Here is a 72,089-nt window from a genome sequence, read left to right as displayed (position 1 = left end):
CATGTTACTTTAACTATCTTTCATAAATAAATTTGCTAGATTTCTTTGCATTTATTTACACCAGATTTTATGACTTAAACACTGATCCTAGATTTAGTAACCACTTCGATTCAGCATAAAGAGTCGGGTCGTTACAATACTGTACCCATTTTGTATATGTTAGATAATCTAATTCTCTTTTACTTTCTTATTATTACTGAATAGAGAAAAAAAACAAATTGGAATTGAAGATACTATTGTTTTTAATTCATTTTTTTTCTATTACCTGATCTAAAAAAATTTTGGATGGAAATGATATTGAACTTGTGTTGTTGTCTTGTGCCCTTATTAACGAGGTTTGTCTTCTTCACAGTCACATACAAAGTTTGTTGCACACTCAAATTATTCATTGCCTTATTCTTTTTTGCCTTATTTTGCAGAAATGTCATGTCAAGAACAAGATATATGGAAGTTCCTTGATGGTATCTATCTCAAGAAGAGAAGTTGGAGCTTGGAGGTGATCAATACAAGTGTAAGTTATATTGCACTTAGTTTCTCTTTTGGAATTTTTTTTTCATGAAAAATAGCTTAATTTTGTGATGTTTCTTTTTGTGTATGCTCTTTGAAAATACATCATAGTTTTGTTTTATGACAATTTTTAGTTAAGGCACAAAAACAATGCTCAGTAACCCATTTTTCACTTGATTTTTGCTTACGAATATAATAATAATGATCTTAGGTTCTTCATGTGTGCATTGCATTAACATTGTATTGATCCTAAATTTTTAGTTATGTGAAGCTTAGATGCTCATTAACCATTTATTTTAAAACATCAAACTTCAATGTTTTATTACTCTTCTAAATTAAAAGTTCGTAAATGATTTGCAATTGTGGAACATTTTGGTTATTTGTTTGTTTTAAAACATCAAGTTTTGATATTTTGATTACTTTTCAAAATCAAAGTTTGTGTAGTCTTAGTGTTTGAGTTTTAAAATATTTTGGTACCTTGATTTGTTTATTTGGTAGTTGAGAAATTTAAATTTGACAAAACTGATTTGACAGTGGATAATAATTGAGATAGATTAAAATTTAGAAATCTTATTTTTATTATATATGGGGTAGTTGTATTTGTATTAAAAAAATTTAATGTTTACTTTTGGTAGTCGAGACATTTAAATTTTAAAAATCTTAATTTTATTTTAATTGTATTTAATACATAGTAATTATTATTTTTTTCATTTATCAATGGTGGTTGATTGATTTGAAAGGAAAAATTTATTAGTTCACACACCCATTTGTTTTAAATAGAGCATTCTCATTCATTTCTAAACACACAACCGTTTCTAAAATTTACTTTCTTTGAGGTTGAGGTCATAACATTCTCTCATATCTTTGAGTGTAACTATTTTACATATATTTTATATAGACTTTGTTATATATATTATTATCTTTTTTTTTTATACTATTATTTTCATTCTTTTTCCATTGTTCTTGGATATTTTGTTTGGGTATGTATATTTTACTTTGTTAATGTGGACTTTTCTTTGTTTTCCAACTATCAAGAAGTAAGCTCAGTTATATTAGTTCTACTTATCTCATCTCATTGACTGTCCTATTTTACTTTTTTTTTTTTTTTGTAGGTTTATCTTACCTTGCCTTGCATAGTCACATCAATTACGTAATGTGTTCTTTTCTTTCCTACATTTGTATATGGACTTTTGTGTTTTTAATTTCTTTGTTACTACATTTATGTTTTGTATATTATGATTGTGTTATATTTGTCAAATTATTTGGTTTAACTTTTGAGAATACTGTGAAATTTAATTTGTAATATTATTTTTTCCTTTTTAAGTTAATTTATATTGTTGACTTGTTGTAATAATACATGAGGGTTACACATGTTTTTTATAAACAAAAAACTCACTTGAAACCTCTGTTTATGAATAATAATTCTGATTTTCTATAGAAATAAATGGGATGACCGTTACTAATTTTTTTCTTAAAAAAATTTGCGTAGAAATAATTATGGTTGATGCGATATTGGCTTGTTATATAAAGATTGTACAAAATTGAATTTAAAAAATGATTGGCTTTAACCTATTTTAAAAAAGCAAAATTAAATTATAAAATTTAAATTTCATATAAAATTAAATATATAATATCAGAAAACGGATAAGTCGTAAAAAAAATATAAAAAAGATTAAAGAAGAAAGCAAATTTCTTACTATTATTTTTGTTATTTTGGATTTTAAAACGAAAGGTAAATTAACAACTTATTACTAACTTCTAAAACGTTGATAAATTTGTAATAAAGCAATATGTTAAAACTTTTGTTAAATTATTAAAAATGATAAATTAAATTAAAATCAAGTAAGTTTGACAATTTTTTTTCTTTTTTTTTTAAAGATATCATTGTCTTTTCTAAAATCAAAACTAATAAAAAAAAACTTGTTTTACTTCATAACTAAATTGAGTTACATAAATTGAAAAAAACGAAAACAATTTCTTAAAACTTTTGTTTTTAAGAAAATAATCGTAAAAGAAGATAATCTAGTATTTTTTTTTAAAGCAATTCTAAATTAAAATTAAGTAAGTCTCACAATTTTTTTTAAAAGACATCATTTTTTTTAAAAAAATCAAAACTAAATCAAGAAAATTTTCAAACTTCGTAGCTAAATTATATAGATAATGAGTTACATAATTAAAAAACAAAAATAATTTTTTAAAACTTTTGTTTTTAAGAAAAAAATTGTAAAGATAATGTTGTACTTTTTTAAAAGCAATGCTAAATTAAAATCAATTAAGATACCATTGTTTTTTCTAAAATTTAAACTAAATCATGAAAAATTTCAAACTTCATAACTAAATTACATAGAGCAAAGAGTTACATAATTAAAAAAAACAAAAACAATTTTTTAAAACTTTTATTTTGAAGAAAAATTTGTAAAAGAAGATAATCTTGTATTTTTTAAAAAAGCAATGCTAAATTAAAATTAAGTCTGATAAGTTTTTTTTCCCTTAAAAAACACTATTGTTTTTCTAAAATCAAAACTAAATCAAGAAAATTTTCAAACTTCATAACTAAATTATATAGAGGAAAGAGTTACATAATTTTAAAAAAACAAAATAATCTTGTGTGCTAGGAACTCAATTGTGTTTGTTTTGTTAGGAACTTATCGTTAATTAAAGTACTAAAATAGCATGAACATAGAACCAAACGAGTTAATTGCAATACTTACTATCATTTGCACAACACAACAACAATGGATGCTAATGTTCAATATGATAATGAGACTTGGAGATAAAAGAATATAAAACCAATCATCACACCTAAAACACCAAATTAGGGAACTTAACTTTTTTTCATCTAATTCGTGAAAGTGATATAGCTTGTCGAGAGAGTACACAGATGGATCAAAGATGTTTTACTATATTGTGTACTATGTTAAGAACAAGAGGGGGATTGGAAGCCACTCAATATGTGGATGTTGAAGAGACGGTTGCGATTTTTTTGTATATTGTAGCATACGATGTTAAGAATAGGGTAGCTCGACGACATTTTGCAAGGTCTAGTGAAATAGTGTCAAGACACTTCAATGTTGTTCTTAATGCAGTTCTTAGACTCCATGAAATCCTTCTTAAGCAACCTGATCCAGTGACCCATTCATGTTCGCACGAGCAGTGGCGATGGTTTCAGGTATATAATCAGCCCGTGACTACTTTACAGTGGATATGTGCTTCTATGAATTGATGAATAAAATGTCTTTTCCCCCTTGCCAAAATTGTCTAGGTGCATTAGATGGTACATACATCAAAGTGAATGTAAGTATGAGGGATCGCCCAAGGTATAGGTCTAGAAAGGGTGACATTACCTACCACAAACGTACTTGGTGTGTTCGCAAAATGGTGAGTTCATATTTGTCATGCCTAGATGGGAAGGGTCTGCATCTGATTCGAGAGTACTTAGAGATGCAGTGTCAAGACCTACTGGTATAAAAGCCCCAAAGGGTAAGATGATGCATTCTCTTCTTCCTACACAATGGTGTTAGACCATATGCTCATTTAATATGGTGTACCCTAATAATTCATTATGGGTGCAACATGGGTAGGTTACTACGACTTGTGTGATGCTAGTTATCCAAATACCGAAGGATTCCTCGCTCTATACCGAGGTTAACGTTACCATCTAACTGAATGGCGTGGAGGAAATCCACCAAAATGCCCGAAAGAGCTATTTAACATGAGGCATTTCTCTACTAGAAACGTTATTGAAAGAGCATTTGGATTATTGAAGGGTCAGTGGCCATTCTACGAGGAAGATCCTATTACCTCTTTGACATACAATGTAAAATAATAACAGCATTTGCCCCTTACATAACTTGATACATAGAGAAATGGGTTCAGAGGCGACATTTGAGGAGCCACATCCTGGTGAAGGTGATTCAAGCGAGATGAACATTGAGAATATAAACTTCATAGAAACGACTAATGTCTTGACTGAATGGAGGGATGATCTTGCAAACCAAATGTTTGAGGATTGGAATAATATATGACTAATATATGTAGGTAGTTTAGTTTCCTATATAATTTTGTTGTTTTATCACATGATCCGTACTTGAACTATTTTTTGTGTGTAATTAGAGTCAGAAATACATGGGGTTTCCTCTAAATTAAGAGAACTAAGTTGTCTATATGTCAATCTATAGATTTTGTATCCATTGACTTTTATAATATTCATATGCTAATTTAGATGGCGTCAACATATTCAAAAGCCACTAAGCATCGGTGGACAACCATTGAGGATGAGACGTTAGTTGAGTGCTTACTACAACTAGTAGAGGAAGGTGGTTGGAGGGCTGATAATGGAACATTCAAACCGGGATATTTGGTACAAGTACAAAAACTAATGAAAGAAAAAAAATTCCTGGAAGCAACATACAAGTGACTTCAAATCTAGAGTCAAGAGTAAAAATTTTAAAGAAGCAGTACACTGCCATAGCAGAGATGATGGGGCAAGCTTGTAGTGGGTTTGGCTGGAATGAGGAACGAAAGTGCATTGAGGCAGAGAAATCCGTGTTCGATGACTGGGTTAAGGTAATAAGATGAATATAATTCATACTTTCTATAAAAGTAAAATACAATATACTTACATATGTTAACTCCATGTAGGGACACCCCAATGCTCGAGACCTACTAAATAAACCATTTCCTTACTTCTATGACTTGAAAATTGTGTTTGGTAGAGATATGGCTACTGGTGATAGATGTAAGACACCCGTTGAAATGGGCTCACAGACTGCAAGAGATACTGAGGAAGATGACATGGACATTAATCTTGAAGACTTTGATATTCCAAATCCACATGGACTCGAGCCACCTTCGGGGGAGGACATGCCATCCACTCCAACAAGTATGGCACATGATGCGGGATCATCTAGGCCAAGTAAAAAAAAGACGGTCATATTCAGGGGACCTCATGGACACATTTCACGCAAGTATGCGAGAAACTTCCAAGGAAATTAGAAATATTGCTGCATGGCAGAGAGAAAAATGGAAATAGAATCATCCCTACACAAACGATTATATGATGAATTACAGACTATTCCTGGAATGGACGTGGATGATTGTTTAATTGTAGCCGAGTCTCTATTACCTGATTCCACGATGTTGCACGTATTCCTTGACTATCCAGCAAAATGGAAGTATAGAAAATGCATGCGTATCTTAGGAAGACAACCATAACCATAACTAAAGTAACTTAGTTCACTTTCACTTTTGTTTGAGCCTTTGGTTGCTTACTTTTAAAACAAACTAGACCCCTTGCTTAACTATAACTTTTGTAAACCCCATCAAATTAAATGACTTGTTATATTTTTGTGGATGGATTGTAATATTCCTAATTAGAGCAACCATGTTAATGCAATTTAGATCAAAATTATTGTTATTGAATGTTAAAATTTCTCATTTTTATATTATTGTTATGAAAAATCAATAAAGTAAAGAAATTGAATTAGAGGTACATAATTTGAAAAAAAATATATTTCAATTTAATAATTGATACATGATAAAATTTAGGATGTAAAATTCGAAAAAAAAAAAACTAAGCAAGTTAAACTCGGAATGTAAAACCAACATCCAAACACATGCATCAGAAAACCATATTTAATTCTCAAATCCTGCATTCCAAACAAATTCATTTATAATTTCCAGGCATCAAAACCCCATCAGATAAGCCCACAGACGTTTGATTCTAAACCTGCACACCAAACAGCCCCTTTAGTACTAACACCGACTGTATTTTTAGACCTAGCATTTTGCCTCCCACCATCCTCTTCATGGGTTTAATTTTCTCCCTTCCTACCTCTTTCTTGACATTCGATTTCTCTCAGCACCAAAATATTTTCATCTCCAGGTTCTTATTACTTTCGTATAGATTTACTAAATTCTAGTTTATAACTTTCTATTGTTAATTTTATTTTCTTAATTTAATTTATGTTTTTTTAATAATAGTGATCTGGATTCTTAGTGTTTTTTTATTAGAGTTTCTAATCTCCTTTTTTATTGTTGATACAGTATGTATTTAGGTTGTGATGATCTACAACTGGAATTTACTTTCTTCTTTGAACTTTCCCAACTGATCGCGTTCCTAAATTTTTTTTTTTTTATTTAGGCAACTCCTTTGGTTTCATACTATATTTTTTTAATGGAATTTTGTATTTGAATAGTGGATTCTTGATTTTTTTTTTAATTTTTTAGTTTCTTATGAACTTTTATCGCTTCTTCAAAGATATTCTCACAAAGAATTCGAGAGCAAAGTAGGTACTTGAATTATAGTATTATGCTACATTCCTTATCTTCATTTTTTCTTTTTTCTTGATAATGTTATATAAGTATAATATATTATTATTATACATAAAAACAGTGCAATATCTTCCTTTTCTCTTTTAGTTTGAGTTGCAAGTGTGCCTTAGAGGTAAATTGAGGCTTCCTATTATCACACTCATGTATAACCTTTCTTTCCTCAATTAAATTGGCTATCAAATTTAATTAAAGTGATATTGTTAGTTTCTATATTTATATTGTAACAATAACATTTTATTTTATTCATTTGTTAATAGGGGCAAAGAAAAAATCATCAAAATATATGATAGCAAGTTCGAATGAGTTACTTGAACCTGTTTCAAACTTGAAGACTTGTTGATGTTTAAGTAATTTTGATTACAAGTTTATTGTTTTCATTTTATTAATGATATTGTACAAATTTTTTACCAAGTTGTTGATACATTTTGATTTTGTTAAATGTTATAATATTTGTGATTGTTGGTATTTTGCAGAAGTTGTATAGTTGTATGTATATGGATTTTTCATATTTTGACATTTCTGTAATTTAATGTTTGATTAAATGAGGTTGCATATATGGGAGGGTCATAATGACCCATATTTGTTATTATTTTTTTAAAATTGTTATAGTTGACGGTTAGAAAACATCAGCTAAAGAGTTTAGTTGACAGTGCAAAACTGTTAATATAAGGATAATACTTGATGGGCAAGTCAGATCAATGAAAATGGTTATCTTGATGGATTTTCCATATTCTTGATGGGTAAAAGACGATAAAGTCTCATTTCTTGATGGTTAAAACCATCAAGAAAGTGTTTTTTATGACTTAGTTTGGCCATCAAGAAACTTGGTTTTCTTGATGAGCTTTTCATCATACTCGATGAGCAAAAAACATCAAATTCCCCTTCTTGATGGCCCATACCATCAAAAAATAATTTTTTATGACATGTTATGACGGGCTTTCTTGATGTCTGCCTACTAGATGGGCAAAGACCATCAAGGTAGACAATTTTTAACGTGCTTTACACATTAAAAGAGGTCAAATTTGTAATAGTGTTTGCAAAGAAAGACACCCAAGCCTCCTTCCTTGGATATGTTGGATCCTAAACCGTCGTACCAAACTCACTAATTGTGTTGTGCATTAAAATCCATGGGCTACTGAAATCTAACCTTGGACACCTAAACTCTGCGGGAAATTTGATATCGCTATATATCCAAATATATAATAAAGGAACACAACAATTCAATTTTCCTTCCCCTTTATTTCTACAATAGTTAAGAGATCGAAAAGTTTCAGCCAGTATAGGTATAATATGATTGACTCCTCGTTCTATTTCAAAAAATAATATTGATCACATTCCCACCAACATAACCCTCTGCCTTAGGAAAAATCACCGCTCCATAAATGCACATTGGCCAAAAGAGTAAGACCTTTGTCTTCATCAATGTAAGTTCGTGCTCTTTATTAGATAATCAAATGACACATTCTCTTCTCCACCCTAACTTTCATATGATTTTGAATTTTTATAGCATGGACGGTTTCTAAAAACTTTGACAAAGTCCTCTTTATTGTTTGCTTAGAGTTGAAGAAATAAATAATTTTCCTTTCTTTTTCAGGCACATGTTAAGCATAGTTTGATTCTCTTCTATGGTTCGCAGTAAATCACAACCCAAACATGAAACAACCATATGCTAGATCCCAAAAATTAATTATGGCTCTTAAGGCAAAATAATTCACCGGTATGTACATCAATTCTGCTCTATGTCCTTACTTTTTCAAGAACATGAATCTACGCAGAGATGTCAATGCTTCCCAGATCATCTTTAGATTCGCTAAATCATTTTGTGTAAAAGAGAGTTAAATAGTACTGATACTTGAGAAGAACTATTTATATTATCCACAAATTTTTATTGCATCTCTTCAGCCCATTTAAGAACATCACTTGGCTTATCAAACTTAGATTCAAAAGATGAATGTATCGACATATTGGACAGCTTAGTGTTTCACAACTGTTTCTTTTTTGCACAATTATGATAAAGACAAAGACAAAAAGAAAAAAGACTTTGAATAAAAATAATAATAATATAAATAATATAAATTAAATTAAAAATATAATAATAATAATAAATAGGGGTTTTTTAAAAAAATATAACAAAATAGTAAAATATTTACACTATATAGAATAATTTTAAAAACGAAAAAAGCCCATAGGCCCACCATGAAAAATAAAAAGTGCCCCATCAATAACGCGCATAATATATTTGGTACACGATCGTTTAGATTTGGCTATTGTTTGGTACACGATCGTTTAGATTTCTTCGTTGCATGATATATTTGGTAACGCGCATAATATATTTGGTACACGATCGTTTAGATTTGGCTATTATTTGGTACACGATCATTTAGATTTCGATAGCCAAATCTAAATGATTTATTTTTCAATTCTATCGTTTAATTTGGTTACATGATCGCTTAATTAATTGGGTTACACGATCGTTTAGACTTGGTTACGTTGATTTGGTCCTTTAGATTTGGCTACACGATCGTTTAGATTGGCTAAACAATTTTTTCCAAAATTTGGTACACAATCGTTTAGATTTGGCTAAACGATTTTTTTCAAGATTCTTTATACATGATTTTTAAGATTTGGTTACCCTAATCTAAACGATGTAAAAAAATAGAAGAAAAGAAGAAAGACGATGTTGCAGCGAAAAAAAAAAAGAGAAAAAGAAGAAAAAGAAGAAAGAAAGAAATCATATTTGGTTACCCAAATCTAAACGACGAAAAAAAAAGAAGATGGAAAGAAGAAAGATTAGAAAAAAATCACAACGGAAAAAAGAAGAATAAAGGAAGAAAGACGATAAAAAAATCGTAGAGAGGAGAACAAAAATGGAAGGACAAACCTGAAATATTTAAAAAATGGTTAACTTTATGGGTTTTGTTACATGAGCCATAAATATTTTAGTAGTTTGTTATATTTATGAAATTTTTCCTAATAAATATGGGTCTTTTCAAAAATATAACCAAGCGACAAAATATTTACACTGTATAGAACAATTTCAAAAATGAAAAAAGCTCATATGCCCACAATGGAAAATACGAAAAATGTCCTGTCAACAACGCGCGTAATATATTTGGTACACGATCATTTAGATTTAGCTATTGTTCGGTACACAATCGTTTAGATTTAGATAGCCAAATCTAAACATTTTATTTTTTTTAATTCTATTGTTTAATTTGATTACACAATCGTTTTATTTGGTTACATTATCGTTTAGATTTAGTTACACAATCAGTTAGATCTGAGTAGCCAAATCTAAACAATTTTTTTTTTCAAATTTTGGTACACGATCGTTTAGATTTGTCTACACGATCGTTTCTTTTCTTTTTACACGATCGTTAGCTACCCCAATATAAACAATTTTTTTCAACATTCTTTATACACAATTATTTAGATTTGGTTATTTTTGTACATGCCAAATCTAAAACGATATTTTTTTTCAAGTCTACACGATTTTGAACAACCAAATAACAATTTAAAAAAAAACGATGGAAAGAAATCGCAGCGAAGAGGAGAAGAAAAACGAAGGGCAAACCTATAATACATAAAAAATGACTAACTTCATAGACTTTGTTACACATACCGTAAATATTTTAGTGGTTTGTTATATTTATGAAATTTACTTAATAAATAATAAAAAAGAAAAAAAATGTAGAACAATGCTTACTAGTATGCTTATCTTGGATGAATTGTCATTTAAGTTTGTAGAAAGTGAAGGATTTCATCAAGTTTGTCGGGCATTATATCAGAAGCCTAATTGAAGGGTTTCATCAATTTCATCAACTTTTCCAAGTTCATTAACTCCTGAAACTGCAGAGGCACTCATTTTTACTCAAAATTGGATTCAATTTAAACCAAACTTTTGGATGAAATTATTGAAGAAATTGATGAGGCTGATGAAATTAATGAAGGTAATCTTCTTTTTGAAGTACGCATTTAAAATTTTAAAGGATCCCATATAAGCTAACAGTTTGTCATTTTAATCTAGAATTCATAAACATAGGAAAGGAGATGGAAGCTACATTTGAGAATTTGAATAATGATTCTATGGGCTAAATTCCTACTCTCAAATATGTATTTACATTTTTTTTGTTTTAAATTGTTAACTTGTTAAATATTGAATCTTGTTTTTTCAGAGTCTTGAAGCACAGTGATGAAAGCTCTTTTTGGGTTATACAAACAAGGCGTAACGATAATGGATTCAAGCACGTCATCTCATTCGAGTCACTCTGTCTTTGCAGTTTGAGTAGAACAAATTTCTTTTTTTGTTTGTTCAAAACGTCATGTTTCTTTGCAATCATTCAAGCACGTCATGTAACATTTTCACATTGAACTTTGTTCCATGGTTCTACTTTGAAGTTGATATCTTTTTGTTTCTAGTCATTTCGCGTTTGGTTTATGTGAAGGTTTAGTGAATGCAGTTGCACTTGAATATATTTTGTGGTTTTTGTTTGACAATCTATTGCTATGTTATCTTCTGTTGTTATTTTGTTTTTAGAATGATCTTGCACTCTGATTTGTTGAGATTTAGCCTAGCAACATTTTCGATTTTATAAACTGATTTTTACTACAAGTAATTGCGTGTTCTAAGGTATCCGCTGAGTTAGATTTGCTAGTAGGAGATGGTTACTTCGGATATTAGTTAAGAAAGTTTCAACTTCTGATTGTTTAATTGTGATTGTGGTCTAGTTTTCCTCTGTCTTATAGTGTTCGATATTGATTAATTATTTTCCTTGATATTGATTAAATGTTTGTTGGTTATGTGCAGGAAGCGAAGAAAATGTCTCACAGGAAATTTGAGCACCCAAGGCACACGGCTCCCTTGGAAACGAACAGCTTGTCACCGGGGAAAAGAGACATGATATTTCGTTGATGAGTGAAATTTTTAATTATACGATAGCTACATTATGACAGATAGTTGTGCCTATTCTTTCCCTCATCCTTTTAATCTAATTATCAAAGTTTTAGATGCGCCAAATACTTCTTTGCTAATTTCTCTACAATGTATGAAGTTGAAGGGAGTCACCTATATTACATGATTTGTATTCTTAAATTGTGTTTTTGATATTTTATCATATACAGGGTGAAAAAGAGGACACTTGTGAAATCAGGAGAGCAGATACATGTAGTTTGAATATTGAATTACTGAATTAATTTTTGTTTGGCTGTGTACTGAATTCATACACAAAAAAATTATTGAATTACTGTTGGCTGTGTACATCTCAGTTGTTGAAGAGACAGTGATATCTAGTGAACAAATTAAACATTAGTAGTTTGATTATTTAAACTAATCCAGACAGGGAGGCTTTAAATAAAAACCGACCTGACTCGATCCATCTCGACCCGACCTCGATGTGGATCGGTTTCTGTTAATAAATAAACCGCACTTTTCGGGTTGGGTCGGCTTGAAGAAAAAACCGACCCAACTTGGTCCAATCACACCCCTAGAGAAGATTAGGTGAGTTGAGGCAAAATTCGGACGAGTTTTTGGTTCTCTTTTTTGTTTTCGTTGTTAGAAAGAAAAATTCAAATTCAAATCCAATTTATAAAATAAAATAAAAAGTAAATAAATATAAAAATAAAAATAAAGAACATAATATGATATCTACCTAAGAATGATTGTATGCAAGTAGGTGACTAACCTAAGTGGATTATCAAAGTTGTGTTTATTTCTTTCCATGTATCCATAGTTTTCAACTTAGCCAGCCTTTAACTAAAGTAACTCTTAATAGTAAAATGTTCTATTTTACTTTTTAGATTTCATTAGTTAGAGGTTTCTTTAAGTCATCTATAGTTTGTGTTTGAGATTTGGAATTTGACAAGTAGAAGCACAATCGTCTCCATCATAATCACGGTTTGATTTTTTATTAGCTAAAGATTTCTTGAAGCTATAATTTTGATTAAGCCGATACTTGGTTTTGATTTCGAGGTTTTGTTTGCAACTTTTATGAGCGATTGTGACTCACATTGATGCACAATTTTTTACTTGTATTGATCTGAATAGCAAAAAATCATCTCCGTCATTCACAATTTTTTTCCCAGCTTTTGTGGTTTGAAAGTGTATAGATTTTGCTTGTAGTTGTTCATTCGCTATCTATTTTTTCTTTTTCAGTTTAATCAGCTAACATTTCTTTATTTACACCATTTTCTATTTCATCAAATTTTGAAGATTATTTGTTTTTGTGTTTTAGTTTGTATTTGCTTTATTTCTTTTTATTTATTTATTTATTTATTTATTTATTTATTGAGATTTGGAGGGATGGGGAATTGAGTATATTTCTAATTTGTCAAAAAATAATATTAAATGTCATAAACAAATTCTTTCTTCTCTCTAATTGTGTGTTTTTCTTAATGCTCCCACGACAATTTCCTTTTCCTTTTATGTGAATCACGAAGAAACCTTAAAAATTACGAAGATGATCTTATTTGTAAAAATGTCATCTGTTTTAATTTAATTAAATGTTTTTAATGTAAAAAAACTCTATTATATAGGAATCACATGGCAAATCAAATTGAGATTAATTGCTTTTTTGGTGGAATAATTGACTGATTTATTTATTGAATTACATGGGAGATTGAGATATGGAATTCATCACAAATGAATATACGATAGTAATTAAATTACACAATCAATATCAAATAGCAATTGGACGGATTAAAGAATGAAACTTAATCGAATGGCAATCAGGAGACAAACAAACAATAAGAAAACTAAAAAAAAATCAATCAAATAACTATGTAATTAAAATTGAAAAAAATAGTTGAAGATGGATAGATGACACAAATCAGATGACTATTTCACAAAGCTAACTAAAATTGGAAGAAAAAAATGGTAATCAAATGACAATTAGAAGGTTGTCAAATTAAATGGTTATCTTATAAGACTAACTAAAATTGAAAGAATATTAAAAAATAGAAGATGACAATTAGAATGTAATCAAATAACTATTTAAAAAAACTAACTAAAATAAAATAATAATAATAATAATAATAATAATAATAATAATAATAATAATAATAATAATAATAATAATAATAAAAAAAGCAAATATGCTTAGATTTAGGGATAGACGGATGTTTTATAAAATTTAGAAAAACAAATCTCACAAATTAAAGACTCAGCTCAACACTATAGATGAAAATAAAAATATCTCAAATTTTAGATTTAGAGATAGAAGGATGTTTTATAAAATTTAAAAGAAAAAAGAATTCTCATTAAGTTAAAATTGAAGACTTAGGAAAGACTGAAAATCATTGAAATCTCTGGAAAGATTTGAAATCTTTGAAGGTTGAAGACATGTTGGGATTGACGCCTTCAATCTCATGGTCCTGTAGTTTGTAATTGTATTATACAAGCATTTTATTTATCTAATAAAATGCTTTATTTTATTTGGTAATTAGTTGCATTAACCCACAAAACTAATAAATTAACATCAAAAGTTATCTTCTGTAACCTAAACATGTATATGGAGACATACAGGTGGATCATGTTTAAGTGATAGCCTAAATGGTTTGTAATAGATGAATATCTTATCTTAGTGACGCTATGAATACAACTTGCTTTATAGTTGTTACAATTGTTCTAAAGTGCTACAAATGATTTAATCTAAATCATTCGTGTCGAGACATTAAAGCGAGGATATTCTATACAAAGAGTTTATATAAGACTAGATCATGAAATGAATAGTCTCTCTTATTAACTTTATTACTAGTTGAGACCACGTTTCACCTCTATTACCAAATTTCATCAATACTGCTTAAGAAGGTAGATGTAACTACAGGGACAAAACGGTAATTTCTGGCCTAGTTGTACTTACAAGCAATTTGTGAAGGGTCATTGCGTGGACACAAAAATATACAGTAAGAAGAATGCAACTGTTAGTCTTTAGTGGAATGACTAATAGTTAATGAATGAAGATTAATTTAATAAAGAGTTTAATCAATTAATTTCTTATCATTGAAGCTTCAATCTGTAGTTCCATAAGGACCCCTTGTTTGCTCAATAAAGATAAATGAGAATCAAATTTATTTTACTTTAATTTGAATCGTTCAAATTGATTGAATATGATACAATTAATGTAATAAATTGTACATGATACAATTAATATAATGTATTTAATATATTATAATATAAAGTTTTTACGAGAGAAATTAATATTTGAATATGATTCAAATAATAATAATAATATGAATAAGATTCATAAATAAACTATAGATTAAAATTAATATGGATTCAATTCATATTAGAATGACGAGAGATCTAAACAAATTATATTATATACAATTTGGTTTACATTTATATTTATTTTATTTTATTTTAATTAATATTTAATTAATAGAATAACTCCCATGTGGAGGGAGAGGGAGGAAGTTATTTGATAACTTTCCTCTCGCTGTCTCTTTAAAAAAATGTTTAAGATACAAATTTTCCCTACCCTTTGTATAATCACAATCTCTCTTCTACAAAATCTCTAAGAGAAAAACTTTTCCCCTCATCAAATCAATATCATAGAAGCCCACAACTCTCGGTGTGATTTTCATTTTTGAGAATAATAAGGAAAACTTCGTGATGTTCTTGGGAGATTTTACAAATAGATGTTCTTTGAAGATTCTACAAAGGTTAGATTTTTTCCCCTGTCCTCTAGAGAAGCATGTTTAGTGTTTACTTTTGTTTTCTCTAAATTTTTTTAGTTTCAAATTGAATTCCATTTGTATTGCGTTCATACGCTTTCGTCATGGGAATTTCATTCTTTCATATGCAATGTATTTTCTTTAGTACAACATTTTGGTATTGGGAGATTTAGACCTTCCACCTCTAAGAAGAAAATTAATGTCATTTACGATACTGCTAAGCTAAACTTGCATTGACTGTGCATATAAAATAACAAAACGAACCAATTTTTCAAGGAGATCAAGAAGTCAATGTCAATCAAACAAGTTGATCCAAGTATCTAGATAAATATGAAAAAAAAAACGTTGATCAAGAAAGATCAACAAACCGAATGGTCCTCTAAAGGTTGGTCCAAGAGAAAGAATAAGAAGATTGTGCAATTAAAGAAAAAGCAAAAGGTTTTTACTTTCATTTTTTTAAACTAAGGAGAAAGTACTCAAATTTTAAGTTCGTAAACATTGTACTAAAAGAAAATTTAATGAGCACTACATAAAATTAAATTTCCAATCATCTTTTACTTTCATTGCTACTTTAGAAGGTTACATGTTTTTTTTAAAAAAAAAGAGGTTAAATTTCAAAAAGTAAATTATATTCATGAAAATTTGAAGACCACCGGTCTCCTTCAAATAAAATTATCTTTTATTAATTAATTTTTAACCAAGATAATTTTAAAGAAGACCTTTCAAAAACTTTTGAGGCGTTGAATCGGTTATTATATAGTCAATGAGTTGTAATAACTGATGGTTATAATTGATATTTAGTGCTCTGGATGCACTCTATTTTAATATTAATTATAATAATTTGTCTTTGAGGCGTGAATTATTTTTGCTTTAATAGAAAATATTAAGCAATGTACTAAAAAAAATATGACACTGAAAAATAGTTAGTATGAAAATAGTATTTACGATGCTTGATTAAAATCATAAAGAGTTGGACATCACTATTATGGTCGGTGCCTTAAACATAGAATGTGCTATAACAAACGACTCTACTAACTTTTAGTTAGTACTCAAACGGTTCCTTAATATGTAATATAATAAATTAAGTTTCTTTTAGATTTTGTAAATCTTAGAAAAAGGTTTAATATGTTCCTTTTCTAACAAGAGATTTGATTTTGAAGATAAAATATATGCTTTCATGGGTTTTGAAGATAAGTCTCTTTTCTTTTCTTTTTTTTTGATAAAACTGTTATTAAAAGGTGTTATTTTACATACAATAAACCTTAAAAAATAAAAAATTTTAGCCACTACAAAAGTTACCACTTTCAGTGGAGAAAAAAACGCGCTAAAAGCAAAAACTGCCGGTGATTGTTTTGACACCGAAGTATTCATTCTTGTATCTATCACTATATCATAAGTGGTAATAAACGTATTATCACACCTATTATTAAAGAAAATTGCTACTTTAAATTCAAATTTGATGTCAAGATTTTGTGTAGGAATGATCATATTTTAAATAGATATGTCTATTTATTATGTAGGATTGGGCCTCACAAGGACTCCCTCGAACAAGGCCGAGATTTTTCTATCGGATACAAAAGCAAAATTTAGATCTTTTTTACTCGCACTCATATTTAAGGGGCGACAAGAAGAATAGCAAAATATAAGATTTACTTTGAATAAATGACAAATTTATTTTTAAATTATCAAAATAGCAAAACAGTTAATTTCCAGTATAGATTTACAGTATAGATTCTTAAATACAATAGTAAGAAAATCCACAAATACACTGTAATTATATACATGCATCCCTTCAATTTTCTAATTTCCCCCCAAAAAAAGAAACCATCTTCTGTAAAACATCACATGCAACCACTCCACTTCTCCAAGAAAACCCTAGTTTTTCCTTCCCTCTTCCTTCTTTAAGGCTTTCCACCCGCATTTATAAAAGTTTTTAAAAGATTTCCACCGTCACTTTTCCACCGTCGCTTTCTCTTTCGTATTTTCAAGGCTTTCCACTGTCGCTCTACACGCCCTTCTTTGCACCACCGATTGCTTTGCACCACCGATCTCTTTCCACCCCACTTCAACCTTCCGTTGGATCTCTGCAAGTATATTACAAAGTATCGGTGAGTTGTTTCGTTCATTCTTCAACCTTTGGATTTTTCCTTTGTTTTCTGCATGTATTGCTAAAAAATACTGGGTTCTCAAAATTTTCTTCAGATTTTCTCCGGTTCTAACATTCTTTAAATTTTCAAATGGCTTTCCACCCACATTTCTTTTTGTTCTTTAAGGTGTTCTTCAAATTTTCAAATCGCTTTCTACCGGCATAGAAAGTCATGTTAAATTTATAGAAAGTCATGTTTATATTTTATTTCCTTAATTTATGTTTCCTAAAATAAAGAGCATAAAATGTGAACAGATACGCCCTTTATTTTAGGAATATTACTTGGGATTTGTTGTGTTGTTATATATAAATATATATTGCCTTGGAAATTTTTTTAAATTGTATAGAATATAAAGATGAAAAAGGGGAAGATAGATGTCAAAACAAGAACAAGTGATCGATTAAGAGCTGCGGGGATCATTGGTTCTAGAAAATCATTAGCAACTGAAATTCAAAATCTGTCAAGTTCTTCTGAGGAGGTACAAATGCATGTTTTTTTAAATTATACACAAGTTCTAGATGTTTATAGGTTTTTCTATGCATATCAGAGAACAAAAAATATAATGGAAGAAGGCTCCGAGGGCAAGCGAGAGAGTCCAGGAACTTCAAAAAAGAGGGTGAGGACTGAAACGAAAAAAGAAGATGCCAATGTCCAGAAGAAACAAAGGATTAAAAGTTTGGTAAAGTGCAGATTTATTCTCCAATGACTTGTTAGGTCTAAAAAAAGCTTTTATTTATATTGTTCCTTGTTTAGGTTTTGAGGAGACGAGTTTAAAGAGGTTGAAGGAAAGGTATAACAGTCAAACCTTTGTTATGGATGAATTATGTAGTATATAAATTCATTATAACTTTGACAAACAAGAAGATACTGAAAGCAAGCAAAAAGGAGGAATAAGTACAAGAAGATGAAGAAGAAGAAGATGAACAAGATGAAGATAAAGAAGATGAAGAAAAACAAGATGAAGAAAAAAAAAAGATGAAGAAGAACAAGATGAAGAAGAGGAAGGGGAGACCGCCGTAGGTGAAGATTCGAATTCATCAACGAGTGAAATACCAACGAATACTAAGAAAAGAAAGAAGGCTGCAGAAAAGGGAAAGAAAGTAAGCAAATAATTTCTATTTGGTGTATATTATTTTACGTACATACTTCAAATTTTGGTTTTATAAACTAGGTGAAGGCTATTAAAAAAAAAAAAAAAAAAGCAAGAGAAGATAGAAGGAGGAAGGGAAAAGCCCCAATGAAGCCAGGAAAATCTGAGGTATGTGTTTCTGTAGCCACAACTTTGTATTTGTAGTATTGTATATGTATTGTATGGTACTTATGTTGTATGTGTTTTAAATTTGTGGCTTCTGTATTTTGTATGTTTAGGGTATTTGGTTGTATGCGATGTAGTTAATTACACTGTATGTATAAATTGATAATGAAAAGTGTGAATGTGTTGTAAGTTATTTTATGTTGACAGTGTATTCAATTATATATGTTGACTGTGTTTTATGTTGACGGTGTATTTATCAGTTGAGTGTATATGAATTTCATTATGAGATATGTGTATATGGTGCATCCAATTAAACAGTATTTTTTTTATTACGAATGTAAACCATGTTCTGTTACATTGAATGTATTCACGGTCTGAGATTAATTTGTTCTAGTTACAATATATCTTCAGTGTTAATTAATTAAATGTGATAGATATATGTGTGGTTACTGATAATTTTTTTCAAATCAATGTTAGGATTCATACTACTTAATGTGTTCTGAAAGGAGAAACGAGCCTTTAAAAATCAATCTACATATTAAGAGCACAGTAGTAGACAAAAATAAGGAAAATCTTGGAGATAGGTTAATTAATAGGTTTAGGGAGGGCATATTTGGGCACTTTCTAAACTTCTCCATAACAAACCAATCCTCTCAATTGTTGTTGCACCTTATTCAACGAATGTGCAAACCCAAATCGACTAGTCAGCTTCAATTTCTAATACGAAGAAGAGTTATGAGGTTTGGATTGAGAGAATTTGCGCTTATAACTGGCCTAAAATGTCATGAGATTCCTGATATTAACCATGAGGATATAAAGGGTGATGGACGACTAAAAGGGGTATATTTTGAAAATCTTAAAACTGTGACGACGTAGTACTTGAACGTTATGTTTAATATAAGTACTGCTGGAACCGATGATGATAGGATAAAAATGGCCAAATTGTACTTTCTCGAGAGTTTTTTTATCTCTAAGCAAGAATGTCTAAGTGTAGAGTGGGATCATATCATTATGGTAGATGATGATGAAGTATTTGATGGGTACCCGTGGGGTAGAGTTGCTTTTGAACTCTTAGTGGACTTCATAAATAGGGTCATTTGTAGCAAGGAGCAAACAAGGATTTCGATTGGGGGGGTTTATTTTTCTCATTCTTGCTTGGGCTTACAAGGTAATCCCAACATTAAGTACTCCATCCAACTTCTTTGCAATAAGGATTTCCAATGAAGTCCTTAGGATTATAAATTAGGCAGCTGACACACAACCCAAATGGAAGGACTTAAAACAGAAAGTCTTTGATTCACCAACGGTATGTAAATCTGGTAATTTGTAGTAGTTTATATATTCATAATAGTTTTTTTTTATAAAGTATTTTGTTCCTTTTTGAAACAGAGCTTGAAGTGTCCCCCATGCTCGCAACCCCAACTGAAGTTGGAATGTCATACTTTGCACCATTCATCGAGACAGAAAAAGATATACTAAAAGAAGCAGAAGATGAGCTTCGAAAGACCAAGAATTCTGACCACATAGCCCATGCATATTTCGCTGAATAGAGGCATGTCCTCTACAAGTGGGATTGATGTACTGACGAAAATGGTAGAGAAGATTGAGAATAGACAAAAAAGGATGGAGACAGTGTGGAAGGTATTCTTGAGTTTCTTAAATCTGTAGAATTGAAAATGAATAACCGGTTTGAAGAACTAGGCAGAAGATGAATGGAATAATAGAAGCAATAAGGAGTCAACAATGTAGTTCTTCGGGTGGCCAATACACCCATAAATTTATGGTAAGCATATTGGTAGACTTTAATAATCTGTATGCATGAATCTAAATCTTAACAAATACAGTGTATCTGGTTTGTATTTGTTGCATAGAGAGCAAGGGCGTTTGAAGAGCACCTTGACAAGGTGGAGGAGGACCAAGAAGAAGATGATGTTGAAGATTTGAACTTGGATTCAAGCAATCCAACGGTGCTTGGAAAAAGGGATGACAACGAAGACAAAGACGGAAAAAGGATTATGGATGAAAGTCGATCAGAAAGTTTGAGAGGACAAGATGGTGGTCAATCTAAAGTGGCAAAATCAGAGACACCACCAACAGTCGGAGATAAAGATTATTTGCCGTATAAGGTAAATAAAAAAATGAAACTGTTGAAGATGTGTATAATACATATTATAGACTAATATATTTATATACTTGTAATAGGCCACGGAGGAAACAGATGAGGAGATAAACAGGGTGATATGGTCAATCGATGAAAGTGTTATATATGACGAGATCAAGAAGAAAGAACACAGGAGAAGAACGGTATAGTTGTGGATGTGTGTATGTTTATCATACTAAGTGACTATTAGTTTAATGACTATAATATAAATTATATTGAATTTGTACCTTTAACTGTGGTAGTAGGCTGACCATATTAGGAAGTGTGTGGCAATCGATGATATGAAAGTTTTTTTGGATCTACAAGTTGCTACTGTTTTTTGTAATGAATTATGGTAATTACATAGTATATGTTGATTACAGTGTTATTCTGGGTAATTGTCATTATGAATATAATTGAATGGGTTGCTATAAGACATGTATCATTGAATATCATTTATCATTATGAAGATAATTGAATGGGTTATTGTGAGACATTTATCATTATGAATATCAGTTAATGAATGGATATGTATGATATTGAATGAATGTATGGCTATTGTATTTAAACAATTCAGATAACAATTAGAGTGTATCTGAAATGTGGCCTATAAGAATGTGATGGTTGTAAGTGTAGTTTGACTACCTATTCCTTAGAAAAATGTGAATTGTTGTATATGAATGGTATCTTTAACTAATACCTGAGAAATATTAAAGAATGCACAGGGTCAATGTTCATTGAATTCAACCCCAAGAATGTTGAGGAATGTGCAACCAACATTTGGCAAAATTAAAGATAGACCACAGATGGCCAAGGTGATAACATATCTAGTATGAATCTGGGTTCAACATTTCGAAAATGGTAATAACATACTAATATAGAATCTTGTTTGCCAATAACCTGTAGATTATAGGGAAAATGTCGAATAATGATAGGCTTTCAAATATGAAGGAAAATAGACCAACAGCGAGGGTTATTCTAAAACATGTAAGCATATGTCATAATTTATACGTAATTTATAACTTGTTATCCTATTAATGGACTTCCTTTTTTTTTTTAGCTGAACACCACAAAAGGAAGGATTGGGAATGAAAAGTTCAAATGCTAAAGAGTATAGAGAGGTTACACCAGCTTCAACGGGAATATGGATAGATGCTTTAAGAGGAAAAGTAGTTCCACCAAGGAAGAATAAAGAGAATTCATTCTCAGAATGGCCATCGTTTGATCTGCATCTAAGTCAAGCTTGATATATTCATTTTAAGCTTTTTTGTTAGGGGTCTAGAATATATTGGAATATTCATTGTTTTATTGGATTACTTACATTAAATCTATAAAGATATACAAAACTTATTAATTCATGCTTATTTGATCATTATTAAGTAAGTTGAAATACATTGGATTTTGAAGATAACTATAAATGAATTTAAAACAGGTCAATACAATGTAATGTATTTAGTCAACATACCTGAGTCGTCAACATTCTAAGAAATACTTTGTATTTAAATGAACAAAAGACCAATCTTATTTGAACGAATCATTCAACCCACTTGATAACAAAATACAACTATGAATATAGACAATTAAAAAGGAAATATAAACTAATTAGAACTTTAAGTTATTAAACATGGAAATTACTAAATGGGTTCTTTATAAGACCTACAATTATGACCTTTTTTTACCACACTTGCTGCAATGAACAGTGGCTTTTTTATCTAAAAATGAAGTAAACCTCTTCTTTTTTGGTCTTCCAGCTGGACGTTTAACCTGTAGTGGAAGTATTCTATCATTGCGACCTTGGTGCGTATTCCTAATTTGGTTTGCACTACCAATAGGACGCATTCCCTTCTTGTACAGGTTTATCAAATTTGAGACATAGTAGAACTTATCAGTGTACAAATGGAGATTAAGATTCCTTGTGGACAATGCTATACATGCATGTGAACAAGGGATCAAATCAAGGCCCCATTGACGACATGAGCATGTCCGATTTAAAATGTTGACAACAAATTGTTCCTTACGATGGCGGACTTCAAATTCATGTTGGTCTACAGGATATATCTGTCAAAACAGTACAAAAAAAATCATTTACAAACAAGTGAATACATATTTATTGCATTTATAGAATATTAAATAACTTACATTCATTGAGCGACTTTCCCCTAAAGATTCTCGAATCATATCTTCTACATATATTGAAAGTTCTGTGCGTTGGAAACTCCATTTGGTATGATGTTCGTAGAACCATTTTTGAACCAAACTACGAATTGATTCTAGAAGTCCAATTACAGGCAATTCTCATTGTTCTTTCAAGGTAGAATTCATACTTTCAGAGATGTTGGTGGTAATAACCTGGTATCTTTTTCTTCTAAAAAATGCCCTAGTCCACCTGTGTCTTCCCATTGCTTCCAACTCATGCCTCATTGATGGAGATAGTTGTTCGAGTTGCCTCATGTAGTACTCAAATTCCAGTGGTGTTTAAGCTCTGGCACATTTATTGAATGAGTCCTCCATGGGAAGTGATTTATGGTTCTTTTTCAAGTTCTTCAACAAATGGAATTCACATAATCCATGTTCAGCTATTTCATAAACGACATTAAACTCATTTTCTATACTTTTGTAAGCATCAGACACAATTACCATTTTATTATGTTCCCCAAAAATGGCCTTAAGGTTTCGAAAAAACCATGCCCATGAAAAATCATTCTCTGAATCAACGACAGCAAAAGCTAGTGGCACAATTTGAGAATTTCCATCAATAGTACAAGCAGAGATGTGGGTACCAAGATATTTATTCTTCATGGCTGGACCATCAACGAAAATAACTGGTACGCAGTAGTTCCATGCATCAATTGAAGCAGCTAGTGCCATGAAATAGAATTTAAACCGACCTTCATCATCTGCTTCTTCAGTCGTATATGTACCTAAAAACAGTCAAATAAAGTAATTTTTAGAATTACATTATATTTCTAGATTGATCGTGTGGTACTTGCTAAAATACAGAGTTTTTGCCATTTTTATACCTGGGTTGTTTCTGATCAATACATCTGAAAAAGTAGACAGCATGGCATACGAGTCCTTCGGAGTACCTCTAATGGAATTCAAAGCAATTTCACGTCCTCTCCAAGCTTTATCATAGCTTACGTTCACTCCGTGGTGAATCTTCATAATTTATAACATCCGAAGGATGACATAGAGCCTTGTCATTCATTTTAAATATTAATTTCGTACACTCAGATGCAATCCAGGATGTTGCTTGTTTGTGATCATTCTTCACGACGTCAACAGAACACTGATGTGTATCCGTAAATTTACGAACTATCCAAATATCACTTTTTTTTTTAATACCGAAGCATGTAGATACCAAGGGCAAGATGAATTTGTACATCTAATATTGAATGATGTACGATTGGACCTAACAGTAACTAATTCAAAGCTATTATTCAAAGCGAGCATATAAATAGCTTTCTTCAAAACTAATTTTTGTTGGAATTTATGTCCTAAAACTCGTATTTTGTTATTTGATTCAATAAAATTTATTATTGAATGTTATAATCTTAAAACCAATAAATTAAGGTCCTGAGACTATTTTACTAAGTTTGTCAATACACTTGAACTTTATGTAGAGACATAAACATGGATTAAGTTCGAGTTAATAGCCCAAATAGTCTATAGTGTATAAATAAGGTTGGGTGCTTATTCTGGAAAAATACTATGGATGCGACCCGATCCGTTGTTAGTACAAACGATGTAATCCTGAATCGTTCATGTAGAGACTTGGGAGTGGGGGCGTCCTATGTAAATGGTTTGCATAAGACTATAACCACGAAATAGTCACTTTTAGTTATAACACCGTAAACTATAAACTGACTATTTCAATTATGATGACCTAGGTAACTTGATCTTAATCCTGAGCTAACTATGAACTTCTGTTCATTCGGTAGTATCCTTAGATCTGCATAAGTGAGGGCAGCTCATCATCGCTGGCCCAATAAGCCTCCCATTTCAGGGATAAGACCAAGTGGATAGCTAGGGACATAGGGTGCAAGATGGAATTCACTTCTACCCACTTTTGGGATACTAGATAGGTTGTTCCCTTAAGGACTGAATCCAAGTCTTGAACAAGGGGCCCCACCTTCTCATTGGCCTGAGAAGGACTCAGGTTTATAGGTTGGACCTTAAACCAATTGTTCAATAGTACTAGATCAGTGGGTCTTAAGGAGCAAGATGTAATCTTGGGGGTAAAACGGTATTTTGACCCAGCCAAGATTATGAACAACCTGTGAATGATCGACTTACTCGTCATAGTTATATCAGGTGGACAAAAATATATATATAGTGAGGGGAGTGCAACTATGAGTCTTTAGTGAAATAACTCATTAGTTAACGAATGTTTATTAAGCTTGGTCTAAAAGAGTTTAGCCAGTTAATCTCAAATCGTTGGAGCCCATGATCTATAGGTCCATTACGTTCCTTTACTAGCTCATATGGATTCAACTAAGAACAATATGTTGAAATAACTCGAATTGTTCGAATTAGGAAAAAAAAGAGAAATCGACAAGTATATAAGATATAAGTCGGTAGATATAAACTTTAAGCTTTGTGTTTAAATATGATTTAAATAAATATGAATATAGATTCATATTTAGAAGCTTGAAAAGTTTTGAAACGGTCAAAGTTGTAAAAGTCAACATGTTGACTTTTGATTTTGAAAAACAAAACTTTGACTAGAATTTATATTCAAATATGATTTGAATTTTAGAAAAATGAATGCGAATTCATACTTGGGAGGTTAGAATTAGTCAAGACTAAGAAATGTTGACTTTTGACTAAGAAAAGTCAAAGTTTGACTTTGACTTAATTGGTCTAATGACCAAATTGCCCTTTGACTAATTTCCTTTTAAATAAATGTTAGTGGGAAATGTGGCAGCTTAAAATGAATTAGAAGCCACTAATTCTATTAATAGTTAATGGATTAATTAGATGTTGAGATTATATGAAATAAAATTGCATGCATTTTGCATGTAATTTTTTATATATAAATTTCTCATTTCAAAATAAAAGGATGATGATGATTCTCATAAAAAATCTCTAAACGATACACCTTCCTTCCATCTCTCTAAGATATCCTTCATAAAAACGAGCCCCACAACTCGATTCTTGGTCCTGAGATTATTAGGTCAACATAGTGGTTGTCCTTTGCTCGTGATCTTCAGGCAGAGAAGAAGCTTTGGAGTGAAGAAGAAGTTGAGAGCTACAAAGGTAAGATCATTGTCGGGGAATTTCGACATGACTAACATAATTCAAGATACATTCTTATCATCAACAATCCGAATGAGGTTCAAATTGTTGCAATCTTTCCAGTAAACGGTCAACCTAGAGACAGAAACTTCTGAATTTGGAAAAAGTCTACGTTGGATGCAATTTACAAATTCTTGAAATGATGATGAAACTGAAACATATACATCAAAGAGGCGATAGCCAATATATCGAGAGGACTTAATCCATCTACCATCGAATACGGTATTCACTCGTTGTAAAGCCATAGAAAAAATTCAAAGGGAACACATTTATCGAATACAGTCTTCACTGGTAGATTGTATATAGAAGGGATGAATATTAAATTAAATTATTGTTTCATATATTATACGGGTATCTGTTTCATGTGTAGCGATCACATTTTAATGTAATGTACTGATCCGGTATTACGAACATACGGAAGACTAAGGCGAAGAAATAAAATTTGAGACATAATCTTATTAATCTAATGTTAGGAAGACAATATTAGTTATTTTTCAAAAGTAATTTAGACAATAAAGATGTTGAAATTTCAAAAAGAATATCCTTTGCTCCGTTCTTTGTTGATATTTACGTTTCTACGGCCATCAATCGTTCCGGTTGATTGTCTTCCAGTGAATATTCTAGTTTCGTTTCCCTTAATCCCGCATTTTTTCCCTAGGTAGTTAATATTTACATTGGCGTGATTTTAGGGAAGGTTGAGATTTGAATCTAAATTTAAGTATTTGCATTATATTTGCCATAATTTTAGGGAATTGTTGGTATTTACATGAGCTTTGAAATTTTAGTGTTTTAAATGATTTTTCCGTTACTTTTTTAATATTTTTGTTAATAATTAATTATTGCATTATCTTTGCCATTATTTTTGACGTATTCACTTTCGAATGTATAATTCCAAAATTTCAAGAATGAAGATTTGAATCATTTTTTCGTTAATTTCTAATTTTTTTTATAATAATAAATAATTATTGCATTATATAGTTTTGAATCTATAGTAGTTTGAATATATAATTATTGCATTAAAAAATTAAATATTTGAAGTTATTTTTCACTAATTTGAAGGTAAAACTCGGAATAATTAGAAGATATTGAAACCAATTGAATATGTTTAGGAATCTCTGAAAGAATATAATAATTTTTTGATTTAATTAATAATTATTATAAATGGGTGTATTTACAAATACATTAATCGGATATGTGATATTTTATTTGATTTTTCGACCTCATTAAATACACTGTATTTGTATCTGGACAGTTCTCATCCGTTGATGGGCAATTTCGAACAAAAAAAAGTGGAAAACTATTTCAGGTAGTTAATTTTGCCATAAATAAAAAAAAAATAACAGTTTGCTATTTTTCAAATTTCTATTCTTTTATTTGTCATTTCCACGGATTCCTCCATATTTAAGTTGTTGAGTACAGGGGCGGATTTATTAAGGGGCCAGTGAGGGCAATGTCCCCTTTTACATTATTGATTTTTATATTTTAATATTAATTTTGAAGTATTAGACTATAATATATATTAAACAATACTTTAATTTTTTACAACTTTGGTTTTGGTGTAAATATTGTGACCTTTAACTTAAAGGTTCAAATCCTACAAATAGCAATAATTAATTTTTATTCCAAATATCAATGTTTTTGTTTCCTAAATATCAAATTTGTTCCTAAATTGCATAAAATATATTTTATTCCAAACATTATTAATTTTCTTTTCCCAAATATCAAATATCTTTCCAAAGTTTAATAATTTTATTTTCCAAATATCAAAATTTTTCTGAATTGTCACAAAATATATTTTATTTCAAACATCATTAATTTTTATTCCCTAAATATCAAATATCTTTACAATTCTCAATAATTTTATTTCTCCAAATGTCAATATTAATAAGAGGAAAGAAAACCTAAGATAAAACCATAACTTATTTTCTAGCCGCCGTCATTTATTATCTAACAAATATTTATGGCATACTTGTCAACCTTGAAATCATACTTTTCCATTGAAGAAGTTTGGGGCAAAGTCAAGATGATTTAATCCAGCTTGGTTTAAAGAATATCCCAATTGGTTAGAATATAGTATTTCTAAAGATGCTGCATTTTGTTTATGTTGCTACTTGTTCAAACCAGAAGTAAGTGAAGCATCATGAGGGAAATGTTTTGTTAGTGAAGGATTTTCCAATTGGAAGAAAAAAGAGAGATTGGAAACTCATGTTGGTGGTCCTAATAGTGCACAGTGCACACAATCAAGCTTGGGGAGAATGTGAGGCTCTTTTAAAACAAAAGCTACATATTGAGACTTTTTTAAATAAGATGTCTGACCAAGTACGAGCTGAGTATCGAACTCGATTAGGCGTATCAATTGATTGTACTCGATTTTTATTATGGCAAGGTCTTGCATTTCGTGGACATGATGAGACTGATGTTTCAAAGAATCAAAGTAACTTCTTGAACTATTGCGATGGTTGTGCAACCATAACAAGGATATTGAAGCCGTGACATTGAAAAATGCTCCAAATAATTTGAAATTGATTGCACCTGATATTCAAAAAGATATAGTAAATTGTATTACAACAAAAATTGTTAATATAGTTATAAGAGATGTGAGTGACAAACAATTTTCTATCTTGATAGACGAATCAAAAGATATATATCTTCAAAGGAGCAGATGTCAGTTGTATTACGATATGTGGATGAAGGTCATGTGATTAAACGATTTATTGGAATCATCCATGTTAATAATACGAGTGTCATATCACTTAAGGAAGCTATTGATGGTTTTTTCTCTCAACATGGGTTAAGTATTGCTAATTTGCGAGGACAAGGATATGATGGAGCAAGTAATATGCAAGATGAGTTCCATGGCTTGAAAGCACTTATTTGAAAGAAAATGAATGTGTTTTTTACATTCATTGTTTTGCTCATCAGCTTCAATTAGCTCTCGTAAATACTGCAAAAAATCATGTGAAAATTGTCGGTCTTTTTCTTATTGCTACAAATGTAGTCATTGTTATTAGAGCATCAATGAAATGTCGAGATATTCTACGAGAGAAACATAGCATGAAAATTTTTTAAGCTTTAAATAATGGCAAAATATCAAGTGGATGAGGATTAAATCAAGAGATAATGATTAAAAGACCAAAAGATACTCGATGGGAATCACATTACAACACTTTAACGAGTTTAGTTACAATGTTCTCTTCAGTAGTTGATGTGCTTGAGACAATTGTGGATAGTGGATTAAATTAAGAACAAAATATGAAGCACAGATTCTAATGACTTCAATCTTGTCATTTGATTTTGTTTTCAATACGCATCTCATGAAAAATATATTGGGAATCACAAATGACTTATCTCAAGTCTTACAAAGAAAAGATCAGGATATTGTGTGCAATGAATTTAGTTAACATTTGTAAATGTAGATCGTAAGCAATGAGAGAATCTAGTTGGGATTCATTATTGGAAAAAGTTTCTTATTTCTAAATAGTCATGATATTGAAGTTCTTAAAATGGATGCTATGTTTTTAGTTCGAGGACGAAAAAGTCAAAAATCTCAACCAATTACAAATTTGCATCATTATCGTGTTGAAGTCTTCTATATTGTATTGATATGCAACTTCAAGAGTTGAATAATCGTTTTACTAAATCAAGTACTAAATTGCTTCTCTGTATGGCTTGTTTGAATCCGAGTAATTCATTTGCTGCTTTTGATGACAAAAACTTAGTCGACTTGCTCAGTTTTATCCAAGAGATTTTTCAGCTATTGAACTCTCTATACTTAAGGATCAACTTTAAAATTACATTATTGATATGTGTTCAGAGTTTGTTGAACTAAAAGACATTAGTGATCTTGTAGTGAAAATGGTAGTTACGAAAAGAGATAAGGTCTACCCATTAGTTTATCGGTTGCTCACATTGGCGTTGATTTTACCGGTTGCAACAGCTATTGTAGAGAGAACATTTTCTACTATGAATATTGTGAAGACTTGATTGCGCAATCGAATGGGAAATCAATGGATGAATAATTGTCTTATAGCTTATATTGAGAAAGATTTATTTGATAAGTTAGATAATAAACTTATCATAGATCAATTTCAAAACATGAAAACTTGTAGAAGACAATTGTAATACGTATTAAATTAATTAATCTTTGAAGCTATTAATATTTTTTTTTACATTTTTTTGTGTGTTTATCATATAGTGCTTCCTATACAAAATTTCTGGATACACCACTAGTTGAGTAGACTGTGATATTGTAATATTAAGTATCGGTTTGATAGCGTTTTTATTTTCTATTTTCTGTTTCTCATTTTCTGTTTCTTTATTTTTAGAATAAAAAAAAATTATGTTTGATAAGTATTATAGTTTCTTGTTCTTTATTCTTGTTATTTGGAAAAAAGAAATAGAAACAAAAATCTGTTTAATACTATTTCTTGTTTATTATTTTTTTCTACAACAATATAATAGGAAAAAAAGAAGATAGTCATACATTAATGATTAAACACCGAAAAAGATATTATCAAAAAGTTTATGTCATTTAATACAAGTCTTGATGACAACTAAAAATATAATAACAAATGTGTATCATATCCTTCATATGTTGCCTAAATTTGATGAGTATTGTGTGTCTAATTTTAAGTCATTTGTCTTAAATAACGTTCGAGTGAAATTCAACTTAATTATATAATTATATAGATGTTGTGATTGTAAAATATTAAAATTACGCTAAATGAATGTTGTTGTCAGCAACATCTATTTATCGTAAAATTCTACTTGGTTTCCAATCATATACTAAAAACAATAGAATTAAAATAGTATGTAAACGCAGATATTGAAAATTATATAAAACCACAACATTATAACATAATATAAACCAGAAACTAATATATAAACATGCCTATTGAAAATTAAAATAAGATATATATCTAAATATTAGAGAATTTTAAAATTCAAAATGAAAATAAAATATAAATATAGAAAATTTTAGATTTCAACCAGCGAAATTATAATAAAGTTTAAAGAATGTGTTTTGGTGAAAAAAGTTTATATTATAAAATTTTAACCAGTTGCATATATCCAGAAATAAAATTAAAGAAAATTTGAAATATATAAAATGCTGTTATGGAAAAATTTAATTTAAATATATATATATATACACACACACACACACGTCTTTTAAACAATTAAAAAAATATATTCAAATAAAGGACATTTTTAAAAATAGTAAAATATTTGGACAATTTACAAATTATAGCAAAATCCGTTAAATTTTCTTTAGTCAATTTGAGTATTTTGTTGTATTTTGTAATAGTTTCTTTCTTTCTTTTTTTTCTATCTACGAGAATTCTCCTTAAAATGATGTATAACTTATATACTGAAATTGCATCAACTGACAAATAAATTTAGAAAAAATCAATCCATAACACATCTATTTTGTATATTGCAAATATGATAAATAATGAGATATATCATACGGCTGTCAGATGACTATCAAAGAGGGTTATCCACTTTTAAATTTGCTATTTTTATAATTTACAAAATATAATGACATAAACTCTATTATTATAAACTTTTTTGCTATTTTTGCAAACTCCCAAAAAAATGTTTCACAAAATAATAATAAAAGAAAAAAGAGAAAAAAGAAGTTTATATATATAAAAAAAAAATCAAAGTTGAGATATAAACCTATCACCTGGAAGGAGTGTTCACACCTAAGTCATCTCAACTAAGGGTGAGCATCGGGCGGTTGGGGTCGATTTGCCGACCAAACTGCCCCCGAACCGACACCTTGTCGGCACGAAAGTTGGAAAACTGGCTTCAGCCGTCGGTTCCAAGAAAACCTATCGGTCCAACCTTTGGTCGGTTTTTTTTTTTCCTCCTTCCTTCTTCTTCTTCTTCTCTCCTCCTCCTATGTTTCTAACTTTCTTTTCTTTTCCTCCTTTTCTTTTTTTCTTTTCCTCCCTTTCTTTCTTTCTTTGTTTTTTTTAAATGTGAAATATATAGATTCAATTTCTTTTTTCTTTGTCCTTTGGATTTTCTTTTACAAATATTATGTGGTTTATGGTTGGAGCAAAATTTTCTTTGATAGACTATTTTAAAAATTAAGAATTGCATTATTTTATTTTATTTCTTTTTTTAAACATAAACTTATAATTATATAATATAGTATATATATTATTTTAAAAAAAATTACATGGGTCGGTTCAAAACCGACCAACCGACCTTATTGTTCAAACCGACTGACCGACCTCTCGGTTTTTGAGTTCCTAGAACCGAAAACCGACCGCCAACCTTATTATTCCGACCGCCCGACTTCGGTTCGTTCGGTTTCGATCGTTCGTTTCGATTTTTCGGCCCACCATGCTCACCCCTAATCTCAACTAGAGATAGTTTTTGTATATTTTATTTGAACAAAAATGGAACTAAGAGAAACTATTTCTCCATGATTTTTCAATTTTGGCTCGATTTTAGAGTGTTCCTTAAAAGTATTGAATTTTTTTAAAATAATGTAATTTTAAAAAATAATGTAAAAAATAGAGTTGTGCGAAAATAATTGTAAAAAATAGGGTATTGAAGTTGTATACTTGGTACACGACTTCGGTAAATTGTGGACTGAAACTACGATTTCAGGCCAGAGTCATGTACCCGGTCCATGACTTCTGATTGGAGTTGTGTACCGAGAGTACACGACTTCAATACGGGGCTGTACCAGATGGCAGTCAACATTACCGTTGACTGCCAATTTGGTCGTCTAGCGTGGAAGTCGTGTACTTACACAACTTTCCCTCTTTAAAAATCCTAATTCCCTTCGTTTTTGCCTCATTCAGTCCTAAAAATGATTTCCCTTCCTTCGACTCTCCTCTCTTCATCCGACCCAACTTTCTCTTATTTCCCTTCCTCCTCTTCTCTTCCCTTCTCTACTTCATTTTCATTTTCTCTTCCCCATTCTTCTTCCACTCTATTTTCATTCTCTTCAACTCCATTTTTTAGACCATCCATAAAAAATATCCATCTCCATTATTTTTTCACTCCCACGGGTGTTTATTAGGTATATTTATTTGACTTTATTTAATTTTTATTATTTTATTGTTATTATTTTTTTGTTAAAATTCTTCTAATTTTTGTTGCATTTGGTTTCTCCAAATCCTCTATTTTTCATTCGTCACAAACTTATATATATTTACTAAATCTATTGAGTTAGATTTGTCATTTAGTTTTATTATTTTTAGAAAAATTATTTAAATTTAGATATTTGTTTAAATTTAGATATAATAATTGGACTTATGTGGTATTTAGGTTGGTTTGTTTAATTAAAAAATATTTGAATAAAAAAATATTGTTTGAATTTAATTAAATGTTTTTAGGTTGTATTTAGGGTGGTTGGTTGATATAATTATATGTTTATTTTTGGTTGGTTGGTTTATAATAATTACTTGATTTAGGGTTTGTGGTATTTAGGTTGGTTTGTATATTTCTACTACTACTACTTACTACATGATTTTTTTTCTTTCAATTTTAATTAGCTTTTTGAATAGTCATTTGTTTACTTTATGCTTCTCATATGATTATCTTCGACTTTTTATATATATATATAATTTTAGTTAGCTTTTTAAGATAATTTTTTGATTATCTTCTAATTATGTAATTGCCCAAACTTTTAATCTAAGTAAGATCATTACTCAAAAGATAAATATAATTTGACACTTTCTAGAAAAGAGGGAAAAAAATCTCAATTCTTATTAAAATACTATCAAATATATGTTTCAAAAACATAAAATTGATAAAATCAATAAAAAAAATAATGTGAAAATATGACCTGCAAGTTCTAACAATTTTAAAGAAAATAAAGAAAAATAAATAAATAGGATAAACCTTTAAATAAAATGTCTACAAATCAAAATACTGAAAACTAATGAAGAAAAGACGGAAGCAAAATAAGGCCCCCATATGGCATGTCACGGGCCTCCATCGCTTGCTAGCTTTTCAGATCATCTATCTTTTGCCTGAAAAATTAAACATAGAAAAGAGTGAGTACATAAAAATATACCCAGTAAGGGACCAATTACTGGTCTTGCTAGGTGATCTATTAACTTCCCATTAGGTACATAATAATAATATTGTGTGTCAAATGGAGCATACATGGGCAAGTGAAAGCGTACAAACACCTTTAATCGTGCGAGTGATCATTTAGGAACACCCCTAGTCGTGCGAGGGATCCGTAGGTACATACTTCTAATCATATCTGTGATACGTAGGTACATCTCTAATCGTACGAGTGGTCTCGTGAAAATAGAGCCTTAGTCATGCGAGTGACCCCATAGGTAAAAACACAATACAAGTGGGCTATAAAGCCTAACAATGAAAATTAGCAAACACACAATAGTTCAAAAGCATGTAAAAATCTTCTCTTTCTTCGTTTAATTTTTTCTCCCACCCAGTCAACTTTTCTCTTCTCCAAAAAATAATTATCTTTTCTCTAAATAATTATCTTTCAACAATTATTTTATCTTTATTCTTTTACCAAATTAAATATTCAACTTCTCACAAATAATTATATTTTATACCTTCCATAAAATATATATATATATATATATATATATATATATATTATAATTAACTACAATTTCATACAAGTCCTCAATTCTCATTAAAACCAATAACATTCAGCTTAATTTAATCATCACAAAAAATTCAAATTCTACCTATTAATAAATATTCATCCAAAAAATATTGAATTAATTCTAATTTTCACACAATCAAATAATTCTCACTCAATTTTTTCAAAAAAAAACATCCAATAAATTAAAGGTTAATTTTTATAAATATAACAAAACACGAAAACATTTACGATCTGTGCAACAAAATTATAAAGTTTATGAAGCTGAATTTTTTTAAAAAAATATTTCAGGTTTGTCCTTACTGCTTCTCCATCTTCTTTCTTCTCTTGTTCTTCTACGATTTTTCTTTTCCTTTCTATATTCTTTCTTCTTTTCTTCTTCTGCAATTTTTATTTTACATTTTCTTGAAATCATGATCTTTGTTTTTAATCAACCATAAATCTTGAGTTATCTTTTTTCAAAGTATTATTTGGTTTAAGATCGTATACCATATCATGTATCGAATGTAAAATTCTTGGTACACGATCTTGAACAAAAATAGTTGGCATATTGGTACAAATCGTTTAAATTTGGCTATATGACCGTGTAGCCAAACCTAAACGATATTGGTATAAGATCGTGAACCAAATATAAAAGATATTGAAAAAAAATAGTTGGGATATTGGTAGATGGCACACGATCGAGTACCAAATATGGTACACGGTCTTGAAAAAAAATCATCAAGATATTGATACATAATCGTTTAGATTTGGGTACACAATCATATACCAAATCTAAACAATATTGGTACAAGATTGTGTACTAAATATAAAAACTGTTGGTACACGATCTTAAACTAAGATTATTTAGATTTGGTGCTCGATCGTGTATCATTTTTTATGCGATCGCCTATAATGAATTACGAGCATGTGGCAAATGATCAATTAATCGCTTGTTGACAGAGACATTTTTGGTATTTGCTATTGTGGGTCTTGATTTTCCTTGTTTTCAAAATTATTCTAAATATTTTGACAATTTGTTATATTTTTTAAATTAAACCTAAATAAATAAAACTAAGATAATTACCTTATAAAAAAAAGTACATAATTGCCATTTGATTACAAAATCTCACTACAAGACAAATGGAATTGGAAACAACAGACGAGAGAAATTGGTGCAAAAAGACGGCTACTTTCATATTGAAGATTTTTCTGGACACTTTTCCTGCACCATTAAACAACGTTTTTTAAATCTAAATGTAAAGGTAAAATTAAATAAATTCGTAAAAAAAAGGGTATTTTGTATGGGTCTTTTTAAAAATAGAGTTATTATAAGATATATAACATAAAAGAAAGCTCAAATTGCTCAGATGCTTGCAATGAAAAATATAAAAGTATTTGTATGAATATTTTTAAGAGTATTTTGTTAAACGATTATTAGATTTAACTAAATAATTTTTTTAATTTTTTTTTATAAAGAATCGTTTAAATTGGTCTTGAAGAAAGACGGTAGTAAGTCAGGAAAAATATAATATTTAAAAAATAACTAATTTTAAATTTATGAACTTTCTTAGGAAATTGCCAAAAATAGGTTAAAAAAAGAGATTTAAATGAATTTTGGGACAAGTTTTCAAAAGAAAGACTTTTAGGACAATTTGGGTGTGAATGGACAAAAATGCCCTTCTTTTCCTTTCCCTCTTCCACGTTTGTTTTCCCTTCTCTCCACGATCAATTCCTTCTCTTTCGCGTATAGTTCTCTTTCCCTTCTCTTTTCTTTCGCGTAGAACACCTGAACCTACTCCGCCTATCGTCGCTTGGCCTTCGTCGCTTGCCCATCATCGCTTGCCCTTCGTCGGTCGTTATCCAGTGCATTTCGTCGCTCCTCTTCGAACCATTCAATCAACTTCGAGCGTTTTCTCTTACTTGGGTGAGTTTCATGTCTAACCGATTTTCAATTTATCTGCTGTAAGTAAATGTTTGGTTGGGGTATTTGGTGCTATTTTCATCCGTAATTGTGTGGTTTTTGGAATTGGACTTATTTGCCGTAAATTAGTTTAGTCAAAGTTTGTTTTTAGGTTCTTAGAAAGTTCAATGGGTTGTGAAAAATGAATTGAACTAGAGGATGAAGATTTAGTTGGATGAAATAGAGGAGGAGTAAGCAATAGGAATAGAAGGAATGAAGTTTTTTTTTTTATCTCCCACGTATTTTTTTTTATCTCACATGTATCTCGCACGTATCTTGCACGTTCCAAACTTTCACTATGTATTTCAAAATCAACTTGGTACACCTTCTAATCCATTTAGAGCTATTCTTTGCATGTTTAGTAACTCTCTTAGGCCCTCGTGCTTTATCTCGCACGTATCTCGCACACATCTCGCACACATCTCGCACGTATCTCGCGCACATCTCGCACGGTCCAAACTTTCACTATTTATTTCAAAATCAACTTGGTACACCTCCTAATCCATTTAGAGCTATTCTTTGCATGTTTAGTAACTCTCTTAGGCCCGCACACATCTTGCAGTTATTTTTATTATTTCTTTACATCTTGCACGCATCTTGTAGGTTCTTAAGTTTAAATCAATTTTTGAAGATACAAAACTACTTAAAGTAGTTTAAGGATGGCACATGTTTAGATTTTAGTGCGTTACGGTGGTGCATGGGATGAGGGACAAAGAAAATATGAAGGAGGAGTGTTAAAAGGCATTGTTGTCCCTAAAGAAATAACGCACAAAGATTTACAGTATGAATTATATGACCTTGCAGAAGTTGACCCTACAAAGTTCGACATAAAGATAAGATGTATATATGAGATCAAAGGGGAAAAGGAAGCTCCTCCATTTGAGTTAAGCAATGACCATGATTTGAAGTTTTATATTGTTAGTGAAAATTCATTGGAGGTCCCCCTATACCTATCATTTGAGCCTACAAGCAACCGAAGCATGAAAGTGTTAAACAAAGATTACAATTCAGTATCTGGGAGCAACCAAGTTCAAAATTTAAACCCTCATCCTCCAATTGGAATGGATACATTAGATGAGAATGAAGTTGATATTGGTGAAGTTCAGGTTGGCTTGTGTGATAACATGATAGGGACCAATTCGGCTATATGGGAATCATATGAGTCATATCATTCAAAAGATGATACTTTTACATGGGAGTCAGTTGAGATGTACAATGAATTGTTTGACATCCCTGAACAAAGAGGTGCTCCTACAAAAGATTGCAAAGGAAAAGGTAAAGTTGACTATAGGTCGTCTAGTCGGAAGTTGAAGACAAAAGGAAGTGGGTGGTCCGAAGAAAGCTCTACAAGTGAAGAGTTGGATGTAGGACAAATCTTTTTTTGCAAGAGAGATTTGTCAATGAGATTAAGTGTGTTGGCAATGAATTTTTTTTTTCAGTTTATAGTAAAAAAGTCTACAAAAGAGGTTCTTTTCGTTAGATGCATCGACAAGAAGTGTGGTTGGAGATTGCGAGCGGTTAGACTGAAGGATTCAAATATATTCAAGATTAAAAAGTATGTGAAAGTTCATTCATGTTCTCTTGAGTTTTTGAATCGTGACCATAGGCAAGCAAAATCTTGGGTTGTTGGAGAATTAATAAAGTTCAAATTCAAGGGACCCGGTCGCATATACAAACCACGTGATATCATAGAAGACATGAGGCAAGACTATGACATAAATATGAGTTATGAGAAAGCATGGCGTGCCAGAGAAAATGCGTATGAACGAGTGCGAGGGTCTCCTGAAGAGTCATATAATCTTTTGAGTAGATATGGTGAAGCACTCAAATTTACAAATCCAGGTACAATATTTCACATGGAACTCGAAGATGATCGTTTCTTTAAATATCTTTTTATGGCTGTTGGTGCATGTGTTAGAGGATTCTTAAATTGCATTAGACCGGTCATAGTCATGGACGGAACATTTCTTAAGAACAAATATCGGGGTCAGTTGATAGTGGCCGTTTGCTTAGATGGTAACAATCAGATCTATCCTCTAGCCTTTGGAGTAGTTGATAGAGAAACATATGACTCAATACAGTGGTTCTTAGAAAAATTGAAAGGTGCAATAGGGGAGGTGCCTAATCTAGGCTTTGTGACAGATCGAAAAACATGCTTCTCCAAAGGTATTTCATCAGTTTTCCCCTCTGCATTCCACGGCCTTTGTGTCCAACATTTGAGTCAAAATTTGCATGATAAATATAAGAATGACACGGTTGCTACTTTGTTTTATAATGCATCGAGAACATATCGTAAATCAACGTTTGTAGAAGCGTGGAGACATCTTCTTGCATTTCCTAATGGTTCAGGGAAATATTTAAATGATGTTGGAATAGCACGGTGGTCTCGTGTTCACTGCCCAGGAAGACGATATAACATGATGACAATAAATATAGCAGAGTCCATGAATTCTATACTGAAAGAACCTAGAGATTTGCCTATTGCTTCATTCCTTGAAAATGTTCGAGCTTTGCTACAACGTTGGTTTTGGGAGCGTCGAGAAAAAGGCATTAAAGTGACGTCTACATTGACCAAATGGGCAGAGTTAGTTATTCAAAAGAAACAAGAAGGAGCTTTGACAATGAAGGTCAACCCAATTAACTGTTACCAATTTCATGTCAAAGATTTAGATAAGGAGGAGGTCGTAAATCTTCAGACTAAAGAATGCACTTGCAAGGAGTTTCAAGCTGAGCAACTACCATGCTCACATGCCATTGCTGCAACACGGGATCGTAATATAAATATTTATAGTTTATGTGCTAATTATTACACTAATGAATGTTTGTTGGCTGCATATGCGGAGGCCGTCTACCCAGTTGGGAATCAGTCAAATTGGAAGACAAGCGAAGACTACGTACATATGACTGTTTTACCTTCGAAAGTAGTCAAAAGAGTTGGTCGACCGAAGAAAAGGAGGATTCCAAGTGTTGGTGAAGCTCCGAAATTGCATAAGTGTGGTCGGTGTAAACAAATAGGTCACAATAGATTAACGTGTACCAATCCAATTTCATATACCGAAAAGTCGAGCATACAAGATTAGAAATTTCTCTACCAATGTACTAATTATTACACTAATTAATGAATGTTTGTTAATGATGTGTTTTCTTAATGATTTGTCCCAACATTCTTACTTTCTCTGCTTTCAGATGGATGAAGAAGACGAAAATAACAATTGGCTTATTCATTTAGGAACACAAGAAACTGGTTTTAGGATCGTTTAAAAATATCTAAATGATCGTTTAATAATAACTAAACGATCAGTTAAAAACAACCAAACGATCGTTTGAAAACAACTAAACGATCGGTTAAACAAAATTAAAGTAAACGATCGTTTGATAACAACTAAACGATCGGTTGGACAAAACTAAACGATCGATTAAAAACAACCAATACATCGTGTAAAAACAACTAAACGATCAGTTAAACAAAACTAAACGATCGGTCAAACAAAACTAAACGATCGTTTAAAACAACCAATCGATCGTTTGAAATTAACTAAATGATCGGTTATAAAAAAACTAAGCGATCTTTTAGAAAAACTAAACGATCTTTTAAAACAACGAAACACACCCGCGAATTGTTTACAACCGCGATTCAACATTTCAAAAAAAAGTACGCGAATTTACAATATTGCCCCTTTGGTAAAAACAACCGATATATACGTTCTGCCTTCTTCGTTCGTTTTTCGTCACTTCGCAATACACTACTGCACTGATCACTCACCTTCGTTTTCTCTCAGTTCATTGTTCTCTCAGACCATTTTTGTCTCAGTCCACATTTTTCGTCAACGTCAAAAGGTATTTTCCCGAACTTTTCCTACTATAACGTTACACTTTTTCTTTCTTTATATTTCAAACGTTTCGACTTCTGTCTTGAAAAATTATCATTGTGTTCTTAAATTATTATTGTGAAGCGTTTAGGGTTTCAGATTCAACTTCTGTCTTCAATATAGTTCTCCAGATTGTTAAATTTATTACTTTCCGATTAACTATATTTTCAGGATGGCTGTATCTAGCGACAAGTATTTCCCTGCCACTGTGTCATGCCAAGTGCACAAGATCGGCAGTCTTATTAAGGATAAACTGACCAAGGAACAGCTGCAAATGTTCGACAAAACAATTTTTGGTTCATTGCTGAATGTGAACATGGTCTTCAACGGCCAGTTGATCCATCATTTCTTGCTGAGGCAGATACCTGAAGACGGTAACGCAAATGGAATCTGTTTCTCAGTTTTGGGGAAGAACGTCCGTTTTACCCAAAAGGAATTCAACATCATAACTGGATTGTGGCCAACAAACAATCCATTGGAGAAAGATTGCGATAGCAAGCACCTACAAAGTCTTCTATTCTGATCAGAAAATAAGAAACTAATAACATGCTTGGAAATTGAGGAAATTTTCAAGAATTTTGAGTTTACAAATGATGACGATGCTGTGAAGGTCGCCTTGGCTGTCTTTATAGAAACTGTGATGGTCGGGAAGGATAAGAAAACACAGTTTGACATGGATATTTTGGGAAGAGTTGATGATAAAGAAGCATTTAAAAGCTTCGATTGGTCAACTTTCTTCTACACTCGTCTGCTCAACAGTTTAAAGACAAGTCTCCAAGGAAAAAAAGAAGCATACGAGCTGAAGAAGACAACAAGTTCCAAAGCAGTGTCATACTACAACATCAAAGGCTACGTGCTTGCTTTTCAGGTGATTTTTATTTGTTCATACACTTTAAGTAAATGGCAATTGAACATCAAAGTTTAACATATTTGTTTAAATGTTGTAGGTGTGGGCTTATGAAGTACTCTCAACTGTTGTTCAACCTAAACTGAAGATGTCAACCCAAGAGAAGGCTTTCATGGAGAGTCGAATTCGAGGGGATGATAACATGCAAATGGAGGACGATGAATCCATTGGAGCAATGAACAACAAATCATTGGAGCAATCAGACTCATCTCCACAAAGAGAACAACTGTCACCCCAAAAACAACAAAGTCAAACAGTGGCTGACGAGTCTGAAATGCATCCAATCACCAAGAAGAAACATTTCAGATCAAAGAAGTCCAATGACAAAGAAGAAAAAAGTCATTCAAAATCCTACAAGAAACTGAAGAAGGAAATAAAAGAAGTTCGTAAGGATTTATCCACACTGACTTCTATAGTCTGTAGGATGGATGACACAATCACAAAGCAGTCATTGGAGCTGTATGAAATGAAGCAGATGCTGGAGAGATTGGTCCAGGTAAATTTTGTTTTCATAATACATTAGTTACACGATCGTATAACTTTGATAGACGATCGTTTATCAAAGTTACGCGATTGTTTAACTTTGATAGACGATCGTTTATCAAAGTTACGCGATCGTTTACTTTTATATACACGATCGTTTAACAATACATTATTTTTTTAATTTTATGTTCGTTTTTATTTGTTGATTAGAATCAAACTGAAAATCAAGGGAATGATCATACTCATCAGAATGACAATGAGTATGTTGTTCAAGAACAACATACTGAACAACAACCTACTGAAGAACAACATACTGAACATCAAGAGGAAACCCAAAGGTTAACATTTCATTCATTGTTTACTAGTTTATAAATACCTAATAATTGTATTTTTTTTCTTATTCTCATTTTTTTTCTCATTTTGTTTAGGGAACGTCAACAGAAATGTGGTAGTGATATAAGCATAGACGGCAGGGATGCAGACTTGCTAATGACTATAAGAGATATATCGGATAGTCTAAGTGATAGAATTCAGAAAGAAACAGACCTGCCACAAATGATTACTACTTTTCCACTTGTGAGCCAACCTCTTGCACTTTGTGAATTGGCTCCATTGGATCAAACTGTACAAATTGTAAATGAAGAATCTCAACTGGTATGTATACACAACAAACTTGTAGTCGTTTGAATTAATAGTTTGTTACTTGTTTAATACGATTACATTGCAGGAAACAACAAAAAAACAGGTTGAGATTCAAAAAAATGATGAAGTAGTTAATTTGTTGAATGCATTGTAACTGGTAGTGACATTGGTTGTCTAACTGTGCCAAACATTAAACTGTTTAGACAACAATATGTGCTGGAACTTTGGGCCAATAAATACTTTTGCTAAATAAAAAAATATATATTTCGTTCTTGTACTTTTGAGTTAATATTTGTATTCGTTTATATTAATTTTTTATGTAATTTTTATAGAGAGAATAACATATTATAATTTTAAACTTTGTTATAAAATAAATACTTTGTGATATTTTCAATTAAATGTGGCCAAAATTGAGAAAGAGAGTAAATATTTGTATTCGTTTAGATGCATATCACAAAATATTCGTGTAGAGAAATACTCATCATGCACATATGTTTAAGCGATCGTTTAGTAAAGTCTAAACGATCTTCTTAATAAACGTCAAAATATTAAGCGATCGTTTAGTAAAGTCTAAACGATCTTCTTAATAAACGATGTTTAAGCGATTTCCTAAACGTTCAAGTGAAGAGTATTAAGCGATCGTTTATATGTATGACACTAATGTAAAAGATCGTGCACATATCTTTACACGATCGTTTAGTAAAGTCTTAACGATCTTCTTAAAATCATAAAAAATATTAAGCGATCGTTTAGCTACAAGTAGTTTTGCAACATAGAGAATAATCAATACTACTAATTGAAATGCCAATTGATACTAATTGAAATGCAACATAGAGAATAATGGAAAAGTTAATTGATACTTGTGATTTATGTAAATATTTCAATACATAGGAGTGTTGGTCCATAATTGAAATGCTAATTGTTTTCTAAAGTAGGACATGTTTTCTTGACATAATGTATCTAAACCAACACCAGCAGCTATGTACTCAAAATACTTAATTGTGAATACGCCACAATCACTATTATTTCGTTGAAGTGAAATTGAGTCAACAATGACAACTGGCCAAGGTTCCTTGTATGTCGATGATCTACCTCTCCTATCAAAGAAGCCAGTACTATCTAACAACTTTGGCAGCAACTCTCGAATGGGCAGTAATATGTTTGTCATCTCTTCGGCAGTTGTAAGTGACGGAAGTGAATCCCATATCTTCACTTGACAACTTACCAAATCCAAGCATAATAGAACCCAATGGTTGCCATGGACATTGAATGGAGAGTAAACGTAATCAACACTTGCCCAAGGATCTTGGAAGTCCTCTTTTGACCCGACAACACAGTCAACCAACCTATACTCTTCGTCCCAGTCAAACGGGCGATTCTCTTTAATACATTCTTTGTATAGGGGCCACTTCGCAACTAAAATGCACTGCAAAGAAAAACATACAAACGCAAATATCAAACCGAAAGACAAATATCAAACGCAAATACATACATAAAGTAACGTGACGATTCCAAACCATAAAGATTGTGTCTGCAGTTGTGAAGTTCTGAGAAGAAGGTATCCCGGCTGCCTTAATCTTCAAGCGAATGAAAAGAAAAAGTGCATCCAAATGCTAATAGAAACAAAAGTAAGCAGTAAATGTATAGAACCATAACAATGAAAAAATTATAATGGCATAAATGATAAGATAATCCCTTACCTCATCCGCCAACCACCGGCGACACATAAACAAGTCTGAAAAAAACCTTCAATTTTTTCCCATGAAAGGTTTCCCGCACCTCATCGTCTGTACGCTTGTCTGTAATCCAAGCTCGAAGTCTATCTAAATGGACGTCAAGTATTTTGTGCATAGGATCATAAACAATTGGTTCAGACTGAGAGGTGCTGGTGGTTGATGTCACAGACCGTTTAGGTAGAGTTGTGAATGGGGTTGATAGGTAAACACTTGCACGCTTCTTACAGGCGGACCGAACGTGTGGTCGTTGAGTGAGAAATGGTTCTATCTCTGTGACGTCGTCATCGTCAACGACATCTATTGGCTCCTCTAAACCAATATCAACTTTCTTCTCCAACACATCTTCGTCGCCCTATGGAAGCTCATAATGCATTAGTTTGGATAATGATAGAAATTAAACATCAATATTAGCAAGAAGGAACCAAACCTTCTTTTTAAGTTCAACGTGTTCATCCTCCTTTGGCATCCTCAACCAATTAGGGGTACCGCCTGTGTCAACATCTTCGGTCTTAGCATTATCCACTTCTTTACTTTCTAATGTATGATCTACTAAGCCTTCAGACACCTTGCGGTCCCCTTCGTCATCCTATGGAACCTCAAAATGAATTAGTGAGAACATGCAACTTAACGTATGAGTAATTACCAAATATGAAACAACTAACATCAATACACTTAACAGTTTCATTCCTAACCTTTCTTTGAAGTCCAATGTGCTTCAATATGGTTGACATCATTCCCTTCAATTCGTCAATATCTGATTTTATACTATTAAGCTGTCCTTCAACAACCGCTACTCGGAGTTTCCGAATAGCCTTTTTCATCTTAGTCTTAGACTTTTGTTTCTTACTCTTTTTGAAGTCATCTTCATCATTAACAACTTCTCTTACTCTTTTTGAACCACCATTCTTCGACTGAATAATGGTAGATGAGCGGAAGTTTTCAAAAAGTTCACCTGAAGCAATTTTCAACTGCTCCTCTTCAGGTGTCATCTCAATGACCGCCTTAATTATAAACTGCAAATAGAAAAAGGCAAATGTATTTAGGACAAAGGAATAAGCACAAAATCATGCGATCCTTAAGTAAGTTACTATTGCTTGCTACTTACCATTGGCGAGTCAAACACCTGGCTTATAGTTTGGGACTTTGGTGATTGTTGGCACACCCACCTCAGCATCGTGGTATGGCATGATCATTTACTTTATCTACACCACATCCAATGATGGTTGGTATAGACTCATATGCCCAAACCTATTCGACATTTGACAAACAAGTTTAGGAAGTGCCACAAGATATATATAGATATATAAACAAGTGGTTTCACAATCGTTTGAAAATAACTAAACGATCGTTTAACATAACTAAACGATCGTTAAAAAACAATTAAACGATCGTTTAAAATAACTAAACGATCGTTAAAAAACAACAACTAAACGATCGTTTAAATAACTAAACGATCGTTTAAAATAACTAAACGATCGTTTAAAATAACTAAACGATCGTTTAAAATAACTAAACGATCGTTTAAAATAACTAAACGATCATTTAAAATAACTAAACGATCGTTTAATTTTAAATGTATGCATAAGTTTTGAAGTAAGAAGTCACATACCTGTAATGCATGCGGAAATCCATTGATAGTATATTTTTTTGTCTGTGTTGATTTCTTCTTTCCCTTGGCATATTGCTTGTCCAAGGCTCTTTTCAAGGTACTTAGCGTGCGTACAAAAACAATCCGACCCCAATCATAATTATTAAATGTATTCCAATCATCAGCAATCTTGAAAAAACCAATGTCGACTTTGGTTCGCCTATCTTTTCTCAACAAAGATATCTATATAAAATAGACTAAAGCTAATTTCACAATATCATTGTCATCACCCTCGTATTCCAAAAATATATCCTCTAAGTCGCTAACATAAATACACTCCTTGTCTTTGAAAAACTTCTCCAACAGTCGACTATTCCCAACCAACTGAATATAGTCCTCTTTAGGACCCCATAGTCCAGTTATGATGTTAAACTCTCTCCTACCGAAAGTACAAACAACGCCCCCTAGTAAGAAACTTATAGAATCCTTTCTTTCATCTTCCACCTCCCTTAACAGTAAGTAGTGGATGAGTGGCCCATTAAAGACAATATTTAGGTCCAAAAAGTGCCCAAACTTTGTTTTTCTAAATAAGGCTAATTGATCGGGTTTGAGTTTGGCTTTAATATTATGTGTTGTCTTTTCTAAATGAGACAAACAACTTACTAGGGAATAAAAATGATGGGAAGGCTTAATCTTGTACAAGGGTCCGTCGGTCGATGTCGATGTCATGATTGAAACTTGAAGAAAAAGGAACAAATTCCAGCAAATAAGTCGATTCCAAAACCAAACATTTACAGCAAATATATTGAAAATGGGTTACAGATAAAACTCACTGAAATAAGAGAAAACACTCAAAGTTGATTCTTAAGTTCGAAAAGGAGAAGCGACGAAATGCACTGGAGGACCGACGACAGACGAACAGTCGGAGTATTTTCGAAGAGCAGAGCGGGAAATTTCAAAAGCCAACGAAAAGAGATGTTTTTTTTTACTTCAGGTGTTCTACGCGAAAGAGAAGGAAAGCGAACGTGGGTAGGCGAAAAATTCAATAGAGAGGGATAGAAATTTAATGAAGGGCATTTTTGTCCATTCACACCCAAATTGTCCTAAAAATCTTTTTTTTGAAAATTTGTCCCAAAATTCATTTAAACCTCTTTTTTTAACCTATATTTTTGCCAATTTTCCAACTTTCTTATGGTATCGTAGGTTATTTATTTTTACGTAAATTTCTCTATTTTGTAACCCCTGCCTCTCTCACGCCAAAACCCCAAATCCCCTCCCTTCCTCGCCATAGCCTCTCCTTCTCATTCTTTCTCTTAACCAGAGACAAAACCATCCTTTCTTCGACTTCCGCCGTTAGTCTCTGCAACATCGTCCTGGTGGGATTGTTTCTCTCACACACGAATGGAAGGGAAGGGGGGCCTCACCCTCGTCGAGTAGCATTAGCAGTTTGTCGCTCGCCAAATACATCAAGTACGTCACCTTTGTAGTTCATGGTTTGCCGTTGTCCGTGACCATGCTCCAATCAAAGTTGAACGTGTTACAACTGAACGTTGCTAAAGGAGTAGCTCCTGTTGTTCAGTAACGTTTTTTGTGCGCCTCTAAAAGCTGAATTTCTTGTAGTGTCGCGTTGTTCCTGGTTCTTCTTCTAATCTTGGTGCCCTTTCCAACACTCTAATTGGCTCCCCTTCCAACATCCAGGTTGGGTTTCTTCAGCATTTCTTTGAATCTTGTCTGGTGAGGTTAGTAGTAACAAATAACTCTTTTTTAGATTCTTTTTCTTTATTTTGTTATTCAACCGTTGTTTATAGCCAAAATATTGTTTGGAAGTGATAATTTTTGTTTGTGGACCAAGTGCATTTAATCCTAGAAAACTAGAAAATAACATATGTCTTGAGATTGTAACCCCATGGAAATGCGAACCGTGAGACATTTGACTATCACGTTAATTTTTGTTTTGTTTTTGTTTTTGTGACAGGGAGCTTCCAGCTTGGGATTGAACTTGGTTGAATATGAAGGTAAGCTTCTTTGGCATTGTTTTGCTAGTTTAGTTTCTTTACTTGATCCTGCATGTAGCGCTTTTAACCGAGATGTAGTTGTCTCTTAACACGAGATGTAGTTTAAAGCACTACATTGCTTAATGTAGTACTTTAAACTAGTTTCTTAGTTCTGCTAATGTGTTTAGGCGTCGACATGGAGGCATGATTGTAACTGGATTCGTGTTAGGATAGTGAATCACATGTTGCTATTTTCTTTTTCCTTAAGTTTTTAGGATTCTGTAGGTTGTCATGCTTAACTACGTAGTAACTTTTAAGTTATTTTAATCTATATGTGTTGTGGTTTTTGGTATGTTATTTTAATCTATATAGGTGCTAAAAGTAATGAGTTCAAGGTGGGCTACTTTATACTTGTTGAGGCTTGTTAGGACTACTTCATATGGAGTTGATATTTCTAATTTTTGGGATTTTCCATATTGGGGGGTTGATTGTAGTTTTGGAACTTGGAGTTTTGTTCTTGTTATTGTAGATATTTGTTACGTCGTTCAAAATGTTGCTTGTTTTGAAACAATCTTAAGACTTCTCTCTTTTTTGGCTAGGGATAGAAGAACCTCAAGGTATGTTCTCTTGCATCAAGTGTTCTTTGCGCAGAATGTGGTACTTTTGGTATTTTTGTTTACTTTTGGAAGTCCATTTTGATATAAATTACATTTTGGAGTAACATGACGCATGTGTGCATGCATACTAATTTTCTTTGGAGCTGCTGGAAGGGGCAAAATGATAAGATATCGTTTTATAGGAGAATCTATTAAATTTAAAATTCCGATACTATATGTTATGGACTAATTAAAATACTCACATTCTACTATAGAAATTTTTAAAGAACTTTTTTGTTGTGATGGAACCAGTTTAATGGTGGCGAATAAGGTATGTGTCACACTTTTCGTGTTAATTCTACTTTAGAAATGATTGAAAATGTGTATTTTGCATTCTTTTGGGACAGGCATTTCCAAATCTTCTTGAATAAGTCTTTGGCGACTGAGACACTATTAGCGGTGAGATGATTGTCCAAATTTTTGTGAAGTATCCATTGGTGTCAAACTCCCAGTCCCATGTGTTATTTTAGAAGGTTTTTGTTTTGCTGAAAGTCTTTTTGAAGGTTTCAGTATGCGTCTAGTTTAGAAAGCTTATTTGGCTATAGGATTTTAGTTTTACGAGCTTATTTGATCAGAAGATTGTGATTTTGGAAGCACTGTGTAACAAAATTTCAACCGAAAGATTTGCAAACATTCATTTCTTTTTCCCTTTTAAGAATATACGGCAAGGGAGGTTGCTTTTTGCTGAATTTATGTTAAATGCAGTGTTTAAAGGCTCAAGGCTAAGGCGCAATGGTCCTCTGGGACCTAGGCGCAAGGTGCACAAAAAGGCGCAGGCTTTTTTTCATGAGGCGTACTATATAATATATATATATATATATACATACAAAATTGAAAGGATATATATATATATACATACAAAATTGAAAGGATATATATATATATACATACAAAATTGAAAGGAACAACAACGTATAAAATATAAGTAAATAACCAATGTGGAAATGAGAATTAACTCTAATATATAAAATATTATAATATTAGTTTTCTACCCAAAAAACAAAACACAATAGAAAACTAGTCAGAATTCAACAACAATCAAAATAAAAGTTCATTTCTAAAGATCAAACTCATCATCACTAAATTGATCCTCATCTTCATTCACTCTTTCGTTGGACTTATAGCCATCGGTATCTTCTTCGTTGGCTGGACTTATAGCCATCGGTATATTCTTCGTTGGACTTATAGCCATATGTAAAACACGTAATAGGTATAATAGTTTTTTTTTTTAATTACAGCCTAGCCCAAATAATAAAGCCCGCGCCTTTGGGGCTTTTGCGCCTACTGCGCCTGGAGGAAGGCGCGCGCCTCAGCCGCGCCTCTTCATCTGCATCTCGCCTCTCCACAAATAAGCGCAAGGTGTGCGCCTTGCGCCTAGGCGCACCTTTTAAAACACTGGTTAAATGAATCACTAGCAAAACACTTATTTCATTGTAAGTTTACTGAAATGAGCTATGAAATTGTGTGAAGACTGCATCTTGTAGCTCAGGTAATTTCTTTTTTTATATACCATAATGTAAAAGTTGTTACATATGATTGTCTTCTTTTATATAGTTTATTTATTGAGGGATTTATGGGAATATTTAAGTAAAAAAATGTATGTTGTATATTTCAAATATCCTGATACCTTGTGGAGTTTATTATGTTTTTTTGTTCAGTTTATTTTTTATTTTTATTAGTTTAATGTTAATATGGGAGACTACGTTTGCGTTGTGTTATGTACTTATTCTTTATTTTATTACACTTTCTTTAAAGACTAACTTATTAAACTTGGCCTTTTGTGTTTAGTTTCAAGAAGCAAGTATTCTATATATGTTTGTTGGCGATGATTAGTTAGTTTGGTATACTTGAGCACTTTTGCTAGTGTGTGAAAATCTTTTCAATATACTTTTTGACATTGGTTTATTTTGGTAAGCTTAAGTTTTAAATTCATTGATTAATGTTATGTTTAACGTGAGACTTAAAAGATTTCTATGTTGTTTGTCCTAGAAACTTGTTTGCGGACTTTAGCTGCAATTTGCTTCAATGACTTGAGTTGTATTCAAAGTATATACTTCTGCCTGGCATGTATGTGATTTTTGTCCGAGTAAGTTTGTCTTATAATCCTTTTTTTCCTAGTTCGTGGTGACATTCATCTTAGACTGATAATGCTGAATCATAAGCCATCTTTTATTTTGGTGAAATGTATTATTTATAAACAATACTTTCTGAAACTTTGGTTTGACTGAGTTGAATTAGAATAATTGTTGAAGTGTTTTGACTATCCTATAGTTATAGTAGTTATGAATTAGTTGTGTGGATAGATTGTTTAGACAATTGTGTGCTTCACAAATCATGTTGGAATATAGTTAAGAAGTTGACAGATCTTGTACTGTGAATTGAGCTGTTATGCAAACCTCCCTTGCCCAACCCACCCGAACTACCTTTTAAGTCATTTGAGGTGCTAAAATATTAGCTATGTATTATTGGACTATATAACTTGTCTACCATAGTTGTGTTAGACCAACTATTGGATAACCTTATAGTGTACTATCAAAGTTGGCATCAGTATTTGTTCGTATAAATTTGATTGATATTAGTCTTCTTTCTTAGTTTTCATAAATTTACTTGGTTGAGTTGATAAGTTTTATATGTTATCATCCTATACTTTGGTTAAGGTGTTTACGACTTCCATTAAGTAGTATGTGTTTATAAGTTTTTTGTGTACTTGTTATATTCATTGCGTGTGCTTGTTAATTTGGATAATGTTATAACAATTTGTATTGGTAAAAATTACATTGCAAGAAATGGCACGGACTTAGCATTTGTGGAGCATAGAAACATGTCGTAGTAGATAGGTTAGTTTTCTCACTTTTTTTGGGTTAAGGATATGTGTCATGTATTTCGTTGTAATCTATGTAATGGATTCTTGTAAAGCTGTTATCAAATATTGTTTTGACAATGTAATTTAACTTTTTATTATCAATATATAGTTAAATTTACAAACATATTGGTATTTGGTTCTATAAATTGTACGTGAAATGACTAGAAAAATGTATCTCATGATTATTCGTAATTGGATCTTTTTTACAGTATCAATATGTAGAATTATGTAATTAAACAATGAAAGTGTTATGAGAGTGGATATGTAGATAGTGATAAAATGTTGCTAAAAGTCAATTGATGACACAAAAAAGTGTCAGTTATTAACATAAATGTTATAATAATTAACCAATTTCAACCTCAACAACGACAATTTTTTTTGTCAATGTACAATTAATAGCAACAGTGGTAATTGTCTGGAAAAAGTGGTCATTGATAATGATTTTATGGATGTCATTAAATGTCTTTATCTTTACAGGATACTTAAAGACATAAAATATGTGTTGCAAAAGTTGTTTATGACATATATTTTGTATTGTTAAATCCTAATTTTTTAGTAGTGAAAAAATAGAATTAATTAACCCCATTAATATATGTATATAAAACTAATGTTGGCAACCATATAGAAATCACCACATACGTATTGTTAGTAACAATCTATATAAATCACAAATCAATCAAATAAAATTCATTGTGTACCACTACTCCAAATCATTAAAATGAATTAAAACTTAATTTCAATGTGATTGCTATAAGATTTTCATTTTATATTGATTGCAATGTGATTGTTATCCTATTACAATATGAGTATTAATTGTAATGATACTAATTGTTACTTGATTGTTGTCTAATTATTGTCTGATTATTATTTAATATTAATTGTTATCTTAACTAATTTGCTATGATTATTTGATTGCAATTTGAGATTGATTGTTTTAATAATTTATCATTTGCTATTTGACTGTTGTTTGATTACGATCTAATTTTAGTTATCAATGATACAAACTACTATGTGATTAATGATTGTAAAATTGTCAACGATATTTTGTTTGACTATAACAATCAATGATACTGATTGTCATTTGATTTTTTCGAATTACTATTTGACACACTAATATTTGAAAATGCATTAGAACGAGAATTAGGCAAAAAAATTATCTCATTTTTTCAATAAAATAAAAATCATTCTTTTTAGAAAAATGAGTTTCAATGACATTTGAGATAAAAAAAATTGAGGTTGGAGGATGAAAAAGTATCATAAAAGAGAAAAATACAAAATTTTGGTAGGAAAAATACAAAGATGTGGCGACGCGCGTGTGGGACAGGGTTATACTATCACCACTTACTTAGTTTGTAGTCCCCTTTAATGATAGAAGTTTATATTTCCTCATCCCACTTCAAGTTTTATCCATGTGGGACAAAGGTTAATAGCTTTGCTATTTGGGCCAAGCCCAATAAGTCATTTCCAATAATCCCCCACAAATGACTGCTATAGCAAAGTTTTCGGGTAAGCGAAGAAGAACGAGATTTGTTCTGAGCATAGAGGAGATATTAAGCTTAGGCACCAATATCCGGAGATTTGAATTGATGCGTAGTGAAGTAAGGCAACAACCTTGTTTAGAGGGAGTAAATTATATCTTGAACTCCTTGTAACACTTGGTTGAGACCCTTACGACACGCTCTATCTCTAGGAAAAGCCTTTGTTTTTGCAATATAAAATTGTGCCTTTTTGGGCATGCACATAGATCGAACCTCAGGTCGCCGTGGGAGCTTTAGAAAGAGACCTTTAAACTCTTTCATAGAAGGCGGCCCTACCTTCACTGTCACGTTATATGCTCCATCAAGTTCGTCAAGTCAAACCACTCAAAAAGAGCTATGGAGACTTCATTGTCCATACCGATTATGGACTCAACAGGTTTTGGATCATCCATCTAGTCCATTTAAGGACTGTCCACACGATGGGCTATGGACCATCAAATCTATCGCAACAGACCACCCAATAAGGGACTATGGACCATCAAGTCTATCGCAATAGACCACCAATTTATCAAGTGCTATGGATCTCCGAAGGGCTTCAGGCCCATGTTCATAGAGGAATCTAATACCATTTTCCTTGTTAGTCCTTTGGTTAAAGGATTAGCCAAGTTCTTCTCAGATCGAACAAATTCCAAGAAGATGGTTCCTTCCTTTAGTAATTGTTTTACTACTGCATGCCTAAGACGTATGTGTCTATTCTTACCATTATAAACACTGTTCTTGGCAGTACATATCGCAGCTTGCGAATCACACTGTATGGACACAGGTACAGATGTCCCCCACAATGGTACATCTCCTAGTAGATTTTTGATCCACTCAGCCTCTTGTCCTGCCAACTCTAGTACTATAAACTCGGATTCCATCGTGGATCTGGCTATACAAGTCTGTTTTGTAGACTTCCAAGATATTGCTCCACCTCCGAGTAAAAATACATACCCACTAGTAGAGTTAACCTCATCATTATCTGTGACCCAGTTTGCATCACAATATCCTTCTAGTACGACATGAAATTTGTTGAAGTGTAGACAGTAATCTATCGTCCCTTTAAGATATCTCAACAGATGGTGTAAGACATCCCAGTGGTATCTATTAGGATTGTGTGTATATCTACTTAATCTACTGACAGCATATGCAATATCTGGTCTAGTGTAATTCATTAAATACATCACACTACCTATGATCTTTGCATATTCAGGTTGAGACACACTATCTCCTTTATTCTTCTTAAGATGTTTACTAGCGTCAAAGAGAGTTCTCACAGGAGAAACATCAAAGGAATCAAACTTCTTTAGTATTTTCTCTACGTAATGAGATTGACATAGAGACAAACTAGTTTTGTTTTTCCTGATTTTAACACCTAGGATTACGTCTGCTTCTCCCAGGTCTTTCATTTCAAAGTATGACGAGAGGAAAAACTTAGTATCAGTTATTAACTCCATGTTTGTTCCAAAGATTAACATGTCGTCAACATATAGACATTAATATGCAATCAGCTCCAACCATCTTTGAATAAACACACGTGTCAGAGGAATTTATTTTAAATCCATTGGTTATCAACGTATTGTTAAATTTTTCATACCACTGCTTGGGAGCTTGCTTGAGACCGTATAGGGACTTTATCAGTTTACACACTTTGTTTTCTTGCCCAGAGATTTTAAAGCCTTCTGGTTGTGTCATATAAATTTCTTCTTCTAGGTCACCATTTAAAAGGCTGTTTTTACGTCCATTTGGTGAATAAGAAGGTTATGTATTGCGGCCAAAGCAATCAAGGCCTTAATTGTGGTTATCTTAGTTACAGGAGAATATGTGTCAAAATAGTCAATGCCTTGTTTCTGGGTATATCCTACTACCACTAATCTAGCCTTGTATCTTTCTATTGATCCATTTGGTTTTCTTTTTCTTTTGAAGATCCACTTACATCTAATTGGCTTGTTTCCCATAGGAAGGTCCACTAGGTCCCATGTGTGATTCATGACCAGTGAGTCCAATTCACTTTTAATGGCCTCTTTCCACATACTTGAATCTACTGAGTTTAGCGCTTCGTGGTAAGTTTTAGGATCCTCATCTATTAAGTACAAGTTTGTGAAGTTACAGTCAATTTCATCACGCCTTTCCACTATGAAGGTGCTTAGGAAATCTGGACCGAAACTTTTCTTAGTTCTTTGTCTTTTACTTCTCCTAAGTTCTAATTCACATCTTAGGTTTGAAGTATCAACAGTTTCAGAAACAGGTGTTTCACTAACGATTGAGGGGTTTTCAGGATCATGCATTCTTTTAGATAGGCAGGAGCATACAATGATTGTTTTAACGGAAAAACATGCTCAAAGAATTCTGCATCTCTAGATTCGTTTATAGTTTTGTCATTTAAACATATAACCCTATATGCAGCACTATTTTGAGCATACCCGATAAAAATGCAGTCAAAGGTTTTAGATCGTACCGTAGATTTCTTCAATGCAGGAAATGGTACCTTAGCCAAGCATCCCCAGACCTTCAGGTAGGAAAGATTTGGTGCATGTCCTTTCCAAAGTTCGTAGGGAGTTTTGTCTAGCCTTTTGTGGGGAATCCTGTTAAGAACAAAACACGCAGACAACACGGCTTCCCCCCACATATTATCAGATACGTCGAAGCTTAATAACATGGCATTCATCATTTCTTTAAGAGTTCTGTTTTTTCGTTCTGCTATGCCATTTTGTTGTGGTGAGTAAGGAGCAGTAAATTCATGGATGATACCATTTGACTCACAAAATTCTTTAAGAGTTTTATCAGAATACTCACCACCTCTATCTGATCTTAATCTTTTTATCCTTTTTCCTAACTGATTCTCAGATTTTGCCTTGAATTTTAGAAACATACTACCAGCTTCATTTTTTATTTTTATCAGGTATATCTTAGTGAATCTAGAGTAATCATCAACAAAGGATACATAGTAGTTTTTACCACCTCTACTAGTAGTGGTTCTAAAATCGACTAGATCCGAGTGAATTAATTCTAACAGATTAGTAGTTCTATATTCAACTGGTTTGAAAGGCTTCTTATGGAATTTACTTTATACACAAATGGGGCATTTACCAGTTTCATGCGACTCAGAAGTATTAATGAGTCTCAAGTCTTTAAGTTTTCTAATTGATGCAAAGTTCACATGTCCTAGTCTACCATGCCATAAGTTAGCAAATTCAATCACGTAAGCAGAACTAGAAGCATTTGCATTCATGGAAATTGTGTTTAGCACAAATAGACCATTAGACAGACACCCCTTACCGACAAAATCTCCATTTTTAGTGAGGATAACTTTGTCACCTTCTAGTACAATTTTAAGCCCGGCCTGATTCAACAGACTCCCAGACACCAGGTTCCTACGTAGGGAAGGGACATATAGAACATTACTTAAAGATAAAGTTTTGCCAGAAGTTAACTTTAAAATAACCTTCCCTTTCCCGATTACTCCTGAAGTGGCTGAGTTTCCCATGAACACGCATTCTCCATCGGCAGTGTCTTCGTAGTCATGGAGAAGTTCACGATTGGTGCAGAAGTGTCTCGAGGCTCCAGTATCGAGAATCCAGTCCGTCTTGTTTTCTATCAGATTGGCCTCTACTATGGCTGCTATGATCTCACTGTCTTGTTCTGCTAGATTGGCTTGAGGTGTTGGTTTCTGACTTGGTCTCCCTTTCCTTTGGTTGCATTAGTATGATTTGTGTCCTTCCTTTCCGCACACGTAACAGACCAGCCTTTTCTTCTTAATTTGTCCCCCAGTAGTCTTGAACTGTCTCTTCTCTGAGTTTTTCCCTTTATGCCCTTTTTCCTGCTTCGTTCTGTCTCTGTTTACAATAGACGATTCGACTAAGTTAGCATTAATTGAATTTAAATTATGGGAGGCTAACTTATCTTTCAGTCTGTTGGCTTCTTCCATGCGCATGTGACTGATGAGTTCCTAGAGCTTTAGATCCTTCTTCTTGTGCTTGAGATGATTACGATAGTCATTCTAGGATGGAGGAAACTTTTCCAGCAGGACATTTGCTTGAAGTATTTCGCACATCTTCATGCCTTCAGACTGGACGTTTGCCACCAGGTTCTCGTACTCATGTATTTGTTCCACGACTGGCTTGTCGTCAGTCATCTGGAATTGTAGCCATTTTCCAACCACATATTTCTTTCGTCCAGCATCATCTCCTCCATACCGTGATTCCAGGGTGCTCCAGTGTCCTTGGTAGATTTTTGGACTACGAACAGATCAAACATCGGGTCTGACATATGGTTTAACAGGTGTCCTCGAACGGTCTTGTTATCCTTTGCATATTTTTCAGGATCGATCACTTGGTCCTTCTTTACTTGATCTGCGACAGCGACAGCGACAGTAGTAGAAGGCCTCGTAGATGATTCTGGATCTGAAGATGTTGAAATGATAGTTGGAAGGTCAGAGGACGGCAAATTTGTAGTGAGGACATAATCAACTTCTAGTTGCTCAAAGAAGATTAACAACTTTTGAGACCAACAGCGGTAGTTCATTCCGTCAAGTGGCTCAACTTTATACAGGCCAGGTAGGATTTTGTTGGAGGTCTTGATCGACATGATTGCTTTCAGATTGTTAAAAGATAAGGTCGATCAGATTTATTGCTGTGCCATGACGAACCACTGTCCTGAAAGCAATTTCGGCTGACCGTGGTGCTAATCGTTATGCCGTTTGCTCCCCAAGGTTAAAAAAGCTTCCCAGTACGAACGTGCACTCGTAAGTATAGAGAATAGAAGCAAAGGGCTTATGTAAATGCTCAGAACACAGGGTGAAGACGAAAGGAGAGGAAGAGAGGAGGCGATTGAAGTAAATACGTTTTCTGTGTGTTTTGATGGAATGAGTTCTCTCCAATTTATAGAGGGGTGAGGGAGGCAGTACGTGGAGGAGAGCATTTATCGGGAAGAAGAGGACGTGAGCGATCTTCTCAAAAGTTTGGCAGAGAGTGAACGTCGGACACGTTTCACGAACGAACGTTTGAATTGCGCGAATGTGCGCCACGTACGTCGGATGCCTTGATTGTCTAAAAAGGTTACACGTGTCCTAGCTGCCAAAGAATAAAAATAGAGATAAAATTATATTCCTATCTTTCGCGCAAGCGCGGTTGCCCAAGCCCGCCCAACCGAACGGACAGCGACGGCGGCGCGCGTGTAATTTTGTACTCTCCAAGCAATTTCGCTACTTAAACCCTAAATCCTAATGTGGGTATGTCCAACCAATTTCGCTACTTAAACCCTAAATCATAATGGGATGTAGGGTATGTCCAAGCAATTTCGCTACTTAAACCCTAAAACCGAACGGACGGCGGCGGCGGCGCGCGTGTAATTTTGTACTCTCCAAGTAATTTCGCTACTTAAACTCTAAATCCTAATGTGGGTATGTCCAAGCAATTTCGCTACTTAAACCCTAAATCCTAATGGGATTTAGGGTATGTCCAAGCAATTTCGCTACTTAAACCCTAAATCCTAATGTGGGTATCGTTTGTCTTCTTCTTCTTCTTCTTAAAATTGTTTGGAAGTCATATATTAGTTGTATTGATAAATTATTTAGTTGTTTGTAGAATATTGTATTGTAGCTTGTTGCCGAATTATAGAGTTCTTAGATGTTAAACACTCTAATGTCTCTTTTTGCTAATGCCCTTTGATTCCTTGAGAATGTATCCAACCTTATAAGGTTGTAAATAAAGTGTAAATAAAGTGTTACTTAGCATTGTGTGGTCATTATATTAGATCCAAGTGCTCTTTGTTGAATTTTTAGATTTGAATTTATCGTAAATTTATGGTAGTCTTGTATATATTTTGTAGGCTTGAGTTTTAAGTCATACCTAGGCACACCTAGGAATTTTGAAAGTGGTTTTGATAGTTAAAAGTGTCATTTAGACTTTTTGTACTTGTCACTGGGGTTGGTTTTGAGTTAGGGAGGCCAGGTTATTTTTTTGTCATCGATTTCAACTCAGATTATATTTTAAGATTTGAAGGGGCATAAATGAATCTTTCTCAATTGTTGTACAGTTTTGAAGAAATTGGTTTTAGAAGAAGTGTGCTTAATCAATTGATGGTCAATTCAAGTTTGTACTAGAAACTTTTTCTTTTATAGCATGACAAGCATGAATGGACTTGTAGCCATGGGCTTCTTTTTTTGGTTATTATCAATGTAAATAACATGTTTATGGAAATAGGTGGAAATTGTAGAGTGCAGTAGTGTATGTTTTCGGTTTAACCTTTGTTTGCAAAAATATTGATGCTGCAAAAGAGGTATGCTCATTTAGTGTCCGTGTTGAGATAAATAATGTGTTCTTAGAGTCGACGATAAGTTTTCTTATTGTAGCCATTTTGTTATTTACTACATGTTGCTTTTAATAGAGAAATTCACGCCCCTAGTGCTACACTTGAAGGTGACATTTTTCAGATGAGTGGCCTATTGACCGGAGGAAGTTGCAAGTATACCTCAAAACTCTTGTTTATATTTCAAGATATAGTATGAGCACCAAATATTATTATGGATGTGCAAACAAACTGGTGTTTCTTTTATACTTAAAATCTTTTGATTAGGTTCGAGGAACACCTTAATACCTTGACATGGAATATGTTGAATGATAATAGCATATTTGCCTTCAAGCTTCCATTGCTAAGAATCTAAAATGCTTTCAAAATTTGAACTCAGCTTGTTAGATATTAAGCAACGATCTTTCTTGACAGGGGTGGTGGCCAATTGTTGAGACTGCTTCATCATTTGGCTGGGATGGGATGGCCAATTGAAGCGAAGGTAGGTTGTGCAGTTTCTTTTGACTATTATGAAAAGTGAGAAATATAAGTATACTCATTATTAGGAGATTTCTGCAATATCTTTATGAAGATAATCCAAAAATCCCCCCACCCCACCCCCTCATTACATATTTGTTTCATTCGAAGTTGAAGGTAATGAATCTGAGCCAACCAGTAAGTTTTTAGTCCACTTTGAACGTTGTTTTGAATTCGAATATTGTCACTTTATACTTATTGAGTGTCTGGACCTTAGTTGGATTTATAGTTTCTAAGTTGTGTTGGAAGTTTATAGTTATGGAATGTGATGAACCTAACTCTCATCTGCGTAAGTTTATTGTATAATCCTTATTATGTGTAGGTTCTTTGAGTTGACTTTTGTATTGACTTTGATTGAGAACAACGAAACATAAGCTTGCAATTCTGTTGGTGAAAGGTATATTTGTCAAATGGACAACTTGAAATTTTGCTTTGTGTGAGTTCAATTAGATTACATGTTGTTGTGTTAACTATTCTACAGTTATGGTAGTCATTGAAAAGTTATGTCGTTCGATCTGTTTAGACATGTCTATGTTTTAGGAATTATGTTGAAATATACTTAGGAAGTTGATACTTTGCCTTGTACTATTAGGTTTTCATCTCTTTCTCATGTGTTTGTTGCCCCCTTGTTGATCGAGAGGCCTATCTATGTGGTATTGTTGTAAATTATATTGATTTTGTTCATAAAGTTTTATTTAGAGCTTAGTTATTTTAATTTAAGTGACATTTGTTTGGCTGTGTTTTTTCTTTTGTTTTTTTTTGAAAAACCTCAGGTATGTTCTCTTATATCATCAATTTTTGGTGTCTATGAGTTCTATTGTATTTCTTCATGCCGACTAAAACATGTAGGTCAAAGATTTCTAATTAAGTCTCAAATTCTTTATTTGTAGTTGCAGCTTGTTTTATTGTGTTGTAATGAGTTTTAAGACTTTTGTTAAGGTAAGAACATCTTTTTTGAGCACGAAGAATATTTTGTACTATGTATTATAAGATTTGTTTGGAGCCTATTAAAGTTCTCTCATGTAGGTAGTAAATTTGTAATCACGTTTTTCTCTTAGTTTGTGACTCTTTAGGCTGGAGCATTGTCTTCAAGTAAATGATGTTCCTTTCTCATGCTTTTGGTGAGTGTAATAATCCGTGAATTCGAAAGTAGGGTGTTGGAGGGATTCAAACTTGATGGAAACTAGAACATTGTTGGAAATTTTGGATAGTTAAATTTTTTTTGGATGAATTGCATTGCTGATACTGGCCCTAAAAAAGAAACGGTAGGTACAGCTAGTCTGTGAATAGTTAACCATCGCATTGTAAAAATAGGATAAGTTTTATCGATAGTCATTTGGTCCTCCTAAAAAGACCTACTAAATTCATCGAGTTGTTCCAAAGAATCAAAACGGCCAGTTATTAATGGAATTCCTTGTCGACTCTCTGTATAATACTCATTTGGACGAGGGCTTCCAAAAACATCGTAAGCTAAACCCGTGCTGACGAATAACCAACCTGCAATGAATGGAGAAGGTATAGTAATGCTATGAATGACCCAATATCGAATACTGGTGATAATATCAACAAAAGAATGTTCTCCTGTGCTTCCAGACATGCCGAGCTCTACGTATTCTTGTATAGCCAAAAGGGGGATCGATTCCGTAAAAGATGAGATCAATAAATGCCTATTTTTTCCTCTTTGATTTGTATGTAATGCGACATTACTCTTTTTTTTTCTTTATTATTGATAGGAATTATCTTGTTAAGACCCTATGAATCAATTAAAACCTTAGATTCAGACTAGAACCACGATGATTCAATAAAAAACCTTCCAAAAAAAGTTCAAAAATTCCTCACTTATTCAATGCTTATTCAATGACTGAATATAATGAAAAAAGCCAAAGAAAGGGTTATCCTTTAACCAATGTATATTTTTTTTAATTTCATTTTCGAACATGGGTTTTTTTTGTAACGACTCGAATTTTTAAACTAAGTTAAGGTCATTACTCAAAAGATAAACATCAAAAGACACTTTTTTGAAAAGAGGATAACTAAAATCTTTATAAAATTAATATCAAGACGTTCAGAAAAAACATAAGATTTTCAAAATTAACAAAAATAATTTGAAAACGTGACCCGCAGGTTCTAACAATTTTAAATAACTAAAAACAAATAAATAGGATAAAATCTTTAAGTACAATGGTTAAAATTTAAAATACTGAAAGACATATAAATGAGTGTGAAGCTGAACTGTGTCTCCATATGGCATGCCACGGATCCCTCGCTGTCACTCGCCAGCTTCTTAAGTTATTTACCTTTGCCTGAAATATTAAACATAGGAAAGAGTGAGTATATAAATATACTCAGTAAGGGATCCACTATTAGTCCCGCTAGGTTATCTGTTAACTTTTCGTTAGAAACATAATCATAACGTTGTGTGTCCAATGGAGTACACTTGAGTGAGTGAGACCGTATGAACACTCCTAAATCATGGAGTGATCCCGTAGGAACACCCCTAGTCGTATGAGTAATCGTAGGTACACACTCCATAAACATATATGTAATACGTAGATACACCCTAAATCGTGCGAGTGGTTTCGTCGGAACACCCCTAGTCGTACGAGTGATCCCGTATACACAATATAACTGTTCCTTAACCGTGCATGTGATCAGTAGGTACACCCCTAAATCGTGCGAGTGATCCTGTAGGAACACCCTTAGTCGTGCGAGTGACCGGAGGTACACACTCCATAAACATATATGTAATACGTAGGTACACCCTTAATCGTGCAAGTGGTCTCGTCGGAACACCTCTAGTCGTGCGAGTGACCTCATAGATAGGATTACAATACAGGTGGGGTAAAAAGCTTAACAAACAAAGTTAACAGACACACCACAATCCAAAACATGTAACATCATCATAAACATCATAACATGACAGGAATATTAATCATAACGTCCTTATTCATGTGATTAATATATCATGTATCATAAACATACCAGTTATCATCATCAATTATAATATCAATCATCATCAACACAATATCAATCATCATCTATAGCATCGCATTATGCATCTTAGCTACCATCAATGCATAATCGTAAATACATGCAATCTCTTAAGTTTAGTTCTTCAAGTTTTGCCAAAAGGACCAATCATAACTAAAACTGGTAAGGTGGCGGCGGCAGAAGGTTATCTTAGTGAAGAAGTGTAAAGACCCAACATCTTACACTAAGTTAAGAACTTTACTTTAAAAGGAAAGAATTAAAATTTATTTAAAGTAAATAGAAAATAAAACAAAATTGCAAATTGTAGTTAAAATCATAAATAGAATGTACGGAAAAATTAAAACAAATCCTATCTCGGACCCCACTAGTTTTAAAGGAAAAGGAAAACAAAGAAATAAATAAAAATAGAATAAAATGAAAGGAGATATAAACTCTGAAATTTGACACATGACGTAAGCGGAAGCAAACGTATCCCTATGGCTCACCATAGTCACTTTTGGTCATTCGCCAGCTTGCCTTTGCTCTTACCTCTGCCTCTACTTGAAAAATAGAAATGGAAAGAGTGAGTATAAAAATACTCAGTAAGGGACCCACTACTAGTCTCGCTAGGTACATGTTAACTTTCTATTAGAGTCTTGAAGAGTGGTACCCTTGAACTGGCACGTTCCCAAACACGTGCAATCTGTGATCCGATAGGAACAAGCCGGTCTCTGGTGAACCCAAGGGAACACCTAAGACGATCAGGCTGTTAGTGATTCAGTTGAATCACTCAAATCATGTTTATGTCTATGTCAATGTCAGACTGTTGGTCCCGTCGGACTACGCAGTCTTAAGTGTGAGCGATCCCGTCGGATCTCTCAAATCATGTCTGTGTCAACGTCAATGTCAGACTAGTGATCCCCTCGGACTACACAGTCGTAAAAAAGAGTGGTGATCCCGAAGGACACTCATGTGGGTACGACTCTAATAGGTAAAACTAACATACACCCTATCTATAGCATGCAAATAACACATCATCAAATCACATCATAATATATCACGTCATAACATGTTATACCATATATATCGTATCATATCATATCATATCATGTCATATCATCCTCAATCACAATACCGTATCAATAAAACGTAGGTGATAACATCAATGCATTATCAGCTCTAACACATAATCATCCTGCAGTCAAAATTACAATATCAGTTTCTATTTGTAACCTCAAGTTCTATAGCTAGCCATCATCAGTACATAACCATTCATACATGCGGTCTCTTTAAATTAAACTCGAGGGTCTAGTAGTAGAATATCTTACCTGGAGATTTGCTCAATTGAATTCTAATAGTAAAATCACGCTTTCCAAGCAGCGACTTCCTAAATAGTTAGAAAACACCAATTTAATAACTGATACTTAATAGAATTAAAGTCCATAATTTCAGTCGAAGTAACTTACCCAAGATTAAGGTTGACATCAACTTAGCCTTAACCAGGAAATTCCTCAGTTCCACTTCTAACGATCTAACAACTTTTTAAGAAAAATAATTTAATTTAATCCAAAATTAAATTATATAAAGTCCAAAATTAAATCTTTGTTCGGTATGCCAAAAACCCAATCAAAACTTACACAAAAACAGGTGGAAAAGGATAAAAATGGTCAAGTGGCTCAAAAATGGCTTGACGGCTCGACTGGGGCTCGCGGGTGGCTGGCGTAGCTCGGCAAGGGTGTGCGCACGGCTCGCATGGCGCGTGGCTGACATGCGCTGGCTTCGAACGACGGCTTATGGAGCGCGACGGAAAGCGACAGATACCTGGCGGACAACGCGACGGAGGCGGCTGGCGCGATTGGGCTTCAACCGCGACGCACAAACGACAGACAACTTGCAGTGGTTGACAGATTGCGAACGGTGATCGGCTGGGCTTCGACGGCGATGCACGAACGCTAAAACGATCTACGGTGGTTGACGGAGACAGTGCGGCGCTTCGGGTCAGGTCAAGCGGCGGCGGCAGTTGAGAAGAGGAAATAAGGGTTTGATTCTTTTTTTTTTTTTTTTTTTAAGATGATGGTTTCCCCACTTTAACCAAAAAATTATTACAATAAATTTATCTTGTAGTGATCATAATATTTTTCTTTCTCATTCCTCATCTCCAGTGACCTCCATTTCAATGGTGGGTTTGAAATGGAGGTGATCGAAGATGGGAAAATGGGAGAGGGAGGGGATGAGGAGGTGGGGAAAATGGTAGGTGAAAAGGGTGGGTTTTTTGTATGTAAAAGTAAATGGAGGTCACCAGAGATGGGGAGTGAGAAAGACCTTGAAAAAGGTGGAAAGGGAAAATGAGTTTGAAATGGAGGTCACCGGAGCTGGGGAAAACAACAAGAAGAAAGTGAACAAAGGATGAACTTAATTAATATGCAAAAAATGGAAAATTGTCTCACCATTGTCGATGTTGCAGACGTCCACTGGACGTTCACTGTTGCCATTTCCAACGTTGCAGACGTGTTGAAGGAGAAGGGTTCATAGACGTGTTGAAGGAGAAGGTCATTGAATGTTTTTTTTTTTACGTTATGTTTTAGATTAAGGAGAAAGAAATTTTCATTAAGGGCAAATTTGACTTTTCACTATCAATTTGTCCGAAAACTCAACTTTTTTCAAAACCAATCCTAAAATATCATCAACACCTCCAAAATTGACCTATTTTTGGCACTTTCCCAAGAGAAAGTGTATCAGGGGCGAGGGCGTGAATTTGGCTGAGGTGGGTTATAAATTAAATTTTTTCTTTTTATCTTTTGTTTTTTAAAGCCAAACCCTAATTAATTATTATGTTTCATGACGTTTAAAAATTTTCATGAATCGATGATACTTAAAAAATGTCATAAAATTAGCAAAAAATCGAAAATCTTTGCTTTTTACCCAAAAAAAATGTGCATTTTGTCATTTATGACACTTTTTTCTTTCTTTCATTTCAATTTGGCTGTAGAAAGGTGTTATGGTAGCCCATTTTTTTCTTGTAGCGGTTGTGTCTGATTATATGATGTTGGGATCACTAAATCATATGACATGTTGTGAACATTTTTATTGGCCTATAATGAGACATGATGTACATAAGGTGTGCGAAAGATGTATTACATGTAAAGAAGCTAAGTCTAAGTCTAAATTATCACATGGATTATATTTGCCTTTATCATCTCCAAGTGGACTTTGGTTAGATAATTCAATGAACTTTTTGTTGGGATTACCTTGATCTAAGAGGGGGAATGATAGCATTTTTGTGGTAGTTGATAGTTTTAGCAAAGTGACTCATTTTATTGCATGAATAAAACTAATAATGCTAAACATCTGTCGACTTGTTCTTTAAAGATGTAATTAAATTGCATGACATTCCTAGAAGCATTGTTAGTGATAGAGATGTGAAAGGCTTAAGTCATTTTTGGAAGGTAGTTTGGGAAAAACTTGGTGCTAAGTTAGTCTACTTCACTACATGTCATCCTCAGATTGATGGACAAAATGAGGTAGTCAATACTAAGGATGATCAGTAGAGTAGGCAAAAAAACAAAAACGACCGACCGACCGAAAACGACTGAACCGAAGTCGGTCGGGTAGAGGTAAGGGAAACATCGGTCAGTTTCAGTTTTCAGTAGTAAAAACTTATTACATGTTGGTCCGTTTAGACAACGCAAGCAAGACCCGACCGGTCGATCGATTGGCTATTTTTTATGTTTATTAAAATATATATATATATATATATATATATATATATATATATATATATACATATATAGATATACATACATATACGTATACATATATATACAAATAATTTTCTTTTAGGGTTTTTTTATCCATTCGAGTCTACACTCGATAGTTGCAATCACAATATCCACGTACTTCGACTTCCTCTTCTTCATCCGACAATCTCCCAACAGCATTTCTCTTCTTCATCCAATGTTCGACATTCCTATTCCTCACAAGAACTTCGACTTTCAGCGTTCGGCCTCGTGCAACGATCTTCAACTGAACTTTTGTAAGCCCTACACCCTAAAGAAGCTTCAGACTTTTAAAGAGCTTGGAAGGTTAGATTTTGAGTGAAGTTAAGATGGAAAATTAAAACTAAAGTATGTCATGGTAGGTGGGAAGAAGGAAAACTAAGAAAGGATGAAGAAATTAAGGTTGAAATTGTGATGGGACGTTAGAAGAAAAGTTGAGGAACGACAAAATACTTTTTATATAAAGATCTTGGGGTAGAAGTGTTCAAACTTGGTTTAGTTCGGTCGAGAGAAAAGATAGAGAAAGATAGAAAGTGAGAATCCTGGGCTAGCTTTGAGTAATCTCAGGCGAGATGGGGAAAACAGAGAGTAAATCTCACTACAAGAAATATGGGCTTTGATGTCGGTTGGAAAAAATGAAAACGGATCTTTAATGTCGTTTTTCAAAACGCGGATGTTTAATGTCGGTTTTAAACCGACATCAAAGAAGGAGCTTTAATGTCGGTTTTAAACTGACATTAAAGCTATAGTTAATTTCTTTAATTATTTTTTAATTTTGTTAAATTAAATCAATAAAATTAGAAGACAAATTAAAACTCATTTGCTCTTCCTATTTCTCGATTTCTTCTCAGCCCTTCGTTCACTCTCTCACGCCTTTCTTCCCTCTCTTCTCAATCTCACTTTAGGGTTTAGGGTTGAATCACCGCTCTATTTTCTCTTCTTCTTCGATAGTTCTGTCACTTGTAATCGAAGAACTCTGGTACCGGTTCTCGTTAAACGACGAATGATTTGGTGTAAATCTACACCTTGTCGGAATGAGAGCATTTTTTGGCGACGATGGCATGGAAGACGACGCATAAACCACATCTCTATCTCTTCCGTCGTTGTCCTTTTCATCTTTCTCTGAATCTTCCGCTTCATTTCCGACATGAGATTCAGAGATCCATCTAATTTCACATTTTCCTCGGAAGAGCATCGCTGACCTAAAGTTTAATTTGGTGAAGTTTCTGATTTCCCATTTGTCTCTCTTTTTAGTTTTATTTACTTTGTATGGTTTGTAATTTTGGGGGGTTTTTTGCTGAAGGGATTGTTTTAGCTAACTGCGTATTGTATTTAACTCTTTGTCAGATTCAGAGTAGTTGAAATGTAAGTACAGTGATGTAAAATGAGGGAAGACGGTGACGTATGTGAAATTCGTGGATGGAGGGACGGTGGTGTCGGCGAGCACAGACGGGAGTTTAAAGATGTGGAAGACGGAGGAGGGCGGGGGTGCACGTGTGGTGCGCACGTACGAGGGGCACGTGAACGGGAGGAGCTTTGTGGGGTTGTCAGTGTGGAGGAAGGGGGGCTTAATCGGGTGTGGATCGGAGGACAAGAGAGTGTTTGTGTACGATAAGAGGTGGGGAGAGCCAATATGGGTAAAGGAATTTGATGGGGGGATGGGGTCGGGTTATGGGTTGGTCAGTAGTGTGTGTTGGAGGCAAGTGGGAGAGCAAGAATGCACCTTGGTAGCTGGCGGGTCGGATGGCGTTTTGCAAGTTTTTGTCGGACACAAGAAGAGGTTTTTTTGATTCAATCTGACTCAAAACCTTTTTTTTTAACATTACCACTACCATCCACCATTATCATTTATTTATTTATACTTTTTAGGAGGGATTTTCCTTTTTTTTTTAAACGCCTTTATTTACTATTATAATAATACATAGTTGCATACTCTCACTTCAGTTAGTTAAAATTAATTTGAGTGACTTTCATCATTGGTATTTTTGAAACTATACATGCAAGGTGATAGATATATGGGTAGAGATGTACTGTTAAATTTGCAACTCAAACTTGGATACATATTATATTATGCTTCTGTGTGCTTGTTCATTCTTCACAGTTTTCACTCTACAATATTTTTCTTCTCAGAACATAACAAATACTGTATTATTATTATAAATTCACAACAACGCTCAGCTATTCAATTTAGCTAATTGGGGTAGAATAATACACAAGTTAATAACAAAGTTGTTTCTGCTAAGAGAAAATACAGTCGCATATAGCACATATGAGGTAAAATTAAAAGGAAGAGTGATTTAAAGATGGAGGACGTACGTAGGTGGCATTTATAGGAACTTCATCTCTTTCTTCTGTGCTTTATAGGAAAAAAAAAAGTTATAAAATTACCCACAGCTAGATTTCCTTAGTTTCTTAAAATTGTTTTTACTAAACAAATTGAAATCTTAATCCAACTGTAAAAGCCAAAGCAAAAATTTGAACCTTTTTTTTCTTTCTTTTAACTGTCAAAGTTTGGTTAGGATTTCAAAACCTTTTATTAAATCATACTAGCAACAAAGAAAAAGATTAGTAAATAAGCATGAATTCTTAGCCTTTATGAAATGGTCCCCCACTCTTTCCAATTACAAGTTTACTTGCAGAAAGAAGAATGTAAGGTGCAAAAGAAGTTGGCATCAATGGCCTCCATTTCAAAAGTGCAGATTTACTATTAAAGGATCTCTGTCTTCTAGGACTTGATATTTCACCTGATACAAGCTCGCCTTAAATCAACATCTATATATATCTGCAGAACATGTTCGGCAAGGTTCATTTCTTTTTTCCATTTTTTAAATGAAAAATAAACTCATATTTCTTTTAATTCCATTGATCTTCATGTTAAGTTGGAATGTTGTTCTTGATATTGTTCTCTCTCTGAAATTGTGTTCTTGTTTATATTATGGAACCAGACAGTCATGGACTTACTAAATCATTGTTTTTTTGTTTTGCAGTTGAATGAGGAAAATAAACTGTACAAGTCCTCTGTGATGGTTACAGCCGGTGCAAATCAGGTGATGATAGTGCAAATCATTGAATTTTTTTATAATAATGAATCAAAACTGGCAAGAATGGCCAGCTTAAGTTGCAGCATTACTTATCTATTAGACATCCTATCATTCATTGGCTTAGAAGTACAAAGGAAAAACTCGGTTAACGCTTGCATATATTATCAGCTTTCGTTTTGGAACACTTCCTTATGTTGATTGTCTTCTTATGGTAAAATGTAGTGCTGATTTTACTGCAGGCATTTGTTAACCTTGTTCTTACATTGTGTGATGCTGGGGATTCTGTGGTTATGTTTGCTCCGTATTACTTCAATGCCTACATGTCTTTTCAAATGACTGGTGTCACTAATATATTGGTTGGTCCCGGTGACCCAAAAACACTTCATCCTGATCCAGGTTAGTCTTACAGGTTGATTTTACATAGCCATGTTACTTTATTCAATTCTTAAGCATTATGTCTTTAGCTCGGCCATTATGACACTTGCTTTTGTTCTTTCATTGCTCTTATTATTTTAGAAAAACATGTGGATATAATGATGAGAAAAGTACTAGCAACTTCTGGTCTTATTATGATGTATAATTTGGGACTGGAACTAGAAAGTCAAGCTTCTGCATATCTGCTTCAGCAAAAGTTTAAAACATCTATATTATTATTACAAAAGAGATCTTTAGTTCAGCATAAACTCTTTCTCTGGTTTTGTTTATTATTTATTATTTTAGTTAATTTTTAATGATGTTTATGTTTACTTGGAATGAAATTCCATTGGTGACGTAAGGGACATTTTTTCTTTGCGCTACTTATGCTTACGTTGGACTACAATAAGCTTTACTTTTCAGCTTATTGTGTTGATGTTGCTTATTTCTTTATAGATTGATATTGGTTTTCATAATAATGTTATGTAAAAAAATGTTGATTATTCATTTGGTGGGCAATATTAAGAACTTTTCATCCTTTTCTGCAATTTCAGTACTTCAAACAGCTTTGTTATTCATATAAATGGTTTATTTGGATATTGTTTGTAGATAATTGAAGTGATATCGGGTTGAAAGCTAAGCGATTGTGTAGAAATGGTCAAGCGACCGTTGAAAATTGAAGACTGAGAAGGCATTTAGGATTTTTAATTATTTAATTCTTGTATTAGAATTTTTTTTCATGTACTGTTGTAGAAATGTATATATAAACATAATATTAATATTTTATTTTGTGTATTCAAATGTAAAAGACAAATGTTATAGTTTCTAACATAATATGAATTTCATTGATTTGTTGGCGTGTGAAAAAAATATTTATCTACATTGACCCAATGTCGGTCTATAGGACAATAATGTAACAATTAAATAAAAATAAATTTGTAAAAATGAATAAAAAAACTAGGCTTTAATGTCGGTTTTAAACCGACATATCAGAGTTCAACCGACATTAAAGAGCTTCAATAACACTATCAAAGATGTCGGTTGAAAACTAACAAACCGACATTAAAGAGGGCTTTAATGTCGTTTTTAAACCGACATTAAAGCCCAACCGGCATTAAAGGGCTTCAATAACACCATCAAAGATGTCGGTTGAAAACTGACATTAAAGGCCTTTAATGTCGTTTTTAAACCGACATTAAAGAGGCCTTTAATGTCGTTTTTAAACCGACATTAAAGCCCAACCGACATTAAAGACCTTTAATAACGCTCACAAAGATGTCGGTTGCCAAGTGACATTAAAGGCCTTTAATGTCGGTTTTAAACCGACATTAAAGGCCAAAATTCTTGTAGTGTCTCCAGATTGTGGTAAACCGAGATGAAAAATAGAAGGGTTTACGAGATGGATCTCGGGTCATCTTGTTGCTAGTTCGATCGAGATGAAGGATAAAAAGCTTAAGAAGTTAGAAACTTGAGCCATTCGGGGTCGTGTTTGGCTAGAACTGGAAGTAGAAAAAGGAATTTATTTAGGTTCTCAGATATGATCTCAGGCATGTTCGACCGAGAAGAGTAAAGATCTCGGTGGATCTCGGGCTGAGCTTGGTTGAGATCACTTAAAGACACTCGACGAACATATTTTCAGAAATTTCTATCGAGCGAGGTTAGCGTTTTTTTTTATACAAGGAGTGTTTTTAAAGTCAACAGACTATCATTTCTCTTGTTTCGCACCATTTTCACTTAAGGGCAAGGTAGAGAGAAGAGGTAGAGAGAAGTTGAGTTGCATGCAAGAGTTGAGTTGAAGCCAAAGCAAGAAGGTAGTTCGACACCAAGCTCCAGTTGGGTGATTTTGGGCTATTTTGGTGATTTTGAGGAATTTTAAGTAAAGTTTCGATATTTTTTTCTTGATCA

General features: G+C 32.8%; 4 protein-coding genes and 2 long non-coding RNA genes across 6 annotated transcripts in view; 5 read left to right on the top strand and 1 right to left on the bottom strand.

Annotated features, from left to right (window-relative positions):
• Positions 1-54, top strand: part of LOC127150208 (uncharacterized) — a 2,054-nt gene extending 2,000 nt beyond the window's left edge. Inside the window, exon 2 of the long non-coding RNA XR_007822343.1 lies at positions 1-54. This exon is cut by the window's left edge and continues 191 nt beyond it. This is a non-coding gene — a long non-coding RNA (uncharacterized LOC127150208).
• A 3,367-nt stretch (positions 55-3,421) lies between these two features.
• Positions 3,422-4,532, top strand: LOC103501200 (uncharacterized). The gene is made up of 5 exons (XM_008464716.1): positions 3,422-3,647; positions 3,770-3,824; positions 3,911-3,987; positions 4,089-4,151; positions 4,384-4,532. Exons 1-5 carry the CDS (start codon positions 3,422-3,424, stop codon positions 4,530-4,532), a joined length of 570 nt encoding a protein of 189 aa, XP_008462938.1.
• A 197-nt stretch (positions 4,533-4,729) lies between these two features.
• Positions 4,730-5,502, top strand: LOC103501201 (uncharacterized protein At2g29880-like). The gene is made up of 3 exons (XM_008464717.1): positions 4,730-4,867; positions 4,960-5,073; positions 5,149-5,502. Exons 1-3 carry the CDS (start codon positions 4,730-4,732, stop codon positions 5,500-5,502), a joined length of 606 nt encoding a protein of 201 aa, XP_008462939.1.
• Positions 5,503-22,714: 17,212 nt separating this feature from the next.
• Positions 22,715-23,503, bottom strand: LOC103501205 (uncharacterized). The gene is made up of 3 exons (XM_008464719.1): positions 23,377-23,503; positions 23,192-23,322; positions 22,715-23,110 (listed from the first exon to the last, which is right to left on the bottom strand). Exons 1-3 carry the CDS (start codon positions 23,501-23,503, stop codon positions 22,715-22,717), a joined length of 654 nt encoding a protein of 217 aa, XP_008462941.1.
• Positions 23,504-47,340: 23,837 nt separating this feature from the next.
• Positions 47,341-49,467, top strand: LOC103503200 (uncharacterized). Its single transcript, XR_007822342.1, has 3 exons — positions 47,341-47,867; positions 48,104-48,143; positions 48,722-49,467. It is a non-coding gene; the product is annotated as an uncharacterized LOC103503200 (long non-coding RNA).
• An 18,072-nt stretch (positions 49,468-67,539) lies between these two features.
• LOC127150207 (aromatic aminotransferase ISS1-like) lies at positions 67,540-71,035 on the top strand. Its single transcript, XM_051087506.1, has 6 exons — positions 67,540-67,946; positions 68,077-68,509; positions 69,369-69,532; positions 69,717-69,776; positions 70,010-70,166; positions 70,794-71,035. The coding sequence occupies exons 3-6, from the start codon at positions 69,521-69,523 to the stop codon at positions 70,799-70,801; spliced, it is 237 nt and encodes a 78-aa protein (XP_050943463.1). The 5' UTR covers positions 67,540-67,946; positions 68,077-68,509; positions 69,369-69,520; the 3' UTR covers positions 70,802-71,035.
• The last annotated feature ends 1,054 nt before the right edge of the window (positions 71,036-72,089 follow it).

Source organism: Cucumis melo, chromosome 7 (assembly GCF_025177605.1).
Source record: "Cucumis melo cultivar AY chromosome 7, USDA_Cmelo_AY_1.0, whole genome shotgun sequence".
NCBI lineage: Eukaryota > Viridiplantae > Streptophyta > Magnoliopsida > Cucurbitales > Cucurbitaceae > Cucumis > Cucumis melo.
Note: the sequence above shows the minus strand (reverse complement) of the source record. Positions and strands in the feature narration are given on the sequence as shown.

Excerpts from the sequence above, each read along its gene's own strand:
- LOC103501201 (XM_008464717.1), top strand. The coding sequence starts at position 4,730 with ATGGCGTCAACATATTCAAAAGCCACTAAGCATCGGTGGACAACCATT. Across the intron at positions 4,868-4,959 it reads CATTCAAACCGGGATATTTG|AAGCAGTACACTGCCATAGC; the intron begins GTACAAGTACAA and ends AAAATTTTAAAG. Across the intron at positions 5,074-5,148 it reads TGTTCGATGACTGGGTTAAG|GGACACCCCAATGCTCGAGA; the intron begins GTAATAAGATGA and ends AACTCCATGTAG.
- LOC103501200 (XM_008464716.1), top strand. The coding sequence starts at position 3,422 with ATGTTAAGAACAAGAGGGGGATTGGAAGCCACTCAATATGTGGATGTT. Across the intron at positions 3,648-3,769 it reads TGATCCAGTGACCCATTCAT|GTGCATTAGATGGTACATAC; the intron begins GTTCGCACGAGC and ends AAAATTGTCTAG. Across the intron at positions 4,152-4,383 it reads ATTCCTCGCTCTATACCGAG|AGGCGACATTTGAGGAGCCA; the intron begins GTTAACGTTACC and ends AAATGGGTTCAG.
- LOC127150207 (XM_051087506.1), top strand. Across the intron at positions 69,777-70,009 it reads TTACAGCCGGTGCAAATCAG|GCATTTGTTAACCTTGTTCT; the intron begins GTGATGATAGTG and ends ATTTTACTGCAG.
- LOC103501205 (XM_008464719.1), bottom strand. The coding sequence starts at position 23,503 with ATGAGGCAACTCGAACAACTATCTCCATCAATGAGGCATGAGTTGGAA. Across the intron at positions 23,323-23,376 it reads TACCACCAACATCTCTGAAA|AATCAATTCGTAGTTTGGTT; the intron begins GTATGAATTCTA and ends TTGGACTTCTAG. Across the intron at positions 23,111-23,191 it reads GGGAAAGTCGCTCAATGAAT|ATATATCCTGTAGACCAACA; the intron begins GTAAGTTATTTA and ends CTGTTTTGACAG.